Below are 70,941 nucleotides of genomic sequence, written 5' to 3'. Positions count from 1 at the left end.
ATCTGCCAAATGCTACAAAAAGAATAACTTGAAAAAATATCTTACAGAGAAATACATTGAACAATTATTCTACTACAGGAGATGAGACATTAAAATGAAGATAATAAGCTTATCCAGCCAGGCACAGTGATGGATAATTTAATCCCAGCACTGGGGAAGTAGAGGCACATACTTATCTCTGTGAGTTTGAGGCCAGGCTCATCTACACAGACAGTTCTAGGATAGTCGGGCTATGTAGAGACCCTGTCTCAAAAAAAAAAAAAGTTTATCCTAAGAGACAAGGAACAACACAGAATGTTTGTCATTTGATTAGTTTTGTTTGGGGTTCATTCATTTTATTTTATGTGTATGGGTGCTTTACCTGCATGTATTACCTGCATGTATGTCTGTGCACAACATATGTGTGGCACCCAAGGAGGGGAAGAGGGCATTGGATCTTCTAGAACTACTGTCATTTTGGTTTTGTTTTCCTCTCCCTAATTTTTAACATATACATTTTAATTTAATTTTAATTGTTATTTATTTATATATTTTTATTGAAAACAGATGCTTCTCTCATACAATACACCCTGACCATAGTTTCCCTCCACACCTCTCAGCTCCCCCTGCCACCTCCCCTCATCTCTGGATCCGCTCCCCCTCCATCTCCCATCAAAAACTAGCAGGCCTCCAAGAGACAACAACCAAACATGACAAAACAAGATACAATGATGCAAGGCAAGAGCCCTCAGCCCCAAGCTGAACATGGCAACCAAACAGAAGGAAAAGAGTCCCAGGAGCAGGCAAAGGAGTCAGAGAGACACCTGCCCTCAAGGTTAGGAGTCCCACAGAAACACCAAGCTAACAGCCATAACATGTACGCGGAGGACCTGGAGCAGATCCATGCAGGCTCCCTGCTTGCCGACACAGTCTCCATTTGAGCCCATATGATTCCTGCTTAGTTGATTCTGTGGCCATTTTCCGCTGGTGTCCTCCATCCCCTCTCGCTCCTAGAATCCTTCCACCCCCTCTTCTGTGGGATTCTTCAAGCTCCAAGGAGAAGGACCCAATGGAGACCTCTAACTTAGACTCTCTCATGATAATATCTGTCTGTAGGTCTCTGGACCTGCTCCCATCTGCTGCCAGAGGAGGCCTCTCTGATGACAGTTGGACGAGGTGCCCATCTATGAATATAGCAGAGCATCATTAGGAATCATTTCATTGATTTTTTCCGATCGTGTTTGGTTCTATCCCAGATCTCTGGGCTATCCAGTCTCCAGTCTCCAGTTCCTGGTCATCCAAGCAGTGTTGGGCATGGATTCCTCTCCTGGCTTGGGCCTCAAGTTAAACTAGACATTAGTTGGCTACTCCCACAAGTTCTGTGCCACCATTGTCCTGGCACATCTTGCAGGCAGGATAGGTTGTTGGTCAAAGGCTTTGTGGCAGCTGGTGTCCATGTTTCTCTTTTGGTAGCCTGAAGAGTACCTTCCTGCACCAAAGAGATTAGAATGTAAGGGTGAAGGCTCCATGAAGGCACCAGCTAGACCTTTCTATGTTCAATGAGCTCTGTGGATATTGTCCTCAGCAATGGGGTCCCTGGCAATGGGGCCCAGCTGTCAGTTTGCAGAGAGCAACATTTAAATTTTATATTTATTTTTATTTTTTCTTACTTTGACACACACAGTCTCTCCCTCTCTCCCACTGTCTCTGTCTCTGTCTCTGTCTCTCTGTCTCTCTCTGTCTCTGTGTGTATGTTTGTGTGTGTGTGTGTGTGTGTGTGTGTGTGTGTGTGCATGCACGTGCACACATGCATGGAGGATGGGGGTGGTGGGTATCCATCCTAGGAATTAAACTCTGGTTGTCAAGCTTAGCAGAAAGCACCTTTATCTGCTTAGCCATTTCACCAGCTGGAATAAACAATAACGACAAAGAACAGATTAGAGATTTGATTATGAGAGGGAAAGTTGTTGAACTAAGGATTCACTGCGGAAACAGGAAAAATGGTCAAGGGAGGGCACCAAAGGAGTGATCCCAGACACTGCAGGGGATAAGGTGAATGACAGAGTGATAAAAAAGTAAGATGTGTGGCTGGAGAGCTGGCTTGGCAGCTAAGAGCACTGGCTGCTCTTAGAGGACCTGGGTTCAATTTCCTGTACCCACATGGCCACTAACAACCATCTGTAACTCCAGTCCCAAGGATCTGGTGCCCTCCTCTGGCCCCCACAGGTACTGCATCCATATGATGCATATACTCACACACATAAGATAAATATTAAAAACCATATTTTTAAAGAAAACAAGAGACAGGGAAGCTAGAAACAGAAATATTAATGTCTCCTCAAGAAAATCCCTACTGGAAGAAAATATGAATAACTTATAGAACTATTTCAAAGTAATCCTGAGAATTCTTAAAATTAAAGTAACATATAAGACTTCAGATTGGCTATGTTCTGAAATCCAAATAGAATGAGTAATTATATACGTCACATTAAGACATTCTAATATCATTTTCAAAGAAAAATTATAAAAATGTTTCAAAGAGATAAAATAGGTCAGTTGAGGGGAAACCACACCAGTGCTGGACTTTTTAATAGGAACACTGACAGTATGCTGATAATGTGAAAATATGTTCAAAAACTCAAAGAAATAACTTTTAGGTATTAAGATGTTGATACAAGTTTTAAAATAGTGGTGGAAGTGTTACGATAATTTTGAGACCAAGATACCAAGATGAAATCAAGGCTGTGGCAGGGCCGGGAAGAGCCGGCTCAGGGGGTAGCACAAGGACCCGAGTTCAGATCCCCAGCACTCATGTGCAAAGCCAGGTGCAGAGGCACACACCTCTAAACCCAGTGCAGGGTAGGCAGGTGGATCACAGGAGCTTGCTGGCCAGCCCGTCTAGTTGAGTAAATGAGCTCCAGGTTAAAAGAGAGACTCTGCCTCCAGAAACACAGTGGTGGGCTGCAGAGGTGGCACCACACTTAAAGAGCAGATGCTGCTCTTCCGGAGGACCCATACCAAGCAGCTCACAGCTGCCTGTAACTCTGGTTCCTGGGGGTCCCATGCCTTCTTCTGGCCTCTGTGACTACCAGAACACATGCACACACATGCACACACACATTCACATACAAACACTCACACACATACACACTTACACACTCATACACATACACACATCTTAAAAACAATAAAGTGGAAGTGACCAAGGAAGACACCTAACATCAACTCTGCCTTCCACACACATGCCTGCACACCCTCATGTGCAGTCACACTACATAAGTAAGTACTTTAACTAAATGCTGTCTCTCAGCATCTAAACAACTGTGAATTATTCTATTGCTAATATTCCTTGTGTTTCTGTGTTATATATGTGAATCTGGTCCAGTTTTTGGCAGTTTTGATGAGAGCAGAAGGCTGGGCAGTGTAGGAGCAGAGACCCAAAAGCAGCATTTCCAGAAACATCCTTGGTTCCTGGTCTAAAAATTCCAGAAGAGAGCTGCACTAGTTTTCTGTATATTACTGCAATACACACCATGACCAAAAACAACCTGGGGAGGGAAGGGCTTACTTGGCTTAGAGATTACAGTCCTCTATCAAGGGAGCCAGGGCAGGAACCTGGAGGCAGGAACTGAAGCAGAAACCATGGAGGGGTGCTGCTGACTGGCTTCTCCCTGTGGCCTGCTCACTTTGTTTTCTTACACAACTCTAGACCACCTTCCCACGGGTGCACTTTTCACAGTGGACTGGGCCTTTCCACCTCAGTCACCAATTAAAAATAAAAATCCCACAGACTTGCCCAAAGCTAATCTGATGGAGGCAATTCCTCAACTGAGTTTTCCTTTTCTGAGGTGACTCTAGTTTGTGTTAAGTTGACAAAAAACCAACCAGTTCTCTCTCTCTCTCTCTCTCTCTCTCTCTCTCTCTCTCTCTCTCTCTCTCTCTCTCTCTCTCTCTCTCTGTGTTATGTTCAAGTGTTTGCAGAATCCAGAAGAGAGTATCAGATCCCCTGGTGCTGGAGTTGCTTGTGATCCACCCAACATGGGTGCCTGGAACTGAACTCAGGCCCTCTGGAAGAAGCAAGCACTTCTAGCCACTGAGCCAACTCTCCAGTTCTCTTAAAGTCTTTTATTAGTGAAACTATGCACCGCAAGAAGGGACCCGATTTCCCAGATAATGTGTGGTAGTCCAGGTGGGACTCCCCAAAATTTCCTGTAACTTATTTAAATAAGCAAGAAACGGTTTGTATTCAGCCATCTACAATTCAAAACCAATTGTGCTAGCATCAACACTCTTGTGTTTAGACTTACAGGCTATCTGTACATGAAACTTTCCAGGAACGCACAGAAATAGAGAGAATAACGTGTCTAGTGCCTTGTACATCACTTAGTTGTATTTGATCTCACATTCCATCTTTCTTTTATTAATGCTTCTCATTTATTCTTTAACGATTTCACATATACATGTAGAGAATGTATTTTAATCATATTTACTCCCTCCTTCCAACACCTCAAAGTCCTCCTCACACATGCCCCTACCAATTTTGTGTCTGCAGAGGGTCCAGCCTTCTGTAGGTCAGAGAGACTGGGAACAAAATGCAAAATTGGAGAGAAAAACAGTTCTTATCTGAGGGTAAAGGCTCCTTTGTCTTCCTACGTTATTCTTTCGGTTGCTTGTTCTGCGCTGTTCTTTCCTGCTCTGTTCTTCTACCCCAGTTTCTCTCCGCTGTCCTTCCTGATGGCGGCTTCCTTCTACCTTACTTTATTCTCCCTTACAGCTCGTATACCCCAGCAGAACCTTCCAGGCAATATAAAAATTACAATGTGGTTGCATTCTATTTTTTAAGTGAATGATTATAATGAGTACAAGTAAAAAAAAACCCAACATGTTTTCCATATCCCTTACATGATTAAACACTTTATATATTACAGGTGAAAGACAAATTATCCCCAGAACCCACATACATTCATGTCCAAGCCACTTGTTATAGATTGGCAGAGTGTGAGCAAGCAAGAGGTTTTTCTCAACCAGTCCTTTCACTGGCATTTCGCCGTTACAAAGAAAGGACCAATCATTTTATTATTTATCTCAAAAGGTAATATTGTAAAAAAAAATCTTAAAAGAATCACAAATCTAAACATTTATATAGGAAAAACAACCAGTCAGCTCTACTTTAAGACCTCAGGGTGCGTACCCGCTCATCAACAGTTTTTCATATCAGGAAGCTGAGGGCAGAGATGGGTACAAGGAATTAATTATCATCTTTGATCACCAACCCATTCTAGCAAGAGAGGTCCATCAGCCAGCAGTAGCCAGACTGCCATTGTTCCTGTTCCCTGACCTCAACAAGTCCCTCGCTCAACTATTAAAAGTGTGCCTTTCTAAACTTTAAATTGTCCCCCAAGATTTTCTACCTCAAAGCCATTAACAAAAACAACTAATCTAATCTTACTAACAATTCTACATGTCTAAATTCTTTCTAAGAGTGGTGGTTGAGTCATTAATCTGCTCCAGCAGCAATGCTTGGAAAAAGTCAATCACTGTTATTGTAAGTACACTGCCCAGTGAGGGGCTTGAGACCCCTGAGAGTTTTCACACAGCCCATAGATGATGAGGGACGTGGTGACCATGAAGGCAACAATCGGAGCTATGCTCAATACCAGCACGAGGTCCTCAGGATATGTAGCCCTCGGGGCTTTGCCTCTCCAAGGCTCACTCAGGCATGGCTTTGCCAACCACCCAGCTGTGTTCCATGAGTTCCAATGCTGCCTGTCAGTCCCCTCGCATGGCCCTGACACATGTCCTCTTCTCTTTTTTCCATTGTGACCCACTGAGTCCAGTTAGTACCGCCCCTGTGTGTATAGTTGTGGGAACCACCCCATGGAGCATGGGCAGCCTATCTGTGGCCAAACCCTAAGGATAAACAGTTCTCTCTCCCCCAGCAGCCATCAACTGAAACCACTTCTCAGGAAGGGGTGGGGCCTCATGAGTCCTCGCCCTATCTGTCCATTCCAGAGTGTTGACTAGTTTGATACTGTGAAGGTCAATTAGCTGCCATGAGTTCATGTTTACAATGGCCACGTCACGTCCCAATGACAGCATCTCACAGCTCTCCTCCCCATCCTCCCGGCTCTTACCTTTTTTTTCTGCTCCCTCTCCCATGATGTTTTCTGAGGCTTGAGGCAAAAGATTAATGCAGATGTTCCATTCAGGGCTCAGCAGTCACTTAGTCTCTTATTCTCAGCTCTTTGACCAGTTATAAATCTCGGCATTAACTACTATCTGCAGCAGAAAGACGTTTCTCTGACCAAAGTTAAGAAGAGCACAGATCTATACATATGAATATCTTGAAGGCAGTTTGACATGACCAGTTAGCAGAACACCACCAGTAGGCTTCTCCACTGTAGGGTCCCTGCAGGTGGCATGGCTGGCAGCGAAATGATCCATGAACAAGCAAGAAAGAAAACTTTGGGAGCTTGATGCCACAGTCAGCACATTTAAGCACAGTACAATTTGGAAAAAAAGTTTCCTGTTATAATACAATCACCTCCGCATAAGGAGGCATAATTATATCAAAACTCAACTCAGGGTACACGTTATTTCTTTCAAGAACATGGGTTCTAGAGATAGGTTACCTGTACTAGCTTAAGTGCCTAGGGATGGATCTGGAGTGGTCTCCGTCGCACAGATAGCGTAGAGGTCATTTGGGCTATTAGTCACCTCTTGTCCTCATTATGGGAGCGTGATACAGCCTGGCCCTACAAATAACAGATCACCAGGCTGTCAACCACCTTCAGTTCCCAGCCTTTTGGATGGAAAACCAGGTTATACACCCTTTCCTTTGGAATAACAATTCTGTATGCTTAATGTTCCTGTTTTCCCTGGTGATCTGTGGGCACAAGGACCTCTGTGCTCCCAACATCCCTCCATTTTCTTCTCGGAAGACCAATCCATAGATGGTGCTTCGTGCTTGCTGTAGATGGACAGGAAGGACAATCTCTAGTTGTCTGGTAGTGGTTCAGGAAACAAAGCCAGAGGCACCAGCAGCTTAGACTCTGAAGTCCTACAAACTCCTTTGGATATAAATTGTAAAGGAAGTCATAAATGGTTCTAAAAGAGAGTAATGGAGATGTTCACCACCAAACTGTCTGCAATGTGACAATGAGAGGGCGTAACAGCACAGGCCCTGGGTTCCAGTGGTCCTCCCCTGGCGGGGAGCACGCACGCAACAGAGTACGTATGTGTCAGCACTGGCAAACAGTGGCTGGGTAGCTGAGCAAGAGAAATATGTGGGGGAAAGTGCATCACATTATTTTATAGACGTTGAAATACAGACACAGGCCTGGGGAGAGGCTCAGTGGTCAAGAGCACACCCCGCTCTTACAGAGGACTGGGGTTCAGTTCCCAGCACTTACTCCCTGCATCTCACAAATGCCCGTGACTCCAGCTCCAGGGGATCTGATGCCTTTTTCTGGTCTCTACAGACACAGCACTCATGGGCACGCACATGTGAGCACACACAGTCACACACACACTCTCACACACACACTCAAAAAGAAATACAATCACAAGGGAGAAATGACTCCTTTTGTAAGATTTCAGTGGAATGCAGGATTACGTACCAAGTGCATTAGAGTAGTGGCCTTAGTTTGAAGAAATCAAATGGAAATTTTTTTTTAAAATGAAGACGAGAAGGATAAATGGAACAAAAGTGTGTGCACAGATAGATGACAGCCGTGCGCTGATATATCTGTGAAGAAACTTCTATATTTTATTCTCCTATACATCAAAAAAAGAAGAAAAAGGAGGAGGGGGAGGAAGAGGAGCAGGAGGAGAAGGGAGGGGGAGGAGGAGGGGAGGAGGAGGAGGAGGGGAGGAGGAGGAGGAGGAGGAGGGGAGGAGGAGGAGGAGGAGAAACCATCCTGTCATTGTGGTGGCCTTTTCAAGGTTGCTGTAAACGGCAGATGTCCATGCTGAATGTCCAGGGTCCAGGCTGCACTGGACATCACATGTGCTGAACATCATTCTGGCTTCTTCTTGTTTTATGGATGTGACATTGTTTTGCTCCCCCAAAGGATCCCCTACACACACACAAGTCAATAATCATGTTTGTACAAGCAGACTTTCTCTGCGAAGATGAGATTGCCTCTTGATAAACCAGCACAACACTGACCTCTGGTGGTCAGCTCTCACATGTGGCTGAAGGAGCCGTCTGTTTGGGGAGCTTGTTAAAAATCCACCTATTTTCTTTAACTTCTTGGCTTCCTCTGTTCGTAGTCTGCAGATCACAGCCTTTCTTGGTTCCCCATCTTATCCTTTAAGACACTTTTCTCTCATTTTAAGGAATCTGGAGCAAGAAGAGAGGAAGCCAGGGGATATGATGTTTCCACATTCTGCTCTGATGCGATCTTAGAGTCTGTACTCAGGCACAAGTGGACATACTCAGGAAATGGAGCGGTGAGGCATGTGATGCCAATGGAGGCAGCAGAGAGAATGAGGAAGTCCTGGGAGAGAAGGCACGGGTGATGGGGGCCGTGAGAGGGTCTGACCCCAATGCAGATTAACTTCCCAAGGGTGGTCAGCTTGGGGGAGATCTGTGATGTGGGGGAGCGTGGACCTTAGGGTGCTCAATGCCAGAGTGACAGTCACCACTGGTGATCTGTCTCCCGTGGGCTTGCCTGGTGACTTCAGTGGGGTTGTGCTATGCAGTGGTCGGGCAGCCACTGGGTAGGGTTAGGAGAATAATCATTCTTCTCACACTCTGACATACGGCTAAATGTGCCCAAGGACTCCGAGGCTTCAGGAAGGCTGGGGTATTCCTTAGCCTCCATCATCACTGTCTCTGTCATATCCTCACGCCCCTGAGGAAGAAAGGTGGAGGGGAAATTCACAAAACAAAGCCTTTCTACGTCGCCTTCGCCTGCCCCAGGACTGCGATCTGGAACCCTCGTCCTTCCTCCCTGCCCTTCCTCCAGGCATCTTCTGCTCTCTTCTGACCCAGAAGAGAGATTTCCATCCAGGGCCCCAGGCCTCTCTCTTCCTAGGAGGATGCTTTCTGAGGAATAGGCAGAGAGTCCAAGAAATAACACTTCCACCCATCTTCCTAGGTATATACTCCGGGACAGTTGTGACCCCAGATCTACTGCCCCTGTAACGTACATTACACTGGGGTGTGTGTGTGTGTGTGTGTGTGTGTGTGTGTGTGTGTGTGTGTGTGCAGGAGCTGCCTCTGGACGTGAGGCTCTATCTATCATGCCCCATTCAGAATGAAGCAGGTTTGCTTCAAAGTGTCCTCCAAGGCCTCTTGTCTGGGGACAGGTGGCCTGGCCCTCCTATTCTTGTGGCAGGGAGAAAAGAGAATAGCAAAAACAGGCCACGAGTGAAAACCTCATGCTCCTGGGCACAGCCAAAAGGTAACATGTCCAGAAGTTACTGTTGTTTACCCTGTGATATGAGCGTGCAGGGGCCGAGAAGCCATGGGAAGCTGGTCCCTGGAGAGAAAGCTCAACTGGGAACCAGCTGGCTGCCTCAACTTCCCCCATTGGTTTTTGTGGGGTGTTGTGAGCCCCATATTTGATGGTATCCATCTTCATTTGTTTTTGGAAGCCTCACCCGAGGCTTCAGACACTGCTCTGCTGGGGACTCTGTCGGAAACTCCAACTGATGTCTCCATGGGGCTTCCTTAGTTTGTTTTGCTGGATGTTTTAAGCGCCCGGTTTCACAATGGTTTGCTCTCTCTACTCCTTGGTATTTATCCTTTCACTTTGACTTGCTGTGTCCTTAATAAACACACTTACTCGAAACTGAAAATATAGTTCTCCCGGATCACTTACCAGATCCTACAGAGCACCCTTACCCCAAGCCAGGCCACTCACCTGGCAGCGTCTCCGGCAAAGGACCACACAGCAAACTGACAGCATCAGGCCCTTGAACAGCAGGAGTCCATACTGCACAAAGACTGGAAGCCTGGGGGAGACCCAGCCCGGAGGGGAAGGAGAACTGTGCTTTCTGGAGGCAGGGAGCAGAAAGAGGAGCCTGGGTTGAGATGTCACCTGCTTCTGAGTGGCTCCCAGCGGGAGTTTGTGTGCAAAAGGACCCACCCTGAGCTCTGGAGGGACAGTGGACATGAGTGGGAATGAGAGCCATGGGGTTTCTGAGCCTGCGAGGAAACCCATTTATAAGAAACCCAGTTGGAAGGGTAAAAACTCTGGCTGGGGATCTGAACAGCTGGGAGAAGGCACCTCTTCAGCGGGTCAGCTAGAAAGTCCTCAAGCTGGCCCAGAAGCAGGGCGGCCGCGGTCACAGAGAAACAGGTCTGCTGGGAGGGAGGACATGACCAGAACTCCTCCAATGAGGAGGTCACAGAGAGGCACTTATGAAGGGGACCTGAGTCATCACCTGGTCCACTCCTTAGTGTCTCTGGTCCAGAACTGTGCAGTCTCTGGATCTCATCCTTTGGGTTGTGAAATTTTGACTGATCTTTGAGAGGCTCTGAAACCCAGGAGGCTCCGCCCTCTCACAGGTGGGAGGGGTCTGTGCCACCTCCAACTGTGTTCAGGGTTCAGGAGCCCACAGCAGTCCCAGCTGAAAGCATTTCCCAGTGCCTAGCTGCTTTGCTCTCTGTCAAGGTGTGAGGTGGTGGCCCTTGGTGTTTTTAACTTATTGGCCAGTGTGAGCATGCGTGTTTGCCTGTCCGATTTTCTCTTCCACTATCTTTCTGTTGTCTGCCGTTTTCCACTGGGATTGCCATCTTTTTCTTTGAGAACCATGAATTGCACTGCCACGTTTGTTTAGCCTTTTAAACTGAATTTTCCTCAGTCTGCTGTCTGCTTGTGAACGTTTCCCATAATGTTGTTTGTTGAGTAGAATTCCCTCCTTGATGCAGTTTGCTTAACTCCACCCCCCATGATGTGTGTTTTTAAAGTTTTCTGAAAAAAGTAAAAAATAAAAATTCTCCTCCTCACCCAGATATTCATCTGCTTTTTGTTTATTTATTTATTTGTTTTTTTGAGACAGGGTCATTCTATTAAGTAGCCCTAACTGTCCCGGAACTCTCTATGTAGACCACTGGCTTCAAATTCACAGAGATCCTCCTGCCCCACCTCCCTGACACTAGGTGTTTATATATTCTATCTTGGTATATGGCAGCAGTATATCTAGTGTGCTAAACTTTTCAATGAAAACATTTATAGGTTTTTCTGGTCTTCATTAAAAAAAAATCCATTTAAAGCCAGTGGTGGTGGTGCACACCTTTAATCTCGGCACTAGGGAGGCAGAGGCTGGTGGATCTCTCTGAGTTCGAGGCTAGCCTGGTCTACAGAGTGAGTTCCAGGAAAGGCAGGACTCCATCTGTCTCAAAAAACAAGCAATCCATTTAATTTATTGCAGTCTCACTGTCTTTCCTCACTCACAGGGGGCCTGGTGGCTTCAGCTATCTTGTTACATTTGATATGGAATCTCATTCTTGTTCCTTTGGAGATAATCTATGTTTCCAGAATGTTCTGATCTTGACACTCTCAAGTCATGAATGAGGTCCACAGGGGTCAGTCTGCTTGTCTGTGGCTCTATGTACTGTGGGCATGGTTCCTAGTTCCCCTCTTGACAATGTCTTTATATGGATGTGTGGTGTGGTGCTGTTGGGATGTGTGTGTGTGTGTGTGTGTGTGTGTGTGTGTGTGTGTGTGTGTGTGTGTGTGTGTGTGTCGGGGGGGTGGCTAGGATTCAAAGTTCGGTGTCTTTATCTGCTTTTTGAGACACGGTCTCTTTCTTAGCCTAGAGCTCACTGGTTGGTGAGACGAGCTGGCCACCGAGTTCCTGAGATCTGCCCATCTCTGCCTCCAAGCACCATGACTACAGGCACACGCTGCCATACCCAGCTTTTTATGTGGGTGCCAGGGACCCAAACTCAGGTACTTATGCTCGCATAGCAGACACTTTCTTTAATCTTTAATCTAGCCATCTCCCTAGCCCTGTATGAGTCTGTAATCTGAAACCCTTTTCCTACAATTCTGTGAAATTTATGTCTATTCTTTCTTCAAATATCTCTTCCTTTCCATGCTTCATTACAGGGATTCTGATTCATTCCGATCCTCTCTGTCTTTTCTACAGCTTCTCCACCCAGCCCCCGCCCTTCCTTCTCCAGCTCCGTGTCTGGACCAGGGAGATCCTCTGCAGAACTCAGTGTCCAGCCGTTCTGAGAAGGATCCTGGGGTCCCCGGTTCCTGGGCTCCATGAGCTCTCTGGGCATCCTCTCCCAGGACCCTCCCTCTCAAGACACCTGACTCACCTGTGCTCAGAGCCATTGGTGAAAAAGCCAGTGGTTTCCTCTGGAGAAGTGGTCAGAACTAAGAAGGACGCAAAGATGGCGGTCACTCCGGTGACCAGGACGGAGACCAAGACTGGGTCCCAAGAACCATGAGAGGAGGTGGAGCAGGGTTTTAGGTGGAACCACACCTCACAGCCCCTCAGGCCAGGGGTACAATTTTTAGCTTATATTTATTTTTGGTTTACAGATACAAGGGCATCAACCCTAAAGGCTGGCCTCCCCTAACCCCAGCCCCCCCATCACCTGGATACCCCCCACCCCGTGCCCCAGCACACCCACCTGTGCTTGTTGGGAGCCAGGTGGTCATCTCTGGTGTAAGAGGGGAAAAGAGAAGATAGCTATTCATGAAAGGGAGAATGGGGTCTAGGCCGAAACTGTGAGAGATGTAGGAGGCTCAGAGGTAGCTGGGCCTAAATTCTTTAACTTAAAACGTTTACATATTTATGGGCTGTTGAGATTGCCTGAAGACCTGAGTTCAAACCTTAGAACGCACAGTAGAAGCAGAGAGCCAACCAAAAGGTTGTCCTCCAACCTCCACATGTGCACCATGGCCCATGCATTCATACTACAACAACAACAAGAACAACAACAATAATAATAACACAATAACTTATAAAGAGGTTTTTACACATCATGCTATGTCATTTGCTGTTTCAGTACTTGTATATATAAGTGACATTCAAACCAAAGTCAACCTGTGTACTCAACGTTTATCATTTATTCATGGTAAAACATTAAAAAAATCCTTTTTATAGCCTTTTAAAAATGATTAGGGGCTGGAGAGATGGCTCATCGGTTAAGAGCACTTGCTGCTCTTGCAGAGGACCAGGGTTTGATTCCCAGCACCCACATGGTGGCTCACAACCAACCATAACGCTAGTTCTAGGGGATCTAACAGTCCCTTCTGACCTCCAGGGCACCAGGTATTGCCTGGCTACACCAGGCAAGTACATATTGCACAAATATGTATGCAGGCAAACACATGCATGCATATAAAATAAAATAAGTAAATGTTCTAAATTTTTAATAATAAAAATAAATAGTACATTACTGTTGTCTAAGGTCTCCACTGTGCAGCACATCATTGGCATTTCTTTCCCCTTCATATTACTTAATACTCTTTAGCCCAGCACCCTATCACTCATTCCTCACTTTTCTCTCAGCCTCTGGTACCCACCAATCAGTTTCCAATGTCTATTAAATCAGCATTTTGTTGTTGTTGTTGTTTGGTAGCTTTTGAGACAGGGTCTCACTATGTAGCTCTGGCCTACCCAGAACTCCCTGTACAGAACAAGCTGACCTCAAACCCACCGAGATCCACCTGCCTCTGCCTCGTGAGTGCAGGGATTAAAGGAGTGTGCCACCATGCCCGGCTAAGTTTTCTTTTAAGTCAGAGTTCCATGTAGCCCAGGCTGACCTCAAACTTACTGCATAGCTCAAGATGGTGAACTTGTGATCCACCTGCCTCTACCTCCCAAGGGCTGTTTTCACAAGTACGGTACTAATTTATATTCCCACTAGCCACTGGGTTCCCTTTCTCCAGGCTTCCCTGCGCCTGTTACCTTTTGTCTTTGGAGGAAGAGCGATTCTTGTTGGAATGGGAAGATCGCTCACTGTGCTTTGCACATTTCCCTAGTTGGGAGTGATGTTGAGGCTATCCCTGGCCATTTGTATGCTGTGGTTTGGTTTGGTCTGGTTTTTAAACTGGCTCAGATTGGGCCTGGGATCTTTATGCTTAGTTCAAATCTGGCCTCCCCATGGGAAGTGGGCGGCGCTGGAGCAGAGAGCACACTTCATCTCTCGATGTCCCAAGCCCCAAGTGGAGCTTCCCCATTGCCCAGTCCCTAGGGGGCCCACCCAAGGGGAAGGCCCCACTGAATCTCAGGCTCCCCAGGTTGCCTGGCCATCCATCTTTCCTCCTCCAAAACCTACCCATCTTTGTTTGGAGCCGGATGCTGGTCGGTGGAGGAAGAGTGGGCAAAGCTGTAAGGGAAAAAGATGCTGACTGTGTGGGGTCCTGATGGGAGAATCCAATCTGACCCCCCAAACAGTGACAAGATGTAGGGGAGCTCAGAGCAGCTCTTTGAGGGCCCCTTGGGCCAGTAGTGATCTGCACCCCAGGTCTGCACAGGTGTGCCTGTGTGAGAAAGAGTCAGAGACAGCCCAGCCACTGAGAACTCAGACTGCTCCTGCAGAGGAACTGAGTTTGGTTCCAGCACCCACACTGGGTGGTTCACAGCCACCTGTGACTCTAGCCCCAAGGGGAGCCTATGCTCTGGCCTCCATGGGCACTGGCACACACGTGGCATGTGCCCGTGAGTGCCCAAAACTTAAAATAAAAACATTCCTTTTTTTTTTTTTTTTTTTTTTTTTGAGACAAAGTCTCACTATGTATCTCTGGCTGGCTGGGAACTCGATCTGTAGACCAGGCTGTGAAGAGATCCACCTGCCTCTGCCTCTCAAATGTTGGCATTAAAGTTGCACCATGCCAGGCTAAAATAAGTAAGAGTGGGAGAGACTCCAGGTCCCTGGCCCATGAAACTCAGACATTGTTTCTCAGTGCCAGAGCCAGGAATGACAGCGACAGGAAGTTATCTCAGGGGACAGGGTATCTCACTCTCCTCAGTCAGGGCAGGTGTCAGGATTGGGGACGACAGAGACAAGGGATAAGTGATACATATTTTCACTTGCTCCCTAGGAGAGGGGTTATATAAAGGCCTTACCCTGAGACACCACCAGGCTGATGTTTCTGAGAACGTCGATTACATTTTGGGAAGCGCTAAATAGTCCACACCAGTAGAATGCCGAGTCCTTCTCCGTGAGCTGAGTGACAGTGATGCTGAAGAAGCCAGCTTCAGGATCGTCCCAGATTGTGTGTTGTGACTCTTTGACTGCTCTCCGAGGCTCAGAGGTTGTGACCACTCTGTTACATTTATTTGGAGATGTCTGCCGACACCATGATTTCGGCACATAAGGCCCTGCTTCAGGCTTGTATTGGCACCGCACGGAGAGGTCCTGTCCTACCACTGTATGAAGTTCCTCAGACACAACTGTCGACCCCCAGACACCTGGACAACAAACCCTCCATCAGAGCCCCAGCTGTATACATCTGTTTACAGGGTTGGGAAAGCTGAGAGGCGATGACTTTTAGCACCCAGACTCCCAGCATGGCCCGGAGGTCATCCCTGGTCACCGGAAGCCATCCATGGTCACAGGGTCAGCTTGATTCCTGCCTGAGCCTTGTCCCTTCATCCCACTTCGCAACCCCTTGTGTCCCGAACCATCTCACCTGAGGCCAGGACCAGCAGCAGCACAGGGGCCAGTAGCAATTGTGAGCACCTCCAGGCCATACCCCCTTGATTCTGTCAGTGGAGGAGAGGAGGAGAAGGGGAGGCTTTGGACGGGGCAAGAGTTTCCCCGTGTCTCAGCATCTGTGAGCCGAAAGACTTAAGGAAGGAGCAGGGCTTTGATTGGGGAAGTAGTTGACCTGGGTAGGCGGGCTCTGGGGACCCATGAGAGGAGCAGTTGCCAGGCCTGGACTGGGGAACCCCAGCTGCAGGGTCCACCTCTAGCCTTCATACCTCAGCCCTGCCCCAACTCCTTGTCTTCTTTTTCCTCAGTCTATCCCCATCTCAGCCACGCCACACCATCCATCAATCACATTCCTTTATCATTGCTACAAAAAAAAATTTAAAAAAAAAAACCTATGTGAAGTAAGAGGCCCGTTCCTCTTTTCTTTTTCCGTGAGAAAGGTCGAAGGCCCCTAGAGGCGTGTGAAAAGTCCTGGGTATGCTCACCCCCAAGATAAGTCAGGGGCCTCACTCCCGGACAACAATGTATTTTTATCCTGGATGGTTTGTGAGCCACCAGATTGCAATGCCAGGCTGTAAGGAAGGTCCCTGGGAACGGCGGGGCGGGGAGGCTAGCAGGAGGGGAAAGAGTGTGAGGAGGGTTCTCAGAAGGGAAGTCAGGAGGGGCCGATCACTTAGGGCGAGAAAGGAAGTGGGGGAATCCATTGCCATGTCAGCTGGTGCTTGTTGAAGGGACACTTGAGTGAGGAAAACAATGAAAAATCATCTCCTGCAAAAATCCCACGTGCAAAACTGTGCAGAAGAAATGGTGACCCGTGCTGGAACAATCTGGCAATAAAATAAACTGACATTAGACTTCATATTCAAAATATAAAATACCCACAAGTCCAGGTTAATGTGGGAAGACGGTGGGGGAGATACCCCCCTGGGTGAGACCAACGCCTCCCATGTGCAAGGATTCTGAAAGGACCATGCAGACACCATAACAAACTGCTCAGTCCTCTCTCAGAGGCCAGGCCTCAATTTCAGTTTCCTGAGACTCAAACAAGCAGTTTCTGGGAGGGCTATGACTTAGTCCTTGCAGTAGCTCCCGTTCTGCACATACTTTGACTGTTCAAGGTTCAGCCAACTGTTTCCTGTCTGGGACTCCTTGCCAACCTAGAGCCACATGCATGGGTCAATGTGAATGTATAAGGCCAACCAGCCTCCATAGCAGCTCAAGGACAGAGCCTGGGCCACTGAGTCAGCTCCCACAGGCAGTAGATGCTAGGCCAGCCAGCCCCCAAGTCAGCTCAAGGACAAAGCCTGGGACTTGTCCAGGCCTGCCCCCAAAATGATAACTGTAACCTACAATCAGTAAATTCAAAGGTTACATACTCTCACCCAATCATATGATGCCAAGGCTAGTACCACCCTGCTTGTGGTTTTTCTCTTTAAAAACCCCTCACCCTGAGAGCTCAGAGTCATCCTCCTTCATCTGGCTAGCCAGTGTGTTGGACACAGACCAAGCCCCAGCTTGTAATAAAGCCCTGTGTGTTTTGCATCGGATATCAGCTCTGTGGTGGTCTTGCTTGGGGGTCTCAAGACGCGGCCACAACAATTCCACTATGGGGCACTGAATGTCCGTGTCCACCAGAGTCATGTAATGAAACTTAGCTCTGAAAGCGGTAGGGCCTTTGAGGAGTTGACAGGGTCACATGGGTTCCATGCTCGTGGATGAGATTGGTGTCCTTGTAAAATGGAGCAAGGGAGAGAGTCTACCCCAGAGCCCTGCTATGATTTGCAGAGGATTTACACTTGCTCCTAAAGGTGCGAGGATCAGAAGTTCAGGCCAGGGAGTGTGGAGCCTTTAGGAGGCAGGCATGGGGGTCCTTAGGACAACTGGAGCATGCCCTGGGAGGTAATGATGGGATCCCAGTGTCCCCCCACCTCTCCGTCCCTCCCTCCCTGCCTCTCTCCCTCCCTCTCTCTGACTCTTGTTGGGTGACATAATCATAACATTTGATACTATCCAATTTGAGGGCTTTACCTCTTGTAAAGGTAAAGGTCTCGTGCCTTTGAGACTTTAGATGCATTTGTTAAATAAACCTCTTTTCTTTATAAAGTAACTGCCTCGGGTATCTTATTACAGTAACAGAAAACTAACACAGGTGCCATCTTCTAAGCCTCAAGAAATTTGTTTATAAAGTAACCAGTCTGTGTATTTTGTTACAGTAATTTCAGAGTGCTGGGATATATCTGAAATATTTACATACATACTTTTTACTGAAGGAGAAGGAACATAATGCCTGCTGCCTATGTGTGGGCTGCCCGTCGATGGGGTAAACCACTCATTAAGTCACAAGATTTGTGATCGAACAGTCTCAAGCAATTACACACACACACACACACACACACACACACACACACACACACACACACACGGATGTACGCATTCCTAATCTCCTCCATGTCTCTCAGTCCCATTTGACCATGACAGGCAGAGGCAGGAGAATCAGTGTGAGTTCTGGTACTTAGGGCTCTAGCCATCAAACATGAGTGGGGAGAAAAAGCACCCAGTGTGTCTGGAGTTTGTAGTCAGAGCTGTGCTGACAGTTCGCTGATTGAAAAATGCTCTGGTTTCATTTCTGTTTCCGCACTAGGCTACCCTGACGGAAAGCAAATTAGAGGAGGAAAGGTTTATTCTGCTGACATTCCTAAGTGACAGTCTGTCACCGGGGAAGTCAAAGCAGGCACTCGGGCCTCTAGTCACATCAAGAGCAGAGAGAGAATAGATGTATCATTGCTTGCCTGTGTTCAGCTCTCTGTTTTGATCCTGTTCAGAATTCCCTTCCTAGGGAATGGTGCCACCCACAATGGACTAGGTTTTCTTACATCAAGCATCCACCAAGGCAATCCTACTGGCCAGCTTGATCCAAGCAGTTCCTCAAGTGAGGCTGTCCTCAATGCAGCATAAAAGAGCCAGTGAAAGAAACACACTTTGGCCCTGAAACCAGGGCTAAAGACCACATCCTGCACCTAACCAACTCCGCACAAAACCCAACCAATCCCTGAGCAGGAAATCCAGCCAATCCCTGAGCTTGTCCAAGCTCGGGGATTGAATCTGACCAATTCCCACCCTGAAAATCTTCACCCTGGAAAAACTCCACCCCTAACAAGCCCTATATAAGCTCTGTACCTGTTCAGTGGGGAGCTGCCTTTTTCCACCCTGGCAGAGGCAGCCAGCCACCCTCCTAGATTCCTCCCTCCCAACAAATCTCTTGAATGAAGTTTGGGTGACAATCTTCCTTCGTCAGAGTGGAGCAGAGGACAGAACTGTAACACTTTCCCTAGGGAAACCTGGCCCTAGCAGAGGAGCATAGTGGTTACACTCTGGCACATGGAGCAGAGCTGTAACAGTTTTGCTGGGGCAGAGCTGTAACAGTTTTGCTGGGGAAACCCTTCGCTGCCAGGGCAGAGTTGTTACACTGAGGAAATACTTCTCTGGAGCAGGGCTATAAGCTGCCTCGCTAATGGTGACTTCATGGTAATCCTTGGCTTCCCACTGCCAGGATACTTTTCCATTCAAACTGCAATGCTTACACTCTCGATGACTCCAGGACATTTTGGGTTGATAGTTAAGGATAACCAGGAAAACCATCAACATTGGGAGAGTGGAGGTCAGCAGCAACCAGTCAGAAAAGGCGTGTGCACACCATGTCTAGGAAACCCAGGCTCTCATGGGCAAGCCTGCAGTACCAGCTGGGACCCCAAGAGCCAACAGAGCACCTACCTTCTTGGTTGGCTTTCTGCCTCTGCTCCACTCCCTAGGGACCTCCTGTGCAACCGGTGAGGGATGGAGATGGCAAAGCAAAAGAGTTAAAAAAGCCAACTGCCCTCCTGTCCTTCTGAGGGACTAAGATGGAGAACTTCGGGGGAGAAACTTTATTTGTCTGGTCTGGTTTGCAGTGCCGGAAATCAAACCCAGAGCTTCTCACAAGCTAGGCAAAGGAAGGGCTTTTCCTACCTCTAAGCTACAGCCCCAGCCCTAAGTTTTAGTTGTAAATTCAATCTCCCTTCCCTACCCTAATTACAGAGCTGAAGTTAGTATTGGAATCACATGTTATTTCTTTTCAAAGTTGTCACGCAGGAGGACACTGAAGCAGTTAAGGGAGAGTACTTGCGTCTCTTACAGAGGACCAGAGTTTGGTTCCCAACACCCATGCTAACAACTACCTGTATGTAACTCCAGTCAGGAGGATCTGACACCCTCTTCTGGCCTCTTCAGACATCCACGTGTGCAAACACACACACACACACACACACACACACACACACACACACACACACACACACACACACACAAAGTCTTTTTTTTTTTTTTTTTTTTTTTTTTTAGTCACCACACAAGGTATTTAGGAAAATAAAAATCTTCCTCATGACATAACATTGAGATGCATCATTACACATTTGTCAGTCTCCACAGAGTCTGTGACACCAAGAGTAGAGCCTAGAGAAGTCAGTCTCAGCTGAGAGTGATGTCTGTGAGGGCTCATCCAGTGCAGCAAATGCGCTGTTCTGCAGGGACAGGGTGCGGTGAGGGGAAGAACTGTGCTCGGGGAAAGGCCGGAAGGAAAGTTTATCAGCTTCTTCTCATTTCTGTGATAAGATGTGCAGACAAAAGCAATTTAAGGGAAAGGCACTGATTTAGGGTTGGAGTTTGAGAATACAGCCCACCGAAGTGGGGAGTCAAGACAGGGGCAGCTGGAAGCAGCTAGTCACATCACAGCCACAGTCAGGAAGCAGGGAGCGGCAAAGGGAGCCGCAAAGGCCTGTCTCCAGCTCAGCTCACTTTCTCCACTGTGCATAGTCCAGAGTTCCCTGCCCAGGGGATTCTGTGGTTGGAGAGATGCTCAGTGCTTAAGAGCACTGGCTGCTCTTCCAGAAGACCTGAGTTAGGTTCCCGGAACCCACGTGGAATGCTCAGGGTGATCTGTAACTCCAGTCCCAGGGAATCTGAGGCCCTCTTCTGGCCTCCGTGGGTACTGCAGTCACATGGTGCTTAGATGTACATACAAGCAAATACCCATACACCACAAAAATTTTAATCTAGTTTTTAAAATGTGTATTCCCACATGTATTAGTCACTGTTCTATGGCTATGAAAAGACACCATGACTAAGGCAACTATATATATATATATATATATATATATATATATATATATATATATATATATATATATATATATATATATATATATATATATAGTGTTCTGTCTGCATGTATGCCCGCCTGCCAGAAGAGAGCACCAGATCTCATTACAGATGGTTGTGAGCCACCATGTGATTGCTGGGAATTGAACTCAGGACCTCTTGAAGAGCAGCCAGTGCTCTTAACCTCTGAGCCATCTCTCCAGCCCCCTTAAATAATTTATTTAACTTTATTTAATGTGCATTGGTGTGAAGATGTCAGATCCCAGGGAACTGGAGTTACAGACAGTTGTTAGCTGCCATGTGGGTGCTGGGAATTGAACCTGGGTCCACTGGAAGAGCCAGTTCTCTTAACAGCTGAGCCATCTCTCCAGCCCCTAAAGCAACTCTTATAAAGGAAAGCATTTAATTGGGAGCTTGCTTACAGTTTCAGGGGCTTAGTTTATTGTCATCATGGTGAGGAGCATGGCAACAGGGATCATGGAGGCAGGCAGGCATGGTGCTGGAGAAGTAGCTAAGTGCTGCATCCTGATCCATAGGGGGAGGAAAGAGAGAAAGAGAGAGACAGAGAAACTCTGGGCCTGGTGTGGGTTTTAGAACCTCAAAGTCCACCCCCAGTGTCTTATTTCCTCCAACAAGGCCACACCTCCTAATCCTTCTCAAGTGATGTCACTTTCTGATGCCTAAGCGCTCAAATATATGGGCCAATGGGGGCCATCCTTATTCAAACCACCACAGACTTGTAGCCATATCATAATGTGGAAATGTTTTCAGTCCAACTTCAAAAGTCCCCATTGAAAGGTTTCCGTACCCCAATATTAAGTCTCTCCACCAATGCAGTCATCTGAATCAATCAGAATTAAAGTAAGAGACCAGGTTCATTGGTACAATGCTCCTGAGTGATTCTCCAGCCCTTAGAGAGGAGATGGGAAGAAGAGACCAAAACAGCCCACATGGCCTGTCTCTAGGGAGGCAGTTTAAATACCCTGAATGTGTGGTCTTAAGCTTCTCTGGGGGAGAAGCTGCCGTTTGGCAGGTTTTTTTGAGACTTGGCAGGGTTTACACAGAAAGAGAGAGAGATGGGGGAGGGAGGACCGAGGTAGAGCTTGGTCACCTGGACATCCCAGACTCCTTGGGTACTTGGGCACCAGTTCATGTCTGGCTACTTCCTGTGGGCTGGGACGACATGAGAAGGGGGGGGGGGTCAGGGAGTCAGTGGGGACACACTCAGTGGAAGGTGTGAGTGAAGAAGCGTTTGGTTAGCTGCCATCCTGGAGACCTCAGGGATCTGTTTCCTTGCCCGGTTGGTGTCCTTGAAGCTGGTGCAGGGGCTAACATATCTGGAGGGTCCCTTGTGGGTTAGCCTTGGCACATGTCTGGCAGGAGGAATGGACCTGTAAAATACAAGCTGGAAGATGGGGGATCAAAGAGGGGCTCTAAGAAATGGAACAAAGCTTTGGGGCCTATGTGTAAGGTCTGGTGGATGTCTGAAATGATGGACAGTGCCTGGTCCTGAAGGGGGATGAGGTGGTTATTTAAGAAGACCCATCCATTCTTTGTCTGCCTGGCCCCTTTTTTCAGGAGTTTGTCCCTCTCCTCTGGTTGGTAACAGGGCCGAAGGAGGGTCTCAAAAACAATATATGTTCTGTTGGTCCAGAGGAGCTGGAGGCCAGTCCCCGGGCTACTGAGTCAGCCCTGGCATTGCCAAAGGCCACTGGGTCCTTGGAGGACTGGTGTCCCTGGCAGTGGATTATGGCTACTTCTGCAGAGAGCTTGAGGGTCTCCAGGAGCTTGGCTATAAGGGGTCCATTAACTAGGGTAGTGCCCATGGTAGTGAGGAAGTCCCTGTCTTTCCAATGGACAGAATGGGTATGGGCTATTAAAAAGGCATATTTAGAGTCAGTATAGATGTTAGCTCATTGACCCTTGGCTATCTGGAACACTCTAGTCAAGGTGATTAATTCAGCCTTTTGTGAAGAGGTCCCCATTGGCAGGCGGGTCGCTTCAACTGTTTTAGTGAAAGTGACCACTGCGTACACCGCCTGGTGGTTTCCTGATCTGTCTATAAGAGAGCTTCTATCAACAAAAAGGGTGAGTTGGAGGTTTGTGAGGGGTTGTTCTAGAAGACCAGCCCAGGGTGGGCATAAGACTTCCCCAGCCTCTGGGCAGGAGTGAGAGGAGGTACCCGAGGGGGAGGGGACAGGAAGGAGGGTCTCAGGGTTAGGGCAGGGCTGGAGGCCAAAGTAATTTGGGGGCTTTCTAAAAACAGTAAGTGAAAGATTTGGACTTGTAAGGACCCAAGGAGGAAGAGAAGAGTTACTCAGAAGGTCTGAGAGGCAGTGGGTGGAGTAGACCATGATTGGCTGGAACAGGGTGATCTTGAGAGTCTCCCGGGTGAGATAAGCCACTGCTACTAGGGCTTTCAACGTGGCTGCCATCCACAGATGGTGGGGTCTAGTTGTTTGGACAGAAAAGCGCCCAATGGGTTGATTAGAACCCTGGTGGCCACTCCCAGCCTTTTATCTATATAACGGTGATAAGGTCAGGTGGGGTCCAGAAGAGTTAGAGTGGGGGCTGTTAGGAGAGAGTGTGGGGACAAGGTGAGTATGGCCCCAAAGTGGCTGAGAATATCAAGACCAAGCAGAGATGCAGGGCAAACAGGTATGACTAGAAAAGAACATGAGGAGAATCACCCTGCAGGAATGCAGGGAAGTGTCAGGGTCGTAAGTGGGAAGGAGGGGTCCAGTCCACCCCATGACAGAAACTGGGGAGGGAACTGTGGGACCCGAGTGAGAGGTTAAAACAGAATAGGTAGCTCCTGTGTCCACTAGAAAAGCAATGGACCTACCTGCTACCTGGACCTTTAACCTAGGCTCGGCGAGGACGATGGGAGTCACCAAGTCTGGGTGTCATCAGTCCTCCACCAGGCTGACAAGTTCAAAGGAGAGAGTCTCGGATGGTGGTGCCAGTGAGGCCGGACCTCTGTTGCATGGCATAGAGGACAAGTCCACATGGGGGCATTCTGATTTCCAGTGTCCAGGCTGTCAGTTCAGTAGATGGGGCATGGCCTTGGCAGTGGCCGAGGGTCAGGGCAGTACTATGACCAATGGCCTTCCTGGCCACATTTGTAGCAGGCTCCTGGGGGAGTTGACTTGGGCTGAGCTCTGGTGGGATGGAGCTTCGTGGACTTCCCTTGTCCCCCTTGTGGGGGTGCTGGTGGCCTCAGGGCAGCCACCAAGGCAAGGGCTTGGAGCACAGCCTTCTGCTGCAGCTGAGGCTGCTGGGAAGACTCAGCTGCCTCCTCTCGGGCACTAAAAACCTTAAAGGCCATCTTCACCAATTCCTGTTTGGGGGTTTGGGGACCCTCCTCAGCCCTTTTTAGTTTCTTTCTGATATCTGGTGCTGACTGAGAAATGAAATGGGTGGCCAGGACCGTGGCTCCTGCTGGGGAGGCTGGGTCACGGCAAGTATATTGAACCATGGTCTCTTGTAATAGATTTAGAAAAATGGCCGGATTTTTGTCAGCTTGCTGCGTAATCTCTCGGAGCTTATCAAAGTTAACAACTTAGTCCGAGACCATCTCCATACCCTGAAGGAGGCAGCAGACCATGAGGTCCGCTCTGACTGGCTGACAGACCCAGTAGGGTTCTGTAGGCAGCACTGCCGTGCCACCCACAGGGACCGTGTTGTCCACTGGGTGTGCCTAGCCTGCATGCTGTCTTGCTGCTGCCTGAACTGGACCTCGTGCCTCGGGAGTGAGAGTGGAGGCCTGGATGACACAGAGGTCACGCCAGCTCAGCTCACAGGACTGGGACAGAAAATGAAACTCCTTGATATAAACAGAAGAATTAGCAGAGAAGAAACCCAGCCTTCTCTATCTGTGAGAGCTCCTGAAGGGAGAAGGGGCATGGACTCCATCGGCTCTAGCCACCTCTCAGAGAGGGCAGAGGAGGGCAGGAGTCTGCTGAGACCTGGTAGGAGAAGCTTCCAGAGAGGACTGAGGGGCTGGTAAGCCAGTGTGTGGAAGGCCAGGGTGTACCTGTGGCATAGAAGAACAGGGAGGGGCAGTGGGAGGGAGGGGAGGGGAGGATGGTGGGCAAGGAGGAGGAAGCTGGTCCTCAACTTTTGTCCTGGAGGGGGAGAAGGAGGGAAGGTGAATAGAGGGAGGAATGTAAGGAATGTTGGCCACTGAATGGAACACATGTCAGCATAGGAGAGGTATGGGTAGGCAGGGTTCCAGGAGGGGAGGAGGGGCCAGTGTCTCTGGAGGCATGGTTAGGGCAGAATGCTCAGGGTCCCAGTTCCCAGATAGGCAGGAATCTGGAGGCTCTGTGACCCTAGTCAATAAGACCTGAGCCATGGGACACTAGCTGGAAAGAAAGTCGGGAGCGCAGAACCCAGAAACTGCGGACCAATGGCAGTTCTGACCACTTGTCCCCACACTGGCAAAGATTTTCAAGATCACAGAGCAGGGTAAATTCAAAAGTTCCCTCAGGTGGCCATTTTGATGGATTATCAAGAGCATACTGTGGCCAGGCCTTAGTGCACAGAGAAATCAGGCATTCAGGACACACGGTATTGTGGGAGGGCCCTAAAACAGCTTGACCTCACAGCTCCCATGACAGGCTTAGAAACTCAGACACAGCTTCTGGCAGGCAATCCCTGGACCCAGGAAGGAGCCATAAGCTGACCCCACCCAGTGGGGCCTGTATCTGAGGGGAAATTCCCTATACCCCTAGACAAATGTCAGCCAATCAGGGTCCTGAACCCCGGAAATCTACTCACCCCAACCTCTGCTCTGATGAAAGCCCCACTCTGCCTGGGTCAGGGCTCTCTGCTCTCACTTCATGCTTCCTGCACATGGCTACTAGCTCCCAGCATCTCCACCTTCCACTCACATTTTCCTGACACTCGTGCCTCTCCCTTCTGGGCTGCCCAGCTCCTCTGCCTCCTTCAGTGTCTGCTTCCTAATCCTTCCCGAGGTACCATTTGGCAAACACTGTATTCTGGAAAGAGATTAAGACTCTTTGGGGATCTGGCAGAGACGTGGCCCCTACTGGGTACTCAGGTACTGTTGATGGTTTGGCAATGTACCCTGCACTTGCTAGGCTGTCTACCCAGTCTGACTGACATAACCTGAGCCAGCAAGGACCCTCAAGGTGCTTGGAATTTTTCTTCTGTAGGTTAAACAGCTCTCTCCCAGATCATTACCGTAGGACTATCTGGCTGAGGAAGAAAGGTTCACTGGGTCCTAGAAGGTCAAAGAAGGGATAGATATCCACTACCCATCCAGCATCCCAAGTCATATGGACAAGAAATTGAGAGTGGACAGCATCAGAACCAGCACTGGGCCCAGGTCTCCTGACGCTACAACTAAGCTATGCTCTTGGCATGGTGCTGGTATCACCCTTCAGAGTCCCATCTATGAGCCTGGCCCAGGTTCTCAGCACTCAGCACCCTCCACCAAACCCGTCACCTGTTCACCCTGGCCACGGCCCCTCCCGCTGAGGGTGCCTCTGGTCCATTGTGGCAGTCCTGGGTAGGTTTCTATGCTGTGATAAACTCTGTGACTATACTGGCTGGTAGAAATTAGCAGCATTAAAGACAACTTAGTACCAGGAGCGGTGTATTGCTATGACAGACCTGACCATGATGTTTTGGGAAGGATTTCGGAAGGACTTTGGAACTTTGGACTAGAAAAACCATTGAGTGTTGAGAGCTCAGTGAGCTGTTCTGTAGGAGCTTTGCAGATAAGATTGTCGAGAGCAGTGCAGGCTATGGATTCCTGGCTTGTGGAGTTACAGACGGAAGCAAAGACTACCAGGCCTTTTGTGTAAAGATCCTGTGGTTCTGGTTATCCGGGGCTGAAGAATCAGCTGTGAGTAACAAGAGACCAGCATCATTGAGGTGAAATCTTCCGGGAATGTTTCCTCAGAGTTAGCACACAGAAGCTGTGTTCCAAAAACGGCCAAGCTTGTCCCTCATTGTTAGCATTCAGACCCACCCCTTGGGGACCTGGCCAATAAGCAGGCCATACTTTGTGGCCCACCCAGTGTTCTGACAACATAATCCTATGTAAAGTCCCCTTTGAGAGAAAATCCCTCTCCCTTCTCTTCCCTCTCTCTATTCCCAGGAGGTCCTGTCTGCATCCCTCCTCTCTCTCCCTCTTTCTCTCCCTTTCTCTGTCTCTCTCTGTATGTCTCTCTTTCTCTCTCTCTTTCTCTCCCAATCTCTCTCTCTCTCTCTCTCTCTGTCTCTCTCTCCCTCTCCCTTCCTCTGTCTCTCTGTCTCTCTCTCCCTTTCCCTCTCTCTCCGTCTCTCTCTGTCTCTCTCCTCTCTTTCCTCTCTCTGTCTCTCTCTGTCCCTCTCTGTGTCTCTCCCTCTCTTCCTCTGTCTCTCTGTCTTTGTCTGTCTCTGTCTGTCCCTCTCTCTCTGTCTCTCTCTCTTCTTCTGTCTCTCCCTCCCTCTCTGTCTCTCTCTGTCTCTGTCTCTCCCTCCCTCCCTTTCCCTCTCTCTCTCTCTTCTTTCCTCTCTTTACCCACAAGGTTGCTCTGTACCTCCTCTCTTCCCCTTCTCTTTCACTTCTCCTCTTCTCTCCTCAACCCTCACCTGCTTTCCCTTCTCCCTCTCTTCCTTTCCCTTCCCATAAAACCTTCCACGCGAGTACCACCTGCATGGTGCACCTCTCCTCGAGGCTCCCACCCGCTGTGACCACCACCCGCCATGTCTGCATGCCGTGGTCTCTCTCTCACCTGCCGTGGGGCCCCCATTTTTAAAAGACAGCATTGGTGCTGTGAGAACTCAGCAGACCCTCCTAGCAGTTTCTCCTGCCCACTGGCAGTCTGAGACAAAGCTGGAACCCTGGAACCTTCCAACAGCGTCACTTTCCAACCTTGGCATGGTTGGTAACTCCCGCCCCATGAGTGAAGACTTGATTATCATCTCTTGTACCTGCGTGTGTCCCTCAGGCTCAGCCCTTTGGCCCCTGCCTTTTTGTGTGACAACGCACTGGGCAGTTTGTGCCTCTCATCTCTCCCACCTCGGCGTCCTTCAGGCCCCTGCTCAGTGTTTGACCAACACTCAGCAGCTTATGCCCTATTCTTCTGCTTCACTGGTGGGGAATGAGCCTGCCACCAAACCTCTACACTTAATACCCTTTGTAAAGGCTTCTAAACTCATCCACCTTTATGGTCAGACTTGGTCCCACCCCCTGCAGTGAGGGCCACCAGCCACCATGCCATAGCCTGGGGGTTCCCTCTTTCCTGCTACTCCATTTCCCAGTTTCCTCTACAGCACCTCCATGCTCCAGTGAGTGCATGAGGACTGAGAATGACCCTCCGCCTGTAGCGGACCGGCAGATATGAGCAGTGTCTGGTGCCTCTGCCTCCACCACCTCGGCAGGGAATGTCTTTTATTCTTACAGTTCCTTACAGGCTCCTTATTCTGTAAACTCTTATTTTAGAATTTTTAAGTTGGTCAGCTGACAGTTTCCTGGGAAAGTTTTGTCTGTCTTTCTATTAGAAAAGTCTATTTCATATGTGCGGATGGAAATGTGTGACTGATGGAGCTACATGTCTGTGTTTCTGACGGATTTTTGAATGCTTGAGATTATTTGTTCCGTATGTGCTGTGTGTCTTGGGGGGGAGGGGGAACGTGACAATGTGGGCAGGTGCCATCTTGACTAAGGTCAAAGGCAGACAGGTCATGTGACTTACAGATTTCTGTATGACAGCTCCTGTGTTGTCCTAAAAACAAGGTTTAAGCTGCATTTCCCCTTTTATTCCAGTGTTGGTTTCTGCAGCAGCAGCAGCGGCAGCCAGGCTCTGCCAAAGCAGTGACATCATCACCTGCCACCAGGTCCCTTTCCACAGCATGTGCACCCTGTAAGAGTGCCCGCCAGGCAGAGCTCCTTCTCTGTGCCTGTCTCTTGCCTCTTATTCCTCCATCTGTAATTTCATCTTTTGTCTCTTGCCTCTCTCTTGCTTAACTCTGTTGCGGTAGCGTGTTCGGTTAGGGGCTACCCTGACAGGGCCTGTCAAAGGTGTTCACGTCACACCAGGACCTCACGTGCCTGCTCCACCTGTGGCAGATCTGCTCTCCCCACCTGTAACAATCTGCTTTCTGATCTGCTCTCCCCACCTGTAACAGATCTGCTCTCCCCACCTGTAACAGATCTGCTCTCTGATCTGCTCTCCCCACCTGTAACAATCTGCTCTCTGATCCGCTCTCCCCACCTGTAACAATCTGCTCTCTGATCCGCTCTCCCCACCTGTAACAAATTTGTTTTCTCACTCACGGACAGCTTTACAGTTGGGAAAAGGAGAAATAATTCTCCACTTTCTTTTTCTTTGCTCCAAAGACCTGTTCATGTCTGTCCACTCTCTCTTTAAACATCCCGTATATTTGCTGCAACATACCAGTCAGAGATGGAAAGGCTAGCTTCATCTTACTCAGCACACACTGGTTCTCCCTTCCTTCTTATTTCCTCAACTCCTGTTTAATATATTTCTATGTGTATATGCATGTGACTTGGATTTAACCCTATATGTGTAAATGTAAGGTAGCTTTAATTATGTGTATCTGTATGTAACTTGGATTCAACTCTGTATATATATGTATGTAACTATTGAAAGAAAAAAATAAGCCATGCTCTATATGAACATTCTGTACCTTAAGATTTATAAATTTATTTTATTAGATATGGTTAAAATCTGTTAAATTTTAAAAAATTAAAACTAGTAGCACTGGGAATAGAAATACCAGTTACAAAGATATAAATAGATGATTTAAATGCTTCAGATTACTTTCCCCTTCTATGATATTATTATATCAAGATTTCAAAAGTTCAGGGTTTAACATTAATAGAATTCTGATACTGTTTGGGTCATAAGCTCAAGATTTTAGATTTTCTTTGGTTGTCTTCTAATTATAAACTTAAAGGTGCTTCTCATCAGGCCAAAGACATCTCTGTCCAATCTATACCTGGCTCTCTGGACAGAAGGAAAATGCACAGGCTTTTAACCCAAATCTGTAGTTTTTGCTAGGACTCAAAGGTATGACTGCTCCTGCTGTTTTACAGATACCCATTACCTGCTTTTATATGCTATGGATTTCAAAACTAATTGATAATGCTAATATATCTAAAACTTTTATGTCCTTTTGTAGAATAAGAATTCATATAAGCTTCAGAGGATCAAAAGAAGTCATAAAACTTGGATCCACTTCACAGAGGTCAGAAGGACTCCAGACAAGCACAGCAGCACAGCTTGTGTTTCCCCACCTGTCTGTTCCTGAGGATGGTATTTTTCTCTCTCCTGGCCTTGGGACTCCTCCCCTTCCCAATTACTAAGACTATGGGCCTAAAAGTTCCAAATAAGCTTAAAAATTTTAACTTCTCTTCCTAGTTTGAACTTGTCTCAACAGGTTTCAACTTGGCTGGCAGACACATCCAAGCTAACTGCAACCTGCTCCAAATGACTATAAGCTCTGGACTTGCTGAAAGCTGACATGGACCAGCCAATGTGATTGTTCCCTGTAGCATGAATCTTAAAAGGTCTTATTAATAAAAAAAAAACCTGGAGCCAGGTATTGGGGTGAATGCTGGAAGATCAGAGAAACAGAACAGCCATAATTTTAAACATAGAGGTTAGGCAGTGGTACCACACACCTTTAATCCTAGCATTCCAGAGGCAGAGATCCATCTGGATCTCTGTGAGTTCAAACTCACACTGGAAACATTCAGGCATGATAACTCATGCCTTTAATCCCAGGAAGTGATGGCAGAAAGCAGAAAGATACATAAGGCATGAGGACCAGGAACTAGGTTGGTTAAGCTTTCAGGCTTTTGAGAAGCAGTTCAGCTGAGATCCATTCAGATATGAGGACACAGAGGTTTCCAGTCTGAGGAAACAGGATCAGCTAAGGAATTGGCAAGGTGAGGTGGCTGTGGCTTGTTCTGCTTCTCTGATCTTCCAACACTGACCCCAGTACCTGGCTCCAGGTTTGTTTTAATTTGTAAGACCCTTTAAAATTCTTGCTACAGTTCCCTGTCTCTACAGCTGGGTCAGATAGCCACATGTTTCTGGCAGATGCCCTATTGCCCAATCTTTGACCAGTCTTTCAGCCTTTTGGGGTCCTAATAACATCCCAGTGTCAGCCAGAAGCAGTTACAGAAGAGAAAACCTTGTCCTGTGCACCTGCCCATAATAGGTTGAAGTGCTGAGTCAAAGGGAAACTCCCTGGCATAGGGGACAAAATGGCTACCTATAATATCCATTGACATACTAGGAAACTGGGCTCAGAGTCGTCAATTGATAGATTTGTTAACTAAAATGGTTCTACAATAAAATAAGACACTTGACCTTCTTTATGCAGAACCAAAGAGGTATAAGAAATTATTATTTCTATATAAATTATTCAGATTTATAATCTGGCTGTACTCAAAGATCAGAACTACAGGGCCTTAAAAGTGGCAGTAGATGCCAATATCACTGCCCTTGAAAAATCTGTTACACATTTAGAGGAATCATTCTCTCCTCTAGCTGAAATAGTCCTCCAGGGTGGAAGGGGCCTTGACTAAAATTTGTTCAAGTGGTCCCCCTGGTTATCATTCCTTCAGCAAGGGTCCCATGCAAGGCCTTGGGAGAGCAATGCTGTTTTTATGTTAACTGCTTAGGGGTCATTAGAAACTCCATGGCCCTGCTGAAAAAAGTGGATCCATGACAGAGAAAGGCAGTAGCAACAAGGAAACCACCCTGGTGCCTGCCTTAGCCGGCCCCTTAATGATCTTGCTTCCTTTGCTTCTTCCTTGTGATGCAGTCTGACAAAGGGCTTGGAGCAGCTTCTGAGCCCACGAATCTCGATCCTTTGGGAGTTGAAAAAAAAAAAAACTTTTTACAGGGGTAACCTCAGACCACCTGCATGTCAGACATGTACAATTCATAACAATGAAAAAACTGCAGTTGTGAAATAGCAACTGGAAAAAATTTTGTAATGGGGGCCACCCCAAAATGGGGAAATACATTGAAAGGCCAAGGCATTAGGAAAGTTGAGAACCAATGGCTCAGAAAACGTCTCTCCTTATTCAAAGTCTATTCAGGCTTAAGAATGTATGTCTAGCCTCCTTGTCTTTGCTAACTTCATTAAGCTTAAACTATTTGGACAAACTGAGTCATATAAAAAGTTTTATTTTGATACTAGAAGAGCTTTAATTCCAAATCATTATTTTTAGGGCTAAATGTGACAGGAATAAATTGTAACATCCTAATCTTGTGAAAGCTGCTAGCATATTAAAGACTGTTAGAGGACACAAGTGCTGCTGATGTAATTAATTACAGGGGTAAGCTTTACTTAGTACCCTTGTATATGTTTTCAGAGTTGAGCTTAAAACAAGTAACTAGAAACAAAGTTGTCTATCCAGATATACCTAGGCAGATACTTCAGAGATCTGCAGAATATGGCTTTTAAAATGTTGATCAAAAAGCTTATTATATCAGACAGAGACTCCCAGATCCTAGCAGTGACTCAAGGTCTCTGAAGAAGATTAAAGGGCACCATGATGCCTCCACCCGGATTATGGCAATGCTGACCACTGGGCAAGATGCTGCAATGTGATACCTGCCACCAGGACCCAGCCCAGACTGTGGACAAGCAGCAAGACATTGGAGAATTTATTGCACCTCTTTTGCCTAGACAAAATAATATCAATCTTCCCCATGTTCCTCTTCCTCAGGAAAAACTCTCATCTTATGGGCCTGGTGGCCAAAGATTGATGTTGTTCTGATACTTCTGTCTTCAATGCTATGGAGATCTGAGTATGGCTAGCTAACTGGATATGAACTGGTCCCTGTCATTTTTAATAGATTCAGAAGCTTCTTGGTCTGCACTCAGGTACAATCTATCCTTCTTGGATCTCTGATAGTATTGACAGCTAGGCTAGCTGTGACTTTGTCAGCTTGGCAACATCAGACAACCAGATCCTTCCACAAGGCTGCAACAGGATTGTAATTTCCTCTGGTTATAGACTTAAAGGTGTGTTTTATCAGGCTGAAACCAGGCCCTAGGAAAAATGCTCATACCCTTTAACCCAAACCATAGCCTTTTGCTATGACACCAAGATATAAATCTGTTCCACTTGTTTTACAAACACTTGCAGGTCCCTACACCAGTCCACACCTCCTGCCAAACTCATGCCAAGGCCAAACCCTCAGGGGCCCTCCAGATACACCACCGGTCACTGCACCAACCAAGGACACCAACCAGGCAAATACTGGCAGGTTAACTTCACCCACATGCCCACTCATAAAAACTCCATTATCTCCTAACTTGTCGAATTTGTTGATACTTTTACAGGATGGATAGAGGTATTCCCACCTCCAGAGAAACAGCAGATGTGGTGTCTGAGATACTCCTGAAGAATATATCATCCCTCAATTTGGTGTGCCATCTCACCAAGCTCCTGGGACCTCACTGCTGGTACCACCTCTCTCCAGACTCAAGTGGGCACCTACCCAGCAACTGGAATCTGTTTTCCCAAGATGTCCCAATGAAGGGCATATCTGCTCTTGCATCCCATTCATTTACCCTTGCTTCTTCTGTACTACCAGGGCACTTCTCTGTTCCATTCTTACTGGCAGTTATCACTTTTCCAATGGCTAGTCTCACTCATGGGGTCAATGATAACAACCTATTTTTTTCCCTAGCAACTTGCTTTCTCAGCTCCCTCAAGGGGTCTCCAGGATGACAGCTAACTGAATGCTTCTTCACTCACACCTCTTGCTGGGCATGACACTGACTCCCAGCTTCCCCCTCCCTACTTTGTCCCAAGTCAGCAGGAAGCAGTCTTGAAAATTCAGTGCTCTCATCCCCCCCCCAACTTGCTAGCCATAACTCACCTTTTTATAATAATCAAAAGGGAGGAAAGTTAGCATTCAGACTCACCTCTTGGGGACCTGTCCAATAAGCTGGCAATACCTTGACCCACCCAGTATCCTGACAACATCATTCTACATAAAGTCCCCTTTAAGAGAAAACCCCTCCCACTCCTCTTCCCTCTTTCTATTCCCATGAGGTTGTGTCTGTACCTCTGATCTCTCTCTCTCTCTCTCTCTCTCTCTCTCTCTCTCTCCTTTCCTCTCTCTTCCCACAAGGTTGCTCTGCACCACCTCTCTTCCCCCTTCTCTCTCTCTTCTCCTTTTTCTCTCCTCAGCCCCCGCCTGCTTTCTCTCTTTCCCCTCTCCCTTTCCCTTCCCTTAATGAAACTTTCCATGTGAGTCAGTGAGAGTGCTGCCTGTATGGTGTGTCTTTCCCCAAGCCTCCCACAAGCTGTGACTGCCGTCCACCATGTCTGCATGGCGAGTCTCTTTCTCACCCGCCATGGAGCCTCTCAGCTCCAACCCACCATTTTTAAAATACAACACGGATGCTGGAAGTCAAACTTGGTAGTGTAAGAGTCACCCAAGTGGTACTAATTTTGAAGGCATGAGGGGTCATAGAGGGCAGCAGAGGCTTGGCACTGTGTCTCTGAAGAGAGCCCAGGAGACACTACTGGTGAAAGTGCAGCCCAGTTTCAGCAAGAGACCCCAACAGATGCCAGTACCATGGGATGACCACCAAGAACAACAGCAGTAGCCGAGTGGAGCCAGCCAGAGCCTAGAAGACAAGCTGTGTGTGCTGCAGGGGGCAGAGCTGGAGACGTGAACCAAACCCCTTGGAGGAGTCCAGAAGACCATGAATGAGTCCTAGATAACTGCATCTAAGTTATTACAAAGTTAGAGTTTGGTTTTGCTTTGAGTTGATTGTGACTGTGCCCTGGTTCTTCCCTCTTGAAGTAAGAAAGAATTTTGTGTATTTTTTATTTGACAGGAGACCACAGTTGAGAAACTGAATTTTTTTTTTTTTTTGCTGTTTGAACATTTTTTTTTTTTTTTGCAATACAATTCAGTTCTACATATCAGCCACGGATTCCCTTGTTCTCCCCCCTCCCATCCCCCTCACCTTCCCCCCAGCCCCCCCCATTCCCATCTCCTCCAGGGCAAAGCCTTCCCCACAGACTGAGATCAACCTGGTAGACTCAGTCCAGGTAGGTCCAGTCCCCTCCTCCCAGGCCGAGCCAAGCAATCCTGCATAGGTCCCAGGTTTCAAACAGCCAACTCATGCAATGAGCACAGGACCCGGTCCCACTGCCTGGATGCCTCCCAAACAGATCAAGCCAATCAACTGTCTCACCCATTCAGAGGGCCTGATCCAGTGGGGACCCCTCAGCCATTGGTTCATAGTTCATGTGGAGAAACTGAATTTTAAAAGACTTTGGATTTTAAAGGAGACTGGCTATTTTAAAGAGACTGAATTTTTAAGTGTGAATTTTTAAAATTTTGGGACTTGTAAAATTTGAAGTCTTTATACTGTAATGTTGATTTAATGTGTGATCTTGGGGAAAAACAAGAAAAGAAAAGTTATGACTTAACAGTGATGTGTTTGTGTGTCAAGTTGACTAGGGGTCAATTGTGTTGGCTAGTTTTACATCAACTTGACACAGCTAGAGTTATTTGGGGAGCCTCAGTTGAGAAAATGCCCCCATAAGATCCAGCTGGAGGACATTTTCTTAAACGGTGGTTCATGGGGGAGAACCCATCCCGTTGTGGGTGGTGCCATCCTGGAGCTGATGGTCCTGGGTTCTGTAAGAAAACTGGCTAAGTGTTGTGGGTAGTCCTATCTGGATACCCCTTGAGGGAGCATGAGAAGGCATGGCATCAATGACCCAGACACTGGGAGTCAGATGAGAAGCAAGAAGTGGACTTGTTTATTGAAGATGGGGGCAAACCTATATACCCCCTCCTGATTTCCCAATTGGCACCCCGAGACTCTCAACTGTGTTGTCTCTTTCTCATTGGCCCCAGCATTCTGGTGGTCATGTGTCACCAATCACCAGGTGCTTCAGCAGACTCCAAGTTGGCTCAGCTGTGGTTTTATCAGGCTAGCTGGCTGTGCTCCTCCTAAAGCTGAGCAAGCCATTAAGCAGCACCCCTCCATGGCCTCTGCATCAGCTCCTGCCTCCAGGTTCCTTCCCTGTTTGAGTTCCTCTCCTGGCTTCCTTCAGTGATGAACTACAATGTAGAAGTGTAAGACAAATAAACCCTTTCCCTGCCAACTTGCTTTTTGGTCATGGTGTTTCATCTCAGCAATAATAACTCTAACTAGATAATGACCAATAGCAACTTTAGGAGGAAAGGGTTTATTTCATCTTACAGTTCCAGGTAACAATCCATCACTGAAGGAAGTCAGGCAGGAAATCAAGGCAGGAACCTGGAGGCGGTAATAAAGCAGAGGCCTTGAGGGGTGCTCTTTACTGGATTGCTCATCAAAGCTTGCTCAGCCTGCTTTCTTATACAACCCAGGACCAGGAGTGGCACCTCCCACAATGAACTGGACTCTTCCATATCAATGATTAGTCAAAAAATGCCCCCCACAGGCTGGCATATAGGCCAATCTGATGGGGGTGTTTTCTCAGTTGAGATTCTCTCTTCCAGATTACCTAAGCTTGTGTCAAGTTGTGAGGCAATTAACAGGACAGCAGTGCTTACACACTAGGATAGAAGCTCTTTTTCTCTTGCCCTCTGCAGATGCCTGTCTCTCCTCTAGAATTCCCACCCTAGGTCTTACTTGCGACAGTATACCTGACACACAACACCTACCACTGCCAGATAGCTTCACATGATCTAGGTTCCTCTGTGTATTTGCCCCCACATCTGCCCTGCCCCACCTGGAAGGATAAAATTAAAAAAAAAATTAAAAAAAAGAAATTTCATGATCCATGGAGGAAAACAACCCCTCCTGTGGGTTGAAACTCTCTCCCAAGTTCATTACCAGAAGACTATACTGACTGGGAGAGGAATGTTCACAGGATTCTAAAAGGTGAAAGATGAGTGCTTCACTCCATCCTCCAGAGCAAGGTGGACAGAGAATAGCCAAGGTCAACAGCTGTTCAAGGTAGCTCAGAATCACCCCTAAAAGAACCCTCTTGCCGATGTGTCTGGTGGCAGAGGCCTGTAGTCCCAGCTGTTCAGGGGGCTGAGGCAAGAGATGAAAAGTTAAAGGTCTAACCTGGGCTACAAAGTGACTTCATGTTGTGGGATAATCTTTGTGTACACTATGAAGGTGAGTCTCTGCCAAGGCACCTTCTGATTGGTTTACTAAAGAGCTGAACAACCAATAGCCAGGCAGGAGAAGCTAGGCGGGACTTCCAGGAGAGAGAGGAACTTGAGGGGAGAGAGGCGGGATTGGCCAGTCAGACACAGAGGAAGTGGGACGTACTGTACTGAGGAGGGATAATGAGCCACGTAGCCGAATGTAGATTAATAAAAATGGGTTAATTTAAGTTATAAGAGCTAGGGGGAACAAGCCTAGGCTAAGGCCAAGCTTTCATACTTATACACTCTGTGTCATTATTTGGGAACTGGAGGCCCAAGAAAATCCGACTACAACTTCAAGCCAGCTGGGCAACTGAGCAAGACCCTATTTCTAAATTAAAGGCTTTTCAAAAAATGGGTGTGGACACAACGCAGTGAGGGGGGTGCTTACCTTCTTGCCCTTGGTTTGCCTTTTGTTGCTGTGATAGAATGCCACGACCAAAGATAGGAAAGAGTGTGTTTGGTTGACACTTTCAGACCACAGTCTATCACTAAAGGAAGTCAGGGCAGGAACTGAAGTAGAGGCCCGTTTACAAGCCTGCTCACTCTGGCTCCTGCTCGGTCAGCTTTCTTATATAACCCAAGACCACCTGCCTAGGGGTGGCACCACCCACAGTGGACTGGACCTTCTCACATCAATTAAGCATCAAGATAATTCTCTTCATACAAAGCCACAGGCCTCTCTGTGTGAGCAACACCTCAGCTGAGAGTCCCTTTTCCCAGGTGACTTCTGGTTGTGTCAAGTCAGCAATATAAACCAACCGGGACTTCCAACATGCCCTGCGTTCTATCCTTACTAGTGGAGAAGGGAGAAAAGAATAAGGGAAAGAGAGGGAAGGAGGGGAAGGAGGGAGGGAGAAGGGAGGGAGGGAAGGAGGAAGGGAAGGGGAGGGAAGGAAGGGATGGAGAGAAGGAAGAAGGGAAGAAGAAAGAGAGAGGGAAGAAGGAAAGAAGGGAGGAGGGAGAGAGGGAAGGAGGGAGGGAGGAGAGAAGGAAGGAGGAAGGGAAGGGGAGGGAAGGAAGGGATGGAGAGAGGGAAGGAGGGAAAAAGAAAGACTAACTTCCTTGCTCAAACTAAAAACAAAACAAAGAGCTCGCCTGGCTGACTGCACTGCCCTCTCCAGACCACTCCAGTCACCCCTGAAGGTGCCCTCAGAGGAGGTTAGTTCCTGTTTCTCCTGCTGGCCTTCCGGGCAGAGAAAACCCATTCAAAGATGCCATTTCTCAGCCGTCTAAGCTCGGGCTTCTCCCATCCCTGGAGAGAAGGGAAGGTATGTGCTGTCAGTCTTGCTTCCTGCCCCTCCTGCTTTGGATATGATCGTCGTGTTTCAGTGCATCCTGTGTTAAACCCAGCACAGTTCCTGTGCATGATGGGGGATCAGGCATTCTCAATGACTTTTCTTGTAGCTTTTTAATTAAGACTTCAGTAAAAAGGACTAGGTGGAAATGGAGTGATGGATTCAGAGAAAGCAGGTCCAAACTCTCTCCCAGTGCCTGGAGCAGGTAGACTTGGCCCAGTGCAAAGTACAAATGGGACATCAGAGGAACCCAAAACACGGCAGCTATAAAATGCCGTAATGGGAAGCCAGACTGATAGATGTCTACTGGGACCCAAAGAAGGTAAGGGACTTGCCCAAAGGACTTGTCACTGAGTAGGTTTGGGGCAGAAAGCAAAGATCTGGAGTCTTCTGCTGCCCCCTGAAACGGCACTGTGCTCTGCCAAGGGCTGCTGAATTAGCCCTTGCACAGCCTTCAGGAGCGGGTCCCGGTTAATGACCTGAGCTGAGGGCAGAGGAGAGGCTTAACTGCAAAGCTGGGCATCTTTCCAGGTGTCACGTGATTCTCCTATTGCATGGTCAGGAGGTCTTGCCACCATATCACTGTGTGGTCTTTTCACTTTTCTGTGTGTACATTGGCATGAGGGGGCGGAGCAGCCGAGGTCAGCCTCAGTGTTCCTCAAGCCCTCTGCTTCGTTATTTGTCCTGAGACATGTTCTCACTAAGTAGCCCAGGCTGGCCTGGAACTTGCTGTAGAGATGGGCTGCCCTCAAACAAGAAATGTGCCTCCCTCTACCTCTCCAGTAGAGGTGACACTGAAGCCACCACCACCACACTCAGCCTCTGCCTTGATATTTTCTTTGTTTGGGGGTTTTTGATAGTCTGACTTTTTACCCCCCTTTTGAGACAAAGTCTTTCTTTGGGTCTGGGGACTCACTAATTAGGCTAGGCTGCTTAGCCAGAGAGCCTGAGGGACCCCCGTCTCTTCTCCCAGCACTGGGGCCTCAAGCAAGCCCACCATGCCCAGTTTTCTGCAGAGGTGCTGGGATCAAACTCAGGTCCTCATATTTGCCTGGCAAGTACTTTACAGACTTCGTTATCTCCCCAGCCCAGAGGTGAGTTTTGTTTGTTTGTTTGTTTTTCCTTCGGGGCCATGAATTGAATTGAGGACCCCACACATTCTAGGCAAATGCTCTAACACTGAGCAACGTTATAGCCCACAACTCTACCTGCAAATCCTGTACAATTCAATCCAAGCCTGGGCCTGTGCTCGTAAGATGGTCACGTGTTCAGGTAAACCAAAGAGCCAGACCCTGTGATGCCTACCTCCTGTGCTCACAGCTCCAACATGGTGGGGGGTTCATTGAGGACGGCGAAGCCAAGACATCAGGCTACCTCCCCATGTGGGTATCCAGGCTTTTAAACAGAGGAAGAGGGGCCAGCAGTGACCTTGCCAGTAAGGAACAGCTGAAGGGTGTTGAACTGTCACTCTGCTCTTCAGTGTCTGTTCCTTCTCTGCTCCTCTTTAAGACTCCCTCAGAAAGGCTGGAGAGATGCTCAGCATTAGTAGCGTTGGCTGCTCTTGCAGAGGACCAACATGGCAGCCCACAACTATCTTACACCAGTTCTGGGGCATCTGGTGCCCTCTTGTGGCCCCTGGGGCACTGCATGCACCTGATACATGGACATACATGCAGACAAAACACTCATACACATGCATGCATGCATACATACATATATATACATACATTTTAAAAATTTAAATGAACTGGCCACTTCTTGTAGCCAGGTGAGGTTTTCAGGGGCAAGACTAGATTACATTCAATTGAGTTGTTGGCCAATTGGACCCCATGGAAATCTCCAAACAACCCAGGCTGTTGCTAAGACAAAAGGTTACTCTCCTCAAACTGACATTGGGGCCCTATTGCCAAGGACAACACCCACATAACTCACTGAACATGAGAAGTCGAGCTGGTGCCCGCATGGAGCCCTCACCCCTACATTCTAGTCTCTTTGGTGCAGGAAGGTACTCTACAGGCTTCTGAAAGATTAATATGGACACTAAAGCAGCCACAAAACCCCCACCTACAATCTATCCTGCCTGCAAAATATGCTAGGACAACGATGTGCCAGAACTTGTGGAAGTAGCCACCCAATGTCTGATTTGACCTAAGGCCCACTCCACAAAAAGGAACTCATACCTGATACTGCTTGGGTAACCAAGAACCAGAGACTAGATAGCCCAGAGACATAGGTGAAACCAAACAGTACCAATCTCAAAAAAAACATCAATAAAATGACTCCTCATCACATTCCGCTCTACTCACAGGTCAGTGCCTTATCCAGTCATCATCAGAGAGGGTTCCGCGGGCAGCAGATGGGAGCAGATGCAGAGACCCACAGCCAGACATTATGGAGAGAGAGAAAGCCTAAATTGGAGGTCTCATCAAATCCCTCCTCTCTGAGCTCAGGGAATCCTAAGGAAGAGGGGGCTGAAAGATTGTAAGAGCCAGGGGGATGGAGGACACCAGGAGAACAAGACCCTCTGAATCAGCTAAGCTAAGCACATCTGAGCTCACGGGGACTGGAGCAGCAAGCACAGGGCCTACATGGGTCTGCACCAGGTCTTCTGTGTGTATGTTTTTACCTTAGTATTTCTGTGGGGCTCTGACTGTGAGAACGAGTGGGCCTCTGACTCTCGTGCCTGCTCCTGGGGCTCTTCCTCCTGATGGGCTGCCGTGTCCAACTTCAATATGATTGTTTTGTTTCATCCTATTAAATCTTATTTTGTCATATAAACAAATAAGTTATAAATAAAAAGGCTTTACAAGAAAAGGAAATAAAATAATAACCTATTTGGCTAATAAAAAAATGAAAAGCCTGAGAACAGGTAGCATCGTATTGGCCAAGCTAAGCCATTTCATGGTTCCACTGGGACATTTGAGAGGAGTGGGCCTGTGGGGTCCTAGCAGCTCGCTGATCTGCACAGTAAGTGACAACCTCCCGAACCCTCCCTGGCACAGAGAGGCAGTGGGACAGGTAATCACCTACGGGCTTGGCTCCTGGCAGGTGGCCATGCCTTGGAAGTAGAGAGCTTTTGAATTCACCACATCCAACTCCTTGTCTTACAGCCATGAAAACTAAGGTGTGGAGAAGAGCTGTGACTTTCCCAAGGTCACAGTAAGAGAGGGAAAGATCTAGAAATTTCCCCATTACTCTGAGCTGCCTCCTGAAAGTGGCTCCTCCTGGCAGATGGGTAGGAGGACGGCCTGACAGGGTCTCCTGCAGCTCACCTTGGCTGAATCCGATGACACAGGACAGCAGCATTGTCAGGAGAGAGGTAGACCACACACTGGTACAGCCCCACCATCCTGCCTCTGCAGCCCAGTCACCGTGACTTTGACAACAGCTTCGGTGGGATCATCCCCCAGCAAGTACCTTCTAGCCTGAACCAAACTAGGTCTCCATTTCTGGTGTTTGTGAGCACTTGGGTCCCTGGAGAAGCCAGGCTTCTGAGCCACTGCCAGGCATTCAGGCAGAATGGGTACAGCATGATGTTGTAAGGACAGGTCATGGGCAAGTTCTTGCCTTCCAGAAGGCACATCTGTTCCTCCTCACCTCCAGCCTGGACCCCTGGGACAGGAGATACGTGCTTCATGGGGCCACCTTGCCTCTCCCATCAACCAGAGGCAGCACATTAGAAGCACCAACAAGCATGGAAGGGGAATTTGGGAGTGCTGTGACTATTTCGGTACCGTTGATTACTTGGTGTGTCTATGTCAGAAATGCAGATTCACATATGGGACAAACAAGTCCAAAAATCCCTAACGTTGACTGATTGTAGGTGGTGTGTTTGCAGGAAATATTTTGTCTGCATTTTGTAGAGTGGAAAAATTTCATGATGAAAAATTACAAAATATCTTTACCAGTATTGCACCACCATTTCTATTTCTAGAAATGTGTGTACATGTGCAGGCAGCCATCCACCTGTCTGTCTTCCTGCCTTCCTGCCTTTCTTTTTTCTGTCTTTCTCTCTCTCTCTGTCTCTCTCTTTCTTTGTCTCTGTCTCCCTTCCTTCCTTCCTTTCTTTTCAAGGTCTCACTTCACAACTCAGGCTGAACTCAACACACAGCCTAGACTGCTTCAGACTCCCACAACCCTCCCAGCTCAGCCTCCTGACTGCTGGCATTCCAGGTATACACCGCCATACCCAGCTCTCTGTTGTTTTCTGTCCTCTCTGTGGTGGTCCAGCCATGTTTGTTGCTGCCTGGCACATGGCCCTTTCTGTCCATTCCTGGTGTCCTCAGGTAGAACCTCCCTTCACCCTCTGTCCATCTGTCCAGAGGAGCATCCACCTGAACACAGCCAACTGCACTCAACTTGCCCCTTCTCGGCTTTCATGCCACGGTCATCCGTCCACACCCACGGTCGTCCACACCCACGGTCGTCCACACCCACGGTCGTCCACACCCACGGTCGTCCACGCCAGGTTATACTTTTATCACCATCGTCCCCTGTAACTTTTGTTAAGTAGTTATTATGTGTGAAATACTGAGCCATGAGCTTTCCACCAACCTGCTAATGAACTCTTAAGATAACTTTATTAGATGCATGCCATTTATGCCGCCCTGTGGATGACTGTAAAGTCGATTTGCTTCCTAGGTTTATGTCTGGGTGGGTATCAGCACAGCTCAGGGTTACATTACTTTCTCAACTTCAATATGGCCTAGAAGAACCTCTAGCTTGTTGTATGGCCTGTTCCCCATTGGGTCAGGGTGGATCATGATGGTCTAGCTCCATTCCTTCCTCGGCACTCGCCCATCTCTAACGCATCCCCTTGTCTCCTCCCAGTCATTCTTCCACCTTGAGAAAAGCAAGTGAACTTCTTTCAGCAGCTGCCTCCCCTCAGCGGGCTCCGTTCATCTTGTTGGCACCCTCTCCTCTACCTTCTTCTCCTCTCTCTCCTTCCCCTCTAGATGCAGAACAACAACAGCCCCAACCACAGCAGCCGTGGTGACATCCCCAGGTCCCTGTCTCCTCCATCTGAGGCTCCTTCCTGGGTGTGCTGTCTGCCAGTGGCCAGAGGCAAGTGGCCGAACCTCTTACAGTTGCTGGAGCATGCTGCCCCACGTAGATGTTGACTGACTTCTGTCCCCAGAGCTCCCACTGTTTTGTCCCATTGAGAAACTCTGAGGGAAGGTGAAGAAAGGAGCGTCCCCTGTCCCTGTGGCAGCCTCCTTCCTGCTCTGCTGTCACGGTCTGTTGGGAAACACTGCCATTCTCTACCACACCTGAGGTCTCCACACTGCTCCACTCACTGCCTCTGGGCACCAAGACACTGTCACATCCACGGACCCCTCACAGCGTTCTCCCCAAGCCAGTCCAGATTTGCCACCTTCCAAGGCCAGGGAACAATCTGATGCCATTATTCAGACACCATTCACCTTGTTTTTCCGAGACAGAATCTCTCACTGAGTAGGCTTGGCTGCCTGTCTCTGTTCCCCCAGGGCTGGATTATGTGTGTACACCACCACATCCGGTGTTTTGTATGTGGCTTCTAGGAATCAAAATCAGGTCCCTGTGGCAAGCACTTTACCAACTGAGGTGTCTCCTCAGCCCTTGACTCCTCATCAGCTCATCTCTAATCTTCTTCTACCCATAGTTCTCAGTATGGCCATACGGCTGAATTACTCGGGAAGCCGGGCATACATAGTCACATCTGGGTTCTACCCTCAGAGGCTGTGAGTCCACAGGCCAAGGACTCTGCATTTTAACAAGCAGTCTATGTGATTCTGGCCCAAGATTCCAACTTAGACCAGCTACCTCAGGACACGGACACTTGGGGCCATGAGGCCATGAGTACAGTCACGGGTTCTGAACTCTTCCTTGTTTTTATTGTTCTCTTTGAGACACAGTTTCATTATGGAGTCCAGCCTGTCTTCGAATGCTCGGCCCTCTTTCTTCACCCTCCCAACTGCTGGGATTATAGATGGGCATTCACTCTGATGCTGTAAGAAGACACCCTGAGGGGAAAAAATCAGCTGACAGGGAAAGGGTTGACTTGGTTTACAATTCCAGGCCACAGTCCATCATTGCAGGGGAGTCAAGGCAGGAACTCAAAGCAGCTAGTCACATCACATCCCGAGTCCAGAGCAGAGAGAGGATAAACAACTGGATTCTCATGGTCTGCCTGCTCCTGACCAGCTTGTTTCCTTATTCTGATACAATGCAGGACGCGTCTATGAAGTCTAGGAAATTGTACTAACCATATATAGGGTGAACACTCCCACCTCAATTAACCATCATCAAAACAATGTGGCACAGACATGCCCGTGGGGGACAATTCCCCAAACGAGACTCTTCACAAGTAACTAACTTCTAGGCTACGGCAAGTTGACAGCCTAAGAATTATGACAGACGTCACATAACTTCTGAGAGAGAGAGAGAGAGAGAGAGAGAGAGAGAGAGAGAGAGAGAGAGAGAGAGAGAGAGAGAGAAGAGCTTTGCTCCCTGGTTCTTGGGTTTTTGTTTTATTGTTTGTTTTGAGATACAATCTCTCACTGACCGAGAGAGGGTCTCTAGCTCATTTGTAAGCTGCAGAGAATTGCCTATCTCTGCTTCCCCAGGGCTGAGATTATAAGTATGGCCCAACCTAACCAGCTAGTCCACATGGTTTCTCTGGATAGCACTCAGGTCCTCAAGCCTCCATGGCAAGCACTACACCAACTGGGCCTTGACTGGACCATGGCCTCCTGCTTGGTTCTTTAGGTAGAAAACAAACACACTGAGAAGATTAGCTTCTGGATCAATCCTCCAGAGACTCATGCCAGAGCACCAAGATAAAGTGAGTTCCACTGAGGCCTCTCCCAACAGAAGAGACTGTGGGGTTGGAAGTACCCTGTGCCTCATCAATGCCGCCCCAGGGCAGGATTATACAGAGAGCCCTGTTCACAGGAAACATCCTTCTGTCAGGGAAGCATGCCTTAAGACTGGGGATCTCTTCAGGGGAGTAGGGGAAAGTCTCCCTGCCAACAATACGCTTTCCTGACCTAAGATGTGTGGAATAGCCACTTCTCAGCCTTCTGCCTGAGATCAAGTGAGCTGGATGCTATGTGGTGAGACGTGTTTGCTCTTGGGAACCTTAGGATGAAGTTGGCCCTCGCCATTGCTGATGTGGAATGAGCTAATGTACCATCCTTTCCTCGTCTTCAGGGTCCCTTTGTCTTTAGAGCCCAAAGAAATGGAAAACAAGAAAATGCCTGTGTGTCTCAGAAACAGCATTGGGGACACAGGGCACCTGGGAGGAGCCCAAGAGGTGGAAGAAGGTGAGGGGGAGGTAGAGGCACACTGGGGACAGCCTCCCCAGTCTGAGATGGGCTCCTCCCCCACCCCCAACCCCTCAGTCCAGGAAGAGGCCATTCAGCTGGCAGCAGAGCCCTGCTCTCCATCTCTCAGCCTTTGGAGCCTTTCAGCAAAGGAACTCTCTAGACTTCATTCCTGCCAGGAGGTGAGGGCCCACTGCTCCTGCAGCCTCACGCTGGTCACACACACCTTGGCCTTCATGGGTTGCACTGAGGAGTCAATGATAAATGCACACAGCATGTTGATGCATGGTACTGGTCCAATCCTACAGATGCCATCTCCTCCTCCAAGAGTTTCCCAGACAACAGCATCTAGCTGAACTTGATTTCTCTCTTCCAGCTGCATAATTCTCAAGGTGGGATCTTGTCTTCTTGGTCTATGGTCGGGAGTGTTCAGAGGACCACAGATGAAGACAAATCTGAGTGCCTGATTCCCAGAGAGGAAGGCCCCAGAGGCTGGGAGAGCAGGCTCTTCATCAGCAAGGGCCCTGCCCAGGCGGCTGGAGATGCACCAACCAAGGGAAGGACACGGGGCAGGAATAGCAGAGGTGACCCCAAACCTCACACCTCCCATGAAGGTGACAGGGAGAAGCACTGGGCTCTGGCTTTATTTCAGGCGGAATGGCCAGAGGGTGCCGGGCACTGTTTCCCCTCTTCTGAGGGTGCAGAGCACATACCCAAGATGATGGAGGGAATGAGGAGGGTGGGTACGGCCAGCAGGGGACATCCTGAGCCTTAGATGTCACCCATGATTACAGGCTCAATTCATGTCACAGTCCCTCCTTAGCCCCCAGCTCGTCCTGTGAGACAGACATGGCTGAAAGTCAGAGGTCACTGTCGTGTGGTTTCATGGTCTGTCACCCAAATGACCTCTGTGTGACAGCAAACAAGACAGTGAAGACCAGGGTCTTAATGAAGAGTCCACAGACCACGGGAACAACGATGCTGGATATGGAGACCCTGCGGAGAGAGGAGATGGAGGGTTGATTCAATGACCGCCCACACTGCAGAGTCTGGGAAATTCTTCCCATCCAATCTTCTCTACTCAGGTCCTCCCTGCAGCTTTCCCACAGCCTTTGGCCCTGTGCAGTTTAGATGATCACTTCCTAAAATAAGCAGTCAGAAATGCATTTGGCAGAGAGTCTAGAGTTCAGTCCAGGAGATGCATAAAGGAGGAAGTGTTAACCCAGGCATCTTGGTCTCCTCTGTGGAATGGAGTGAGGCCCATATCTAGGGAATCTGATCCCCACTGTCAGCATTCTGACCTGCTTCTGGGGACAGTTGCCATACCTTTAACCCCATTTTCCCTCTTCAGAAACCAAGAAGAATCCAACCTTACTGAAAACTCCACTGCAGATAGCAAAATGATTCTCCAAGTTCCAAGTAGACAGCAATAGACAGAAAAGAGACCCACACAGGAGAGGGAGAGGGAGAGAGAGGGAGGGAGGGAGGGAGGGAGGGAGAGAGAGAGAGAGAGAGAGAGAGAGAGAGAGAGAGAGAGAGAGAGAGAGGACACTGGGCAGATGGGGAAGGGGGTGAGGACACGGTGCTCTACATGATAGGACACAGGGACCAAAGGACTGGGTGACAAGGAATCACACAGAGGCCACACAGAGTATTAATGACATGTAAGTGTGGGGTCTCTGCAAATGCCACGGCCATCAGTTTGCATGAGGCAAGAAGGACATTTGGTTCAACAAAACTCAGTAGATGGTATTGGTTCAAACTTGCAACGTTTGACTCAGGGAGTTTATTTTAGGCATGTTTAAGCACAACTTAGGGGGAAGTTCCCTGATTATTATTAACTCACTCCTGTATGTACAACACAGCTTAAATAATGTGATAGCATTGCAACTCTTTTCAAAGTACAAATGACCTCTTCCATAAAGATGGGTTCTAGTGGCTGAGAAACAATGCTTGAGATAGGGGTCTAGGAGGAAGAGTCTGGGGGTAAACATTAGAGTCCAGGGCAGTCAGGTGTGGCCTGCCCTACAGATGCACAGGGGTCACCAGGTTATTAACTACATCCATTACCAGGCTTCTGGGCATCAAACAGGTTCTGCATCTCTTTCTTTGAAGAGACAACCTTGCATGTTTAACAATTCTGGTTTCCTAGTGCTTATATGTGAACATAAGGCCCACAGGCCTTTTATATATAAGAACTTAATGGCCCCCAAAGCCAGACATCCTGGGTCATGGCCATAATCCCAGCATTAGGTAGGCTAAGGCAGGCAGATCACATGCAGCCAGCATGGGCCACAGAATGAGAACTTGTCTAAATGTAAATAGAATACAATGGCTTGGTCAATGACCTACTTAGTAAAGGATGGACCTTACTAAAGCCAGGACGGGTTAGTGAATCACCCCATGGTCCAGTCATACTCCACAGCAGGCCAAAGTACTGTTGGCCTGAGTCCCGACTACAATTTTGCTCCAATCGTGGCTAATGATATGAATATAAATGGGGGCAGGGGTCATGGAAAACCACTAGGAAATAGAATTGAGCGCAATTAAGGAATAAATCAAAACAATAACCTTGAAGGCAGTATGTGTACTCATGCAGATGATGAATGGTGATGGACTGGGCAGCCCGTCCATGTGTGCTGACTCCACCCCAGCCTCCTGTCCTGTCCCTTATGGGCATGGGTGGGGGGAGGGGGAAGGGGGGGACAATATCCCCAAGGCCATGTGGTAAGTTCAGCAGCTGACTGTGCTGAAGAGACAACCAGGACAGGGAGGCCAGCTCCTGTCTCTCACCTTGTGGTTGCCACAGTATCTACCTGGTGTCAGCCTCAGCCCCCAGGGGAGCCGCTGCTAGAAAGGCCCTGCTTCTGGCCTCTGCCAGCGCCATTGCTTCCCAGGTCCAACCTGCCAATGTTCAACCTTGGAAGCCGAGCTGTTTTCATGCACTGGGCTCCAGGGCACATCCCCTTACAGCAGCTCTTCCCTTGTCTCTTCGCTGGGCTCTGCACAGACTGCGGAGCCCCTGAGGTGGTTCGAACCCATGTCCCCATGCATTGCTTAGGGCTTCCCTTACCCGATGACTGGATACGGAGTACACGTACTCCAAGCCTTCTGCCCCTGACAGAAGCAATTTCAGCTGTTAGCCAGACTGTCTTGCAGGACCCGGTGGATGCCACACCTGGGAGACTGGCCTTGTTTGTGACCCCTTATTGACTTCCCTTCCCGGTCTCACTTCCCTGACCGCTCTGCCAAGGGTTACTTCCTAAAACATTTTCACAAGGTTTCCTTTCTCATGACCTGCCTCTGAGGAAGTAAGCTTGCCACAGGAAGATGGCTCCCCTGCCGTGTCTGTCCACCAACAGGGCAGAGTCTCCGCTCTTCCGTCACCTGGGCAAACAACGCATTGAACTCAAACATTTTTCTTTCCGACAGCTGGGATGGCTGATGCTATGCTGCCTGGACTCTGACCAACAAAATAATCACAAATATCATAAAATAATAATAATGATGGATAATCCCATGCTACAGTCACATAGTATAAAGTTAGCAAGTGAAAAGGGGTTCAGCAGACATCACAATGTGAGTCACAACGTACCTCCTGTGCCCTGGAAAATAAAGACAACAGAGAAAAACTGACTTCTGGAAAGATGGCTCAGTGATTCAGAGCATATACTGTTCTTCCCAGGACCCACACTGGCAGCTCACAACTTCCTGTAACTGTAGCTCAGAGGAATCCAACACTTCTTCCAGCCTATGCCAGCACCTGAACTCACTTGTGCAAATCACACATGCACACATATGTGCACACACGCACATGCACACACACATAATTAAAAATAAACATTTTATAAAAGAAAGAAGGATGAATGCTGACTCTCTCTAGATTGCAAATTTTGATTACCCCATGAAGGGCTGAATGAGCAGCTACTCCATGGCAGGCCTTTGAATGGTACCAGTGAACAGAGAGAGGAAAGAACTGTGTCTGCCTCCAAACCTGGAACAAGAGTCCACACTCACAGAGCAATGAATGTCATGACCACTCCACATCTATTTTACTAGGAATATTTTTTTCTCAGTGCTGAGGATGGAACCAGAACCTTGTGTGCCCAGAGCCCATGCTCTGAGCCATTTGCTGGGGCCTAGAAGGAATGTTTTCAAATACTAAGCCCATGCTGGCCAGGCTGCCGTAACATCGCCTCATTTCTGCATTGCAGAGCATCCGCAAAATTTTTATTTTGAGATTTTATTTGTGTATATAAGTGTTTGCCTGAATGTATGTTTGTGTACCATGTAGGTACAGTGCCTACCTGTGGAGACCAGAAGAGAGTGTCAGATCCCCTGGGACTGGAAATACAGACCATGTGGGTGCTGGGAATGGAACCCAGGTTCTCTGGAAGAGCAGTCAGTGCTCTTAACCACTGAGCCATCCCTCCAGTCCCAACAATTCTGATATTTAGAAGACATTTTGTATATGTGGTAGTATGCAGAGTGAAGAAATGCTCAAATTCTCTCATGGAAATTTTTGGGGGATAAAAGATTTTAAAAATCATCTGCATGGTGTTGGCTCATAATCCCAGATTTGGGAGGCAGAGGCAGGTGGATCTCTATGAGTTTGAAGCCAGCCTGGTCTACAGAGTGAGATCCAGGACAGCCAGGGCTACACAGAGAAAACCTGTGTCAAAAAACAAACAAAACAATATTTTAAAAAGACAATGGTATCAACAGCTAAGAATAGGTAAGTGATTGTGAGCTTTATGGCTTTCCTGATGATAGAAAAGTATGCATGTGTTGAAATTATAACTCAATATAGTAATGTTGGAGGATTTTTTTTTGAGATATAGTCTCTGTATGTAGCTCTGGCTGTCCTGGAGCTCACTATATAGACCTGTGCACTACCACACCTGGCTGAAAGATAATCTTAGCAGGGAAAATTATTTTATGTATATAATTAGAACCGGTGCCATTCTGAAGTATATATGAATAAAAACTCCATGTGACTGTGGGCAGGGACATATTAGACTCCATGTGACTGTGGGCAGGGACATATTAGACTCCACGAGACTGTAGGCAGGGACATATTGGACTGGGGGAATAAGATTTTTTTTTACTGTTGATTCGACATTTAAATAAACATCAGCATTCAACAGTAACTGTAAGGAGGGGCATGCAAAGGTGGTGGCTGCTGCAGTTTGGATCTGAGTTGGTGACAAGGATGACCAATTAGAAGGTAGTGGAGAGTTGAAAAGGCTGGGGTTGTTTGGAGGCTTTAGTCCACTGGGCATCCATTAACCCAGCCATCCTCCAGCTGGCATCCGTCCATCTATTCATCCATGCACACGAAGGTTTACTCAGGCATGCATCCATTCACTCACCCACTCATATCCACCATGTATCCATCCCAAAGAAAGGATGAAATCGAAGCCCGCTCCCCTTCCTCTTCATTTTCCTCACTGTCATGACCATGGAGGGAAAGGCTTCTTCATATGCTGCCACCATGATCTACTGCTTCACCATAGGTCCAAAAGCCATGTCCTGAAACCTCTAGAACTTGGAGCCAAAATAAACCCATCCCCTTGTGAGCCTCTTGTCTCAGGCACTTGTTACAATGGTGCAGAGGAGGTGAACGTGAGCCTGGGTTAGAAATCTCCCGAAAAATCTGATTTAAAACGTCGAGACGGAGGGCTGGGGCTAGTTTGATGCCTAGCACCGCACAAAGGGAAATGCTGGGTCTGTCACCGTCTCCACCAAGTGCCATTCCATCAGTCTGTAGCAGAGTACTCACACCAATAGTAAATCAAACAAGACGTGTGAGTCAGTCAAACAGAACTAAAGAGCAATACTAGAGAGAGTCACAGACCTGGGGAGGTGGGAGACAGCGACCTCTGGTCTTCTTGAATCCCAACAGTAACCCTGGGAGCTAAAGCCACAGGGGTCACTGGCTCATCCAATCTTACATAACAGCTAGTCTATCGGACATGGGACTCCATCTGCTTCTGGGTTGGCAGGACTAACGGCATTCATCAAAAAAGCCATTTCTCTCCTCTTACTGCTCTGATGTGCAAGGAGACACAGAAAGTGAGCTGGGAAGGATGGGAGCCTCCTCCTCAGTCAGTTTCCACCTCCTCCCTCCTTGGGAACTTCCCCACAGATTGAGGTGACTGGAGTCTGCTCCAGCCTGCCCCATCCTCACCCTACATCCTCTCAGCACATGGACTAGGAAATAAAGGCTGTCCAAACCAGGAGCCCAGAAGACATACCTGGTAACAGTTGTCACATCTGGGAAGGTGACTCCAGGGTCAGGAGAAGAGACACCAGCTGTGGACTTGGGGAAGGGTTGGGTCACAGTCCTGTCTCTCGGCAGGTGTTTTGTGGTAATAAGGATGGGAGCTTTAGTTGGACTTGTAGTAGGAGCGATGCTTAGGGTGGGCAGACCTGAAGAATCTGCAAAATACACAAGCGTTAGATAAATGAATGAATGGACATAGAATGGACAGGTGCATGGATGGAGGGATAGATGGATGGATGGATGGATGGATGGATGGATGGATGGATGGATGAGTAGTTAAAGAGAAATGGAGCTGAGGAGAATGAACATGGCCATTCAAAAAGCAAGGTTTTCTTTTACTAAAATTGAAAGAAATAGTGTAAAGTCAACCTGAATCAGAGAGAGAAAAAAATGAATGGAAAAAGAAGGGAGGGAGGCTGGAAAGAGGCATGAACAAGACTTCTCAGGTTGTCTGAGTTATGGAAATGTTCTCATCTGCTGTTGTTCACCTCTCTATCTCCCATTCTCCCGCTTACACCGTTCTCTCTGCCTCCATAAGTCACGTCCTCTAAAAGTTGTCTTTACTGGTGTATTACATCTGAGCTTCCTCTTGGACTTGGCATGGACTCCGTAGTTCTAGGAAGGGAGGCCTGTTTCTCTTTTCTCTGCCATCCTTGATCATCCACTATCACTCGCTAGGGATGTAGAGCCCAGCAAGGCACCAGCTCTTCCTCAGTGAGTTCAGAGATTCATAGGAGGGACTTGTAAGTACACTGGTCACCAATGAAGTGAGCCTAGACACTTGTTCCTCCTACGCAAGTGTCACTTCAGGTCTCCTGAGCCAGGGTCTGATTTGAAATAGGGACTTCAGGTGGTTCATGCCCACAGCAAGTCTGAGATACACAGTTTAGAAGGCCATGGCGGCCACCAATGGCATCTTGGGAGGAGGAGAGTAGATTACAAGAGGCTTCCTAAGAAGAGAACATAGCATCCATGGATTACAGAACCTACAGACAAGCTGCAACCCAGCAAGGATACGGTGTTCACAGCCCAGTCGATTCAAGGCCAGGCACACACCACCCAGTTGTATGGGCCACAAGCCTATGGAATCTGTAGACAATCCTAGTGGTATCAGCTCAGGCCCAGGCCTCAGAACACCAGCCCTGTGGGTAGACTGCATATACAGCTTCTCATGGACAGCCTCCAGCTGCCCTCCAGGCATAGAGGTAGCCTGTCCAGGGGTATAACACTGGTGCTTATGATACCACCACTGCCACAGTCACCACTGCTAAACCCACCTACGCAGCTTAGTGGGCATACAGCACTCAGCCTGCTTACCCAGCCCATGGGCAGCAGACAGCAGCCACCATGCCTATCCACAAGAGAGCAAAAAGTCAACTTCCATATAGTACAGGGGGGTAGAACAAGCCCTGCCTAGGATATGGACGGAGTGACTACAGTTATCCCCAGGTACCAGGAGCCAGCCTGTGTCACCACTCACCACACCTCTATCCTGCTCTGCTGGGAGTCAGGCTGGTCCAAGACTTTCTCAGAGGCCTTGATGAAAAGACAAAGGGACATCAGTTCTAAGTCCTTACCCAGGAGCAAACGTGGTAAGGTCTGATCTGAGGCTAGGGCCTGGGCCTCGAAGGAGCTAAGGTTTTGGTTCCTGGGAACTAGACCTTTCCCTACTAGAGAGACTGGAGTTATCAGTCCCATGGCTGCTGAGCACTTGGTCTATTTCACACTTGAGATTTCCCGTGTTCCCTTCATTCAATATTGCTTGATTAGATCCCTGATGACTCGGCCTCATTGTATGATAGCTTTCTGCTGCCTCTGTCCCATTTCCCCTGCGAAGTGCATGTAAGATGCTGAACTGTTTGTGTGTTTGTTTGTTTGTTTCTTTCTTTCTTTCTTTCTTTCCTTCTTGCTTTGAGACAGGATCTCACTATGTAGCTCTGGCTATCCTGGAGCTCACTACATAGACCAGGCTGGCCTTGAACTCACAGAGATCCATCTGCCTCTGTCTCTCACGTGCTGGGATTAAAGGTGTGTGCTACCATGCCCAACCGATGCTTTACTTCTTAATAAATTTGTTTGGCATAAGACACAGCTTGTGCAAGACCTCCTGACCCCAACTTTCCAGTCTTTTTTTTTTTAACTTCTGATGCCCTGGTTCTCCCTCTCGGGTCATCCTCCCACCAGCAATTCATCTTCACAGCTGACTAGTTACGATCTAAGCAGTTCCTCTCAGCAGAATTATGGGCCAGCAGTTATGGAAGGCAGAGTAGTTATGGTCACCAAAGCAGTTATATGTAGCAGTCTCTCTGTTACCCTGCTCAGACTGGCTCCTACAGCCAACTTAACATAACCTATAAAGCAGCATTCTGAGGAGCCCACTCTACACCCTAGAAGTACGAGTATCTATGGGCAGGAGTCCTGAGGATTTCCTGGACCAGGAGAGAGCTGGAGCATGGGTAGCCAGGAAAGAGTGGAGATTTAATCCTGGAGGCATGAGCAGAGGTGGGTAAGAAGGTGAAGAGGATGGAATGGGCATTGGAGAGCTAAGTGGCTTCAATAAGCCTGGTGGACCTGTGGATAAAGGGGCAGACCTTGGTGTGTTACAGGCCTCCCTATAAATCTTGAAGACTTGGCCAACAGTGCAATTTACGTCAAAGGATTAAATGACAGTGTGACTCTGGATCTAGCAGATTTCCTTAAGCATTGTGAGGTTGTTAGAATGAGCAGGAGAACTTGGCAACCCATGATCCTCACCTACCTGGGTAAGGGAACAGGAAAACCTGAAAATGACACCATAGTGTCCTAGCAGGATCTGCCAACTGCCAGGTCACTATGGAGTGACTTGATGGGAGATTTACAAGCAAGCAAACTCAAAGTCTCTCTTGCCTGAAAGAAGCCTCCAATGAACAGCATGTAGATTAGTGTGCCACCCTAAGAGGGCAGAAGGATGCCACCACCAATCCGCAGAGGCCCTGATGACCCAGGAGATCCTGGAGGATCCATAGGTTACGGTCATGGAGGAAACAGGGGAAACTTGCCCCCCAAAAGGGCTCTGAGGTTCCAGGAGATCTCCCTCTGGAGGAGGGGATGTCCAGCACCAAGCTGGAGAACGGCCATGTCCAACCTGAACTGTAGAAACCAGAATTTTGCCTGGAGAACAGAACGTAACCAGAGTGAGCCTGAGCACTTCCTCCCCAACCCTGCCCACCTCCGAATGATGACCGTGGCAGCGACGGCAGTGGCGGCATATAGGGAGGAAGATGTGGTTCTAAACACTCTGGTGGTCTTCGAGGAGCATCCAGAGGATGCTTCAGATGTGCCCATGGCCAGTGCCATGGCCAGTGCCATGGCCAGTACCATGGCCAGTGCCATGGCCAGTGCCATGGCCAGTACCATGGCCAGTACCATGGCCAGTACCGAGGTGATTTGTGTGGAGGAAAATAAAGTGGCACAAAAGGGTTTCCTGGACCTTAAATTTATTGTTTAAGGCAGAAAATGTTCTAAATGTATAGTTCCATATTTATAATGTTGGCCATGACATTGTTCTGAAGAAACATTAAAATGAGCTAAATGGTTAATTAAAAAAGAACAGCTTCCTAAGGACAAGACTTCTAAGTATAGATCTCAGAAATGAAACTAAATCATATCCCAAATCTAGTGCTCATCTTCTCCCAAGGGGAATCCATACACAGGAGTCTCCAATTACTCTTGGACCAAGTGCCTGCCAACAGCCTTGGCAAGGAAATTCTGGCAGGAAGCCAGGCTGCTAGGATCCTGGGTTACTACCCCATCTCTGCCTGACCTACCTCTCTCTAGCCTCTCCCCAGACACTTCCTGGTCACTCACCCTTGGTCACCACCAGGCGGACAGGATGAAAGAGTAGAACAGGTTCCTTAGGAGGGTGGTAAATGACACAGCGATACAATCCAGAGTCTGTCACTCGAAGGTCAGTCATTTGGACATGCAACATGGCCTCAGCAGGGTCGTCTTTCAGTGTATACTTCTCCACGGGGACTTCACTGGGATTTGCAGACGACCCGTCTGTGACCACCAGTGTCAAGGGCTCCTTTCCATCTGGCAGCCTCTGCCAAGCCTTCCGGCTGCTGGCATATTTCATGATGTTGAAGGGGCAGCTCACTGTCAAGGTCTGCCCCTCAAGTAGCTCATACCTTTCTTCGGCTGGATCAACGGCAGCTCGGACTTCTATAAACAGGAAAGGGGAAACAGGCTCTGTAGGGAACGGTCTCCATCAAAGCTCTCCACTGGGAAGGAGTTGTTTGGTGTTTTACTATAAGAACTAATTATATGTGGTCCATGGAAATCAAACTTTGTAAATGATCCTTTTGTGAGTGCATGTTAATGCATGTATGTATGTGTGCATGCCATGGTGCCCAGAGGCCAACCTCAGGTGTCACACATGCCTCAGAATACTGTCCACTTAGTTGTTTCTTTTTTTTCAAGGTCTCTCACTTTTTACACAGAACTAGAATATTCATCTGGGCTGTCTCGTCGTTGAGTGCCAGGGATCTAGCTGGCACTGCCTCCCTAGTGCTGGGATCACTAGTTCAAGTCCCCACATCTGACTGTTTCACATGGCTTCTGGGGATCAAACTCGGGTCCTCATGTGTGTGGCAAGCACTACACCGATTGTATTGTTTATTTCTCTAGCCCTAAGTGATTCTTTAAAAGAGATGAATTGCCTGCCTGGAGACATGAGTGGCCAGGGCATGATGGGACAGGAAGGCTGTAGAAAGGTATCTTCTGGGGTAAAAAGTGGATAGAAAGACATGATCCAAGCACAGGATGATGTCCAGGAAGTTTGAGGGGCTCCATCTAAGTCAGGACAAAGAGATCAGTTCAGAAGACACTAGGAAGCATCAAGAAAAAGAAATAAAAATAAAGCATCATGGGCACGATGGGTAGGCGCTCTGCCTATCTGGCAACACTCTCTCTTTTCTGTGAGTAACAAGCACCTCTCTCCATCCTCTAGGGCTCTGCTGATGGGGTTGCCCTATTCGCAAGGACATACCCATGAGGAGGCTTAACGGTCGAAACAACCCTAAGACCCTGGCCGCACAGACTGGCTTAGGAACCGGCATGAGAGCGTGAACACCATCCTGCGCTTGGATAATGACTTTATATCCACTCAGGTCTGGATAGTATTCTCCAACAAAGGCCTGAACAGAATGCCGGGTCAGTGAGTTAGACTTTCACTTCCCAAAACTACTACTGCTGTTCTTACCACAACTGCCACACACACACACACACACACACACACACACACACACACACACACTCCTATGCACACACCACTACCCATATGAACCACACACATACACACACACACGCAACACACACACACATAACCACCACCCACATGAAACACACACACACACACACACACACACACGAACCATGAACACACCACACACACCCTCACACACATACACACACTTCCATGCACACACCACTACTCATATGAACCACACACATACATACTCAAATGCACCACACACACACATACAGACACACACACATGACCACCACTCACATGAAACACACACACACACACACATACAGACACACACACATGACCACCACCCACATGAAACACACACACACACTCGCACACACACATACACACTCGCACACATGCACCACCCACACAGGTGAAGACTTACCACTTTAGTAGAGCCCTTGCCTGCCCACACAGGATGTGTCAGGCCCCAGAAGGGCCTGCTCTGCCCTCAGGAAAAAGTTCAAGATAATCCTCAGCTACACAGTAACTTTGGGGTCAGCCTGGACTGCGTGAGGTGCTGTCTCAAGAAAAAAGGAAGAGGAGGAGGGTGGCCACACACCCAGAGACAGGCCAGCAGAGGCTCAGGGCTGTGTTGAACTCATTTTGATTACTCTGTCACAGGATGACTGGTCCACCCTTTGTGACTATCCTTGGGCTCCACCCCCGTGTTTTGTTGTGGAGACGCTGACTCATTGACATGTTACAAACTAAGACCCAGGGGTGGGGCTGGTCCAGCCCTGCTCAGCACCGGGGAGGAGCTGGGCTCTCCAGCTCCAGCATTTGATGAAGAGCTGGCATTATAACCTCCATGAGGACAGACACAGGCTTCTGAAGTAACAGATTTGCTGGCCCAAGGGAACCCTGGGAAATACCTGTTAAACGAATTACATCTCTGCTCTCTGACACACTGTCCACATCAAAAACACCATGGGGGAAGAGAGGGAAAAAAATCTCAACATGAGACAATGCCATTCAGATGGCTGGACACAGTGGCTCACACTTTTTTTCTCAGCATTAGGGAGGCAGGGACAGGAGGATTGCTAGGTGAGTTCGAGGCCAGCCTGCTCTACATAGACAGTTCCAGGACAGCCAGGGATACAATGAGAGACTGTCTCAAAAGATACACATATGTTATTCAGATCATGCCGCATTTGGATTGGCTGGATCTGCTGACCTGGTAGTGCCCATCTCTAATCCAAACACACAAGAGGCTAGGCAGGAGGGTTCAAAGCCAACCTGGTTATAGGTGAGACTCGATGACGCTGCCCTTGTCGCCACTGAAGGATCTATGTGTCTCTGACATAAAAATGCACGCAGAGGCTAGGGCTGCAGCTCAGTGGTAGAGCAGCAGCCTGGCATGTGGGGGGTCCTGGGTTCCATCCCCAGGACTGAAAAAAAAAACAACCAGCAGTTAAGAGCATTTGCTGCTCTTGCAGAGGACCAGGGTTTGATCCCTAGCACGTAAAGAGCAGCTCGCAAACAGTAACTCCAGTTCCAGGGAAATCTGATGTTCTTTTCTGGCCTCCTCAGGTACCAGAGATGTATGGTACACATACATACATGCATGCATGCACACACATAAAATAATTTTTTAAAAAAAGCAAAGACCGCATGCCTCTCTAATTCACCCCTTCTTACGTTTCTTTTCACCAGCCTCGGGGGTCTGATTCTCTGAGCTCAGGTGAAGCCTGGCCGGCATAAGCAGTGTGGTTGGCCCCATGTTTGGATGGCCGTATGCTTTAGACCAGTGCTTCTCAACCTTCCTAATGTGGCGATCCCCAACCATGAAATTATTTTCATGGCTACTTCATAACTGTAATTTTACTTCTGTTAGGAATTGCAATGTAAATATCTGTTTTTATAGTCTTTTGTTTGTTTGTTTTGTTTGTTTGTTTTTTTCAAGACAGGGTTTCTCTGTGTAGCTTTGCACCTTTCCTGGATCTCGCTTTGGAGACCAGGCTGGCCTCGAACTCACAGAGATCCACCTGCCTCTGCCTCCCGAGGGCTGGGATTAAAGGCGTGTGCCACCACCGCCCGGCTGTTTTTTATAGTCTTAAGTGACCCCTGTGAAAGGGGCTGTTGACCCCTCAAAGGGGGCCCGACTCACAGGTTGAGAACCACCGCTTTAGCGCTTCAGAAGGGAAGAGCTTCACGGCACAGGGCGGTGGCTCATCTGAGCATCTGCTGCGCACAGGCGTGAGGACCTGAGTTTGGACTCTAGCTAGCACCATGTCAAAAGCCTAGTGCGGGAGTACGAACTTCTGTCCCAGCACCACGGGCAGACAAATGGGTCCCTGGGGCACACTGGCCAGCTGCCTTAACAAATAAGCCAACTCCAGGTTCAATGAGAGACTCAAAAGCAAGGCAGATCCAGGTGTGGCAGTGCAGTGCACACTTTTAACGTCAGTAATGCAGAGGCAGAAGCAGGGGCAGAGAGAGGGCCAGCCTGGTCTACATAGCAAGTTCCAGGCCAGGTTACGTAGTGAAACCACGTCTCAGGAAAAAAAAAATGTGAAAAGCAATAGAAGAAGACACCCAAGGTCAACCTGTAACCTACACACACACACACACACACACACACACACACACACACACACACACACACACACCTGCTAAAGTCCTAAGCCAGAACCCTCACCTGCCTTACCTGAGACAAGGAATATCCACAGCAGCCCCCAGAGCTCAACCTTCCTCATCCTCCAAGTTCAGCTCCAGCAGCCTCTGTGGGCTGCTGGGGACAGCTATAAGACACCCCTGTACCCAGACTCTCTAGGAAGTTTCACAACAGGACATGAGGCCTTTCCTGGGAGGTGCACCCAGGAAAGTGTCACTGACCACCCTGCCTGCTGACGTCAGCGGGGGAGCTCAGGGGACCAAACCTCAGTTAAACCTCCCAAACCTGTTTCCTCTTCTCCGAAAATTAGTCTCTCCTTTCCTATGCTGTTTTTTGGTTGGTTGGTTGGTTGGTTGGTTGGTTGGCTGGTTGGTTGGCTGGTTGGTTGGCTGGTTGGTTGGCTGGTTTCATTGTTTCAGGTTTTTGTTTTATTTTTTGAGATACAATGTTGCTACGTGGCTGTGGCTATTCTGGGACTCACTATAGACCAGGCTGTCCTAGAACTCACAGAGATCTGCCTGCCCCTGTCCGCCTAGTGCTGGCATTAAAAGACCACCATACCCATAACAATTACCTTTCCAACCACACAGAAGTGTCTGTTTTTATTCAGAGAAGGCTTCCCAGGGTAGCCCAGGCAGCCTCTAACTTGTCGTCCTCCGTGCTGAGGTGACAGGCACACGCCAAAATGCTCATTCTCAACCTCAGAGAATTTTAGTGAGAACAACTGTAGTCAACGTTCGTGCTACTCAACATCCATCTCAAACACAAGATCAACTTTCTCATTCCAGAAACAGGAATTCATCACCTCTGACATGGTTTCCGGCACTTCATGACATGCTACTTCCTGAATACGCTGAATCCAACTTCCTCTTGTGGAGGCAACGAGACACCACCTGCTGGGCTCTCCCCACACCCTGTGTGGACACCTTGGAGTTAATCAACGGTACCCCAGAGCAACTGGGATCGTCCTCCAGGGATGGAGTGGGAACCCCACAGAGAAGCGTGACTGGGGCACTGCCCTTCAGACTGGCAGCCTGTACAGTCAGCTCTGTAAGTGCCAGTCACAGCCACCAACTCCTGGGTGGCCCCTGCATGGCAGCCACACACCAGCATCTGTGGCACTTGCTAGAGTGGGCACCCCTCTGTTACTAAGTCCTTTGATCTGTCATCCCCAGTCTAAACCTTGGCTTGATGGAGGCGATGCCGGTGTGCCTTCTCCCCCGTGGCGGGCCATGTCCCCTGGAACTGAGAACCACACCAAACACTTCCTCCCCAGGTTGCTGTTGTCGGTATTTTGTCACAGTAGTGAGAAAAGTGACTAACGCAATGGGTAAACACAACGTCCTGACCCTTGGTCCCTGCTCCACCAAAAGACACCAGAGGATGTGCAAATGACTCCTAGATGAATACAAGACTTCTGTGTAAGCTACAGAGTTAAGTGTGGTGGCTGTGATTGTGCCAGTCTGTGAAGCTCTGCACTGGGGTCTGGGGCTTGGGAACCATGATGTGATGATAATGATAATGGTGATGATGGTGATGATGATAACTGTGGTGCTGGTGATGATGATGATGGTGGTGGTGATGATGATGGTGATGATGGTGATGATGGTGGTGATGATGGTGACGATGATGGTGATGATGATGATGGTGATGGTGATGATGGTGATGATGGTGACGATGATGGTGATGACGATGATGGTGATGATGATGATGGTGATGGTGATGATGGTGATGATGGTGGTGATGGTGATGGTGATGATGGTGGTGATGGTGATGATGATGATGATGATGGTGGTGATAATGGTGATGATGATGATGGTGATGATGGGGGTGATGGTGATGATGATGATGATGGTGATGATGATAATGGTGATGGTGATGGTGGTGATGGTGGTGATGATGGTGATGATGGTGATGATGGTGATGGTGATGATGATGGTGACAGTGATGACTGTGACGCTGGTGATGACAGCAGAAGCTCAGTGGCCGAGCACTTGCCTCGCTTGTACAAAGCCCTGGATCCCATCCCCAGCCCTGAAATAAACAAACTGATCATAGCATGGATGCAGACCCTGACTCCTCCAAAGGAGATGAAGACAGGCTGCAAAGGGAAGTGGCTGCCTGTGGGGGCGGGGGAGCCAATACACAGAAAAGCCAGACCCAGACTTTCCAGGTAACAATCATTTAAGAGCAAAGGTGTCAGGAGACTCCTGGACACCATTAGGTGGCCAGCCGGGTGACTCTCCATGCGAGGGAGGAGAAAACTTCAGTCAGTGAGAAATGTAAGCCATTCTTCACTTAAGAGGGGGGAGCTGTGGAGCTGAAAAGATGGCCAGTGGTTAAAAGCACCAGCTGCTCTTCCAGAGGACTGAGTACAGTTCCCAGAGCCCGCGTCTAGTGACTCACAACCACCTGTAACTCCAGCTCTATGGGATGCAACATCTCTAGCCTATGCAAGCCATTGCAGGCTGGTGGGGGTCAGAGGACACCTTGTGGAAGTCAGTTCTCTCCTTCCACCACGTGGATCCCAGGGTTGAACTCAGGTCATTAGACTTGGTGGCAAGGCCCTTTACCTGATGAGCCATTTCCCTGGCCCCATACACTTTCTAGACTTTTGCTTCAGTTGGAAATTCAAGCTGGGCCTGGTGACACACATTTTTAATCCCAGCATGTGAGAGACAGAGATAGCCGGGAGGCTGTAAGTGTGAGGCCAGCCTCAAACAAGCTCCTGGAAAGCTAGGGCTACCAATGAGACCCTCAGCACAGTGGTAGCTGGTGCTTGTTATCTCAGCACTCAGGAGGGGTATGAAGGGATTTCCAGGCCTGTCTCAAAATGAGCAAGCTGCTGGCTCCTGCTGCTCAGCTCTCAGCACCACAGCTCCACTGGGGTAGTGGGTGGGCCACAGGCCAAAACTTCTCTGCTGCCACCCAGAGAGCTGCCTGAGTCCAAGCAGAGGCTGGTTGCCATGTCCCATATGCCAGCCTCACTGAGGCCTCCATCCTCTGTCCTTATGAAGGAGGAGATTTCCTTTTTACCACTGGTTTACAACATCATTAAATTCATTCAGAAAAACAACCCTGGTGCTCACCAGGACCTGCTGAATGACAGCAAAATGAAATTCCAGGCGACGAGGGAGCACATAGGCACCGAGTGTGGCATCCACGTGAGCCCTGAGCAGCAGCAGCTGCTGCACAGCCTCCAAGGGCAATCCAGGCCCCAAAGGGGCTTCTGTAGAAATCCCCCATGTCTTTGTGAGCTGCTCCTTGGGAGCCTCAACTGTGACACACTGTGGGGTCTCAGGGACTGTGCTTATCCTTGACTCCACCAAGCTTATGTTTATCTGCTACAGAATGACTTGTTTGGTTGGAGGGGCACATTGGAAGAGGGGGCAGCTGGTCCCTTAACTGCCCTCTGCTCTCCCCACCCGATACTGTTCACATGTATCAGATACATACTATTCCAGTTAGCCGCAGGTTCATGAAACGTTTGCATAGAATTCACTACGTAATTAGGCCTGCACTCAGCTGGCATGGATTTGATACAATGAAAGAAGGGTGTGAGACTGAAAAACAAAATAATTGTCTTAGATTGTGTGGTCCTAGGAATTCATTTCTTTCTGCACTGATTTTCACACCTGTAAAATATGGGGGAGGGTGCCTGCCCTCCTGGGGTAATAGTTTTCAACTCCCCACACTGGAAATTACCCCTAAGTGATAGGAGACTTTGCAACTAACAGGACCCCTTGTCAGGCTTACCAGTTAAGAGAAGTGTGCCCCTAAAGGAGGGCCTTCGTGGGTTCCCATGTGGGACATGGCTGCTAGAATCCCAGCAGAATCACTCAGGCCATATCCATCACACTGCGTTTCTTCCAATCTCAGACGTGGTTCTGCATCCAGACCCCAAGCTAACAGACCCCCAACTACCAAGTCCCACCCATGATACTTAGGGTGCTGGAGTCTGTCAATGGAACCCCTTTCCTCACAGTCCCCCATCTGTGGTTACACATTGATTCCTAATAATGCAGGAGCTTCTCCCTCCCCCGAGGGCCCAGAAAAGCCTAACTGTAAGTATGGACTACTAACAACTCAGTCACCATGGGCTCTGGGACTGTTGACTTTGCTTGGAAAACACTAACAAGGGACTCTGTAACAGGCTTTTCTCTTAGGAGAAGCCACCGACCAGCTCCCAAATCATGACACAGAGACTTATTATTAGTTATGAATGCTCGGCCTTATCTTATGCTTGTCCCACTAACTCTTATAACTTAATTTAACCTTCTCTTCATCTATGTTTTGCCTTGGGGCTTTTTACCTTTCTTTCCTTCTATATGTCCTACTTCGTGGCTGACTGGCAGCTGGCCCCAGATGTCTGTCTGTCTGTCTGTCTGTCTGTCTGTCTGTCTGTCTCTCTCTCTCTCTCTCTATTTTTGAGCCTAGATTCCTCCTTCTACTTATTCTCTCTGCCCACCAGCCTGCCTATCCCTCTACTGCCTAGCTATTGACTGTTCCGCTTTTTATTAGACTAATCAGGTGCCTTAGGCAGGCAAAGCAGCGTATCTTTACTTCATTAAACAAATGCAGGCCGGGCGGTGGTGGCGCACGCCTTTAATCCCAGCACTCGGGAGGCAGAGCCAGGCGGATCTCTGTGAGTTCGAGGCCAGCCTGGGCTACCAAGTGAGTTCCAGGAGAGGCGCAAAGCTACACAGAGAAACCCTGTCTCGAAAAACCAAAAAAAAAAAAAAAAAACAAAAAAAAAAAAACAAAAACAAATGCAGAATAAACAAACGTAACACGTCTTTACATCATTAAAGTAATATTCCACCACAGGCCCCGACTCTTGTTCTCACAGATCCTTGCAGAGCTGACAGCATCCTCTGAGATCCACAAGATGTGTCTGGGCAAAAGGCATACCCTCCAAGGGAGGGGTGTGGAGTGTAGCCCCTCCATTGCTGGTAAGCCTCTTCCTGCCCCTCCCACACTATGAGCAGAAAAGGGGAGCATAGGACTACAGTATGGAAGCTGGCAGGGGCCATCCCAGGGCACAGAGGCGGGTGGGGTGAGGGATGAGGCCAGGAGAATGGGGTCTAGCGAGTTTCCTTGCAGTTGGAGAGAGAAGGAAGTAAACTGGCTATGAACAAGTCAGACTGCCATGTGGTGATTTGAGGGGAAGTCAGAAGGCCCCTCCCCTCACCTCTGCCAAGTGGACGCTGGGAGGCCAGCTCACAGCTCAAATGAGTAGTTCCGTGGACTTTGGGTTCACACTGCCGACCTGTGTGAGCAGGGCGGTGGCCCCTGCCTATAGTCCCAGCACAGTGGTGACTGATGCAGAGGATGTGGCCTAAGTTCCAGGTCTGCCTGGGCTACAGATTAAAAATCTCTTTAGTGATATTTGGGGGGCCAGTGGCTCCAGCTGGAGTATCCCCAGTTTCCTTACTCAAGGACTGTGAACTTGGTCCACCCTGAGACTTAGGAACCCAACCACCTGGGATCACACCCAGGCCCTGCTTTAATTCCAGCTATGTGATTTTATACACACGGCTTGGCCATTTATGCCTCAGTTTCCCCATCCGTAGGCTGGACCTCACCAGCTTACCAGGTCTATTGTGAGGCCCAAGTAACTATGACAGTTGAGGCAGCCCTCCATACTGTGAAGAGTCTTAGGGGGTGAGGTGTTTTGGAGCCTTGAGGAAGCATGAGCACCTCAAAGAGAGGGTGTTGGAAGCCAGCCTTCCCTGGCTTCAAATTTTAAGCCCAGAGCAAGAAGCCTCCCCTCCCCCCCACCCCACCCCCGACCCCCTGCCACAGTACATGGAAGCGTTCTTCCAAATCATCCAGAAGCTGAGACAACAGAAACACCAGGATGGCTACCCCTCCTGAGCCTGGAGTTAGATACACTGACTGAAGGACAGAACATGTAAGCTCCAAGCCCCACAGGAGACAGAGGCTCGCATGGTGTCCTGTGTAGGTCTCAGGAGTTTCTGTGGCCTTGGGGGTCTCTTATCCTCATCATGGCTCCCTTCTCTTTTCCCTTTCCTGCTCTTCCCAGTGATCAGGGGCCGTTTTCAGCACATTCATGCCCACTTTCTGTGAGTCCAACCTTCATGTCCACAGACGCTTGAAGGGACCTTCAGGGAGAAGTGGACATGCTGGGCACACTTGGGGAAGAATGTGTGAGGCTAGTGCCTCTCCTGACTCACCAGACTCCTGTCCCCACAGCATCACAAACAAGATGGCTGAAAAGTCCACATCCATGGAAGAAGGCAAGCTACTTGTTCCCTACACACCCCAGCTCCCCTCCCATCCACCAAGGTCTTGAACATGTAGAACCAGCCACTGTAATCTGCCACTGACAAGGCCTATGAGGCCGTCCTGAGGTCCCTTGTAGGTACCTGGACCATCACCCCTTCCTGTCCTCTCCAGCTAGAGAACAACTTCTAGGTAATGCCTCCTCATCTCTGGTCCTAGCCCTAAGGCATCCTTGTAGGGTAAAAAGAGCCAAAGGAAAAACACCTTGCCCCAGACTTGACCCCAGGGCCAGGGCTTGAAATCCCACCAATCCCTGAGCTTGCCCCAGAAACAGGCTACAAACCCCACCAACCCCGAGCGATTCTGGAAAAGCTTCACCCCCTCAAGAAACTCCATATAAGCTCTGTACTCTATTCAATTTGCTGCTGCTCCTCACCCTAGCAGAGGCAGCCACCCTCCTGGATTTTTCCTTCCCAATAAATCTCTTGAGTGAGGTTTGTTGTGCAGTGTGGCATTTTTGCCAGAGTAGAGCCCAGCTGTGAGAACTTTACCAGAGCCAGAGAGGAGCAGAACTGCAACACTTTCACTGGGGAAACTTTCCCCTAGCAGAGCAGAGTTGTTACACTTGCACTGGGTAAACCTTTCTCTGGAGCAGAGCTGTAAGCAGCTCCACTTACAGTGACTTGTGGTATTCCTCAGCTCCCAACCTGCAGGCTACCTTTTCATCCAAGCTGCAACACTTAAGTATAAGATCATACCTCTTTAAAGTTTTTCAACTAAGACATGACATCGGAGAACTAGTGGTGTCTTGGGTAGACATGTTCTCTAGAGCTCACAGTCAAGCTGGAAAACACCAAAGACGCACAGGCCACCAGCCTCTTCCAAGTCAGTTGTTATTGTAGGGTAAAAGGGCCAACCAAAGAAACTCACCCTGGCCCTGAACCCAGAGCTATTGAAAGAAACCCACCCTGACCCTGAACCCAGAGCCAGTGAAAGAAACCCACCCTGGCCCTGAAACCAGAATCAAAGAAACACACCCTGATCCTGAACCCAGAGCTAAAAAAACACACTTTGGCCCTGGAACCAGAGCCAGTGAAAGAAATACACTCTAGCCCTGAAAACAGAGCCAAAGGCTAAAAAGGGTCAGTGAAAGAAACACACTTTGGTCCTGAAACCAGAGTCAACTCTGTCCCTGACCAATGAAACCAACCAATCCCTGAGCAGGAAAACCAACCAATCCCTGAGCAGAAAATCTTCTCGCTGGAAGACTCCACCCCTAAGAAGCCCTGTACAAGCCCCTCTGCCCATCTGTTATCAGCTGTCCTTTTCTGCCCTGTCAGAGGCAGCTACTCTCTTGGTTTTCTCCTTCCCAAATAAATCTCATTTTTAAAACAGTTTTTGATGAAGAGCTTCTTTTGTTGGCATGGAGCAGAATCTTTGCTGGGACATTCCCTTGGGGGGCGGGTGCTTAGCAGAAGAAGTATCAACTGGTCTCCAGAGCTGGAGGAGATGCTACATTCCTCCAGTGGTTTCCCCTTTAGCAGAATGAAGCAGAAGTAACATCTTGGACTGGAGCTAATAAGAAATGGATACCTCTGCTGGGACACTCCCTTAGGGGAACAGAGCCAAAGAAGAAATGGATACCTCTGCTGGGAAGCTCCCTGAAGGGGGCAGAGCAGAGCTCAGCTGTAATGACTCTCAGAGAGGAACAGGATTGCTACATGTGTTTGGAAGGAGTCTAGTAGAAGATTCACCTCAATTCCTCTCTCCCCTGTCTCTTTCCCTAAACCCGCCCTTTCAAAGCCCACCGACACAGCTCCTCCCCCAGAGAGGCTCAAGACCACTCCCACAGGGGATATATAAGTGGCATCCCAGAAAACAGACACATGGTTCTTCCAGTCTCTCATCCCTGTCTCCTCTCTACGGGGACAGGGAATCGCACAGGAGCACTTTACGAATTAAACCTGGGCTTTCCAGTTTGGTCTGATTCAGTTTGTTGTGACAGCTGAGAGGCCTTCAGAAGGCCTAAAACTTATCAACATCCTGCAGGGAGACCACCTCTCACCGCATCACAGCTTCAGGTATAGCCTGATTTCCTGACAAGTCAGGATACCTTTTCCTCACAGCTGTAGGTATCCAGGACACCTCCCTTTACAGCTGTAGGTGTAGCCTGACTTCCCAACAAGTCAGGATTCCTTTCCCTCCAGAGCTGTAACACTTGCAGTTATACATTCGCTTACCTAAGAGGTCAGCTGGTATAGTGAGCAGAGAGACTTATTCAACACAAGCTCTAGGTCCAACTTCACCCACCTTCACTGTGAAACGTCACAGCCCTAAATCTCCTTGCTGGAAATGGGGAGTATAGGGTGAAAAGGGCTAAGGAAAAAATTACCCTGCCCCTGATAGACCAGGACCAAGGAAAAGCATCCTGACTTGACTCCAAGACCAGGGCTTCAAATCCCACCAATCCCTGAGCTTTCCCCAGAGTCAGGCTACAGAATCTCACCAATCCCTGGATTTGCCCCAGAGTTGGTCCACAAAAACCCAACAATCACAAGCCACCCTGGAAAACTCTGTCCTCTAGCCCAATATAAGCTCTGTACCCTGTTCAGTTTGCGGCTGCTTCTCATCCTAGAGGCAGCCGCTCTCCTGGATTCTTCCTTCCCAATGAATCTGAGTGAGGGTTGTTGTGTGGCGTGCCATTTTCTCTGGGGTAGAGCCCAGCTCGAACAACTTCTGCTAGAAGGGATTGGAGCGGAACAAACCTGTAATACTTTCACTGGGGAAACTTTCCTCATCAGAGCAGAGTTGTAACAATCTGGGGGACCTGAGCAGAGCTGTAACAACTTTACTTCTCGAGGGCAGCGTGGAGCAGATCTGTAACGACTTTGCTGGGGAAACCCTCCCCTCCCTGCAGGAGTAAAGTTGTTACCCCTTTCCCAGGAGCAGAGTTGTAAGCCAATACGCTTACAGTGACTTGTGGTAGTCTTGGCTCTCGACTGCCAGGATGCCTTTCCATCTGAATGCAACACTTACAAGGAGAGTGTCCTCAAAACTGTGTTTCTACTTTGAATAACTCTGGGTTCTTTCTGGGAGCTGTGGGAGTGTGTGGCATTGCGGCAGGGTCTAATGACTTCCATCACACAATCCTCCTGCTCCAGTCTCCCTGATGCTAGGATCTCAGGTTCCTGACATTCAATGGCATTTCCCCTCACCTAAGGAGTCAGTGTTAGGGTAGATCTGAAGGTGGAGATGGGCAAAGAAGCAGGCCACAGGTTTAGAATTATTGTTGAGAGATGGTATGTCCAGCCTCTACCCTTAGCCAGGTGCCCACCATACCCTGTGATTCTGGGGTCTTTTCTTTTCTTTTTCTCTGTCCCTCAAGTGTCCAGGCCAGCAGCAATGACCACGGGTCATCTCCTTGCTTCCTCTCAGAGTGTCTGCTCACTATGGTCTCTAGGTACCCTGTTGGAACAGCATCCAAGAATGGAACTATGTGGGGAGAACTCTGAGTGCTTGTGAGAAAACTCCAAGAACACAAGACAAGAGACTTGTGACCTCTATTCCTTCTAAACATGGCGTATGTTCTTGGAATATGCTTTTGTGCCCCACCCAGATGTAGTGAATAGGAATGGGTTTGCTTCAGATTACCCATTGTCTTACTATTGTTATTTAGATAATGTCCCTGTAATTGTATAAAGTGTGAACTCATGTGACCTTCACTCATATGACCTTGCTTAACCCGCAGAATATAAATTGTCTGATGCTCTAAATAAAGTTGGCTATTGCATGAGACTCTAGTCCACTTCATTTTTAGGCTCCATTCCAGATCCCACCCCCTCTAGAATGGTGACAAGTGGCACCTTGATCAGGGACCTGAAGTCAGCTACAGTAAGAGAGTGAGGACCTGAGGGAAGTGAGGAGAACAGTGGGACAGAAGCCAGAGCTGGACGTATCAGCTCAACAACTGCCTTATGTCCACTTGTGCATCGGTTTTTAAAGAAAGAGGAGTACAGGTACCAAAACCACAACTATTAGATTGCTGGAGAGTTGTTTGTAAATGTAATTCCTGGTTTCCAGAAGAGGAAACATTAGATGAAAAAGTATGGGACAGAGTCAGAAAGAATATTGAAAAGTCACATAAACAAGGGAAAGAGATCCCCATTCAATTTTAGGTCACTTGGAAATATATAAGGAACATAACAAAAGCTGGCTAATTGCCTCAAAACTATACAAGGTCCCTCTGAGCCTTTTGTTGGTTTCATAGGGAGACTCAAAGATGCTGTTGAAAAGCATGTAAAGAAGGAGATAATTCAAGAGTTATTATTAAAACAAACAGCTTTTGATAACTATATGATGAAAAGGGCCAAGGAAAAACACCTGACCCTGACTTGATCCCAGGACCAGGGCTTGAAATCCCACCAATCCCTGAGCTTGCCCCAGGGTCAGGCTACAAAAACCCACCAATCCCAAGCCACCCTGGAAAATCCCCCTCCCCAAGAGACCCCATATGAGCTCTATACTCTGTTCAGTTTGCTGCTGCTTCTTGCCTGAGCAGAGGCATCCACCCTCCTGAATTTTTCCTTCCCGATAAAATCTCGAGTGAGGTTTGTTGTGCAGTGTGACACTTTCATCAGAGCGGAGCCCAGCTGTAACAACTTTACCAGAGAGGAGCAGAACTGTGACACTTTCACTAGGGAAACTTTCCCTTAGCCGAGCAGAGCTGTAACACACCTGGGAACCTGTGTTCCCAGAGTGCTAACTACTTCACTGGGGAAACCTTGTTACACTAGCATTGGGGAAGTCTCTTCCCCAAAGATAAATCAGAACACAGGTAGCATACAGCTGCAGGACTGCCATTATGCCTTTTGGACCCATGCATTGTAATGTTGTAGCACTTTGTT

The 70,941-nt window shown here is 48.4% G+C and overlaps 2 protein-coding genes and 2 pseudogenes across 2 annotated transcripts; 1 reads left to right on the top strand and 3 right to left on the bottom strand.

The window, feature by feature from the left end:
- Positions 1-7,892: 7,892 nt before the first annotated feature.
- On the bottom strand, positions 7,893-15,729 carry Treml4 (triggering receptor expressed on myeloid cells like 4). The gene is made up of 6 exons (XM_052743803.1): positions 15,591-15,729; positions 15,025-15,369; positions 14,159-14,284; positions 12,263-12,374; positions 9,852-9,984; positions 7,893-8,837 (listed from the first exon to the last, which is right to left on the bottom strand). Exons 1-6 carry the CDS (start codon positions 15,649-15,651, stop codon positions 8,664-8,666), a joined length of 951 nt encoding a protein of 316 aa, XP_052599763.1. The 5' UTR covers positions 15,652-15,729; the 3' UTR covers positions 7,893-8,663.
- A 25,827-nt stretch (positions 15,730-41,556) lies between these two features.
- LOC128113952 (triggering receptor expressed on myeloid cells 3-like) lies at positions 41,557-43,287 on the bottom strand (annotated as a pseudogene).
- Positions 43,288-46,114: 2,827 nt separating this feature from the next.
- Positions 46,115-56,071, bottom strand: Trem1 (triggering receptor expressed on myeloid cells 1). The gene is made up of 3 exons (XM_052743992.1): positions 55,725-56,071; positions 51,850-52,033; positions 46,115-46,588 (listed from the first exon to the last, which is right to left on the bottom strand). Exons 1-3 carry the CDS (start codon positions 55,993-55,995, stop codon positions 46,486-46,488), a joined length of 558 nt encoding a protein of 185 aa, XP_052599952.1. The 5' UTR covers positions 55,996-56,071; the 3' UTR covers positions 46,115-46,485.
- On the top strand, positions 52,775-55,322 carry LOC128114172 (RNA-binding protein EWS-like; annotated as a pseudogene).
- Positions 56,072-70,941: the final 14,870 nt, after the last annotated feature.

The sequence above is a fragment of the Peromyscus californicus genome, unplaced genomic scaffold (genome assembly GCF_007827085.1).
Source record: "Peromyscus californicus insignis strain IS unplaced genomic scaffold, ASM782708v3 Scaffold_19__1_contigs__length_69161282, whole genome shotgun sequence".
In the NCBI taxonomy this organism is placed as follows: domain Eukaryota; kingdom Metazoa; phylum Chordata; class Mammalia; order Rodentia; family Cricetidae; genus Peromyscus; species Peromyscus californicus.
This window is presented reverse-complemented; position numbering and strand designations above follow the sequence as displayed.

Coding starts and splice junctions, on each gene's coding strand:
- Trem1 (XM_052743992.1), bottom strand. CDS start 55,995: ATGAAATATGCCAGCAGCCGGAAGGCTTGGCAGAGGCTGCCAGATGGA. Junction 52,034..55,724: donor CCGCCTGGTGGTGACCAAGG/GTGAGTGACCAG, acceptor TGTATTTTGCAG/ATTCTTCAGGTCTGCCCACC. Junction 46,589..51,849: donor GATGTGACAACTGTTACCAG/GTATGTCTTCTG, acceptor CTCTCTCCGCAG/GGTCTCCATATCCAGCATCG.
- Treml4 (XM_052743803.1), bottom strand. CDS start 15,651: ATGGCCTGGAGGTGCTCACAATTGCTACTGGCCCCTGTGCTGCTGCTG. Junction 9,985..12,262: donor ACCAATGGCTCTGAGCACAG/GTGAGTCAGGTG, acceptor CCCTGCCTCCAG/AAAGCACAGTTCTCCTTCCC. Junction 8,838..9,851: donor TTTGCCGGAGACGCTGCCAG/GTGAGTGGCCTG, acceptor TTTCTTCCTCAG/GGGCGTGAGGATATGACAGA.